This window comes from Mchenga conophoros, linkage group LG1 (genome assembly GCF_057382185.1).
Source record: "Mchenga conophoros isolate Kocher_MC1m ecotype Shallow Benthic linkage group LG1, M_conophoros_male_GT1.1, whole genome shotgun sequence".
NCBI classification, from domain to species: Eukaryota; Metazoa; Chordata; class Actinopteri; order Cichliformes; family Cichlidae; genus Mchenga; species Mchenga conophoros.
Window position 1 is genome coordinate 20,911,904 of NC_140526.1, and position 72,089 is coordinate 20,983,992.

The 72,089-nt window shown below is 39.3% G+C and overlaps 2 protein-coding genes across 7 annotated transcripts; both read left to right on the plus strand.

The window, feature by feature from the left end:
* Window positions 1-309: 309 nt before the first annotated feature.
* On the plus strand, window positions 310-51,273 carry tead1b (TEA domain family member 1b). 6 transcript variants are annotated; one of them, XM_085269785.1, is made up of 15 exons: window positions 313-528; window positions 1,009-1,141; window positions 14,881-15,133; window positions 35,021-35,085; window positions 36,935-36,997; window positions 37,088-37,150; window positions 39,825-39,836; window positions 40,695-40,826; window positions 41,117-41,163; window positions 41,269-41,330; window positions 41,782-41,906; window positions 43,118-43,291; window positions 45,753-45,893; window positions 45,997-46,149; window positions 48,787-51,273. In XM_085269785.1, exons 3-15 carry the CDS (start codon window positions 14,977-14,979, stop codon window positions 48,898-48,900), a joined length of 1,308 nt encoding a protein of 435 aa, XP_085125911.1. In that variant the 5' UTR covers window positions 313-528; window positions 1,009-1,141; window positions 14,881-14,976; the 3' UTR covers window positions 48,901-51,273. The 6 variants fall into 6 exon arrangements, with proteins under 6 accessions (XP_085125909.1, XP_085125910.1, XP_085125911.1 ...); XM_085269783.1 differs by having other exon boundaries at window positions 310-528; window positions 36,935-37,150; XM_085269786.1 differs by lacking the exon at window positions 39,825-39,836 and having other exon boundaries at window positions 314-528.
* Window positions 51,274-54,333: 3,060 nt separating this feature from the next.
* On the plus strand, window positions 54,334-55,769 carry rassf10b (Ras association domain family member 10b). Its single transcript, XM_085280603.1, has one exon. It carries the CDS (start codon window positions 54,334-54,336, stop codon window positions 55,663-55,665), a length of 1,332 nt encoding a protein of 443 aa, XP_085136729.1. The 3' UTR covers window positions 55,666-55,769.
* Window positions 55,770-72,089: the final 16,320 nt, after the last annotated feature.

The window sequence follows — 72,089 nt, forward strand, 5'->3', positions numbered from 1 at the left end:
AAAGTCTGGCTCCTTGGGAGAAATGAAGAAATGACAGGTGGCTCAAGACTTTTGCACAGCACTGTAAAGACTATACAGCCGCAAACCATTTTTGCCTTTTAAGATTACCTGTTGAAAATCATTTAGGCTTAAGCATGACATGCCTGAGGTCTGAAACTGTGACCAGTGGGTTGCGAAACTGTGAAATCGGATTTTCCTCGCGTCCCTGAAGGCGTCAGCTCCCCTCTGCTGGGATGTTCAGTGCCCTCCCTGTCCCCGCTGCTGCTGCCTGCTGCCCAGGCTGGCTGCTGGGCTCGGGATGACGCCACCTCTCGCTCCGCCCCGGCGCAAACTCGCTCCCTGCGTTCATTTCATTCCTCTTCTCATTCCGAGCATTCTTCGCATCTCTGTCAGTGCGCGAAGCGATTCACCTACACCTTCCTGGCTGGCCCAGAAACATCAGAATAACTTGACATAGTATTCAAAATACCCAGTAACATTACATTACCAAAAGAAAGGGGCAATTTTATATGAGATATCAATTACGAGGTAAGTTTCAATGGTAGTTACAGGCATTCAAAGTGGGTTGTAGACTTCAGTTCATTTGGGGAGGAGGGGGGTGGGTTAGTTTACGTATTTCTTTCTCTTTTTTTGGAAATGCTGCACAGTGTATTAAAAATGTTGGCTTTATTTAGTTGTTTAATATTTATCCCACAGCGTGAAGTAACGTTAGGTCGTTTGTTTCCTTCGCGGAGATAGATGGCCGCTGTTGCAACAGGGTGCTCACTTTGAACACTCACTGTTGTAGCCTATGGCTTTGACACAGCAGCGAAAATCTTTGACATTTTTCACATTTTTTGAAAAGAAGCCTGGTCATACGCCCCTATAAAAGCCTCGGAAGCCGTTTGCCCCCGTGTCAGATTGTCAGAAACTCGCAGTGGGATTCGGGATGAACTAAAAACACACTGCACGAATAACAGTTTTTGGACAAGATGACGGTTGAAAACGTTGCTGTTTTCCTCTCCGTAGTTGGCTCAGCCGGGAGTTGTTGGAGATTTCACCGGAGCATTTTCGGACCACCTCGAAGAAGAAAACACTGTGGCGAGACTTGTTGCTTCAACGCGTTTGACGGTGCTTTTTCGAATCGTCATCTAAGTTTTGTGTAAGTATTTTTTATTTTTATGTTATTTTTTTATTTTCAAAGGTTTGTTGGTGTGATTCTCTCCATGTTGTCACTTTATCCGAGGAAACCGATTGCTGAACCGGAGGGGAAAGATTAACCCAAACTCCTTTTATTGTTTCATTTTGAGGGCTTCATTAAAGCTCCTCTGGAGAGCCCCAGGGCCAACTTATGCCTCCAAAACTACCAAGCTGAAAAAAATCTGTAATAATATGTAGTTTTTTGGTCACTTGAGCGCTTTACTGTGGTTTAAAATAGCCTTAAAAGGTCGCTTTTAATAATGAAAATTGTCTTTAAAAAGGATCTTGAATTAGCAGCTGGAGTTTGTGTACATTTATGGGGTTTCCTTTATTGTTGTCCCTTCCCTTCCTTTAATTTGGGAAATGCCTGCTCAGCTAAAACTGCAGGCCAGCTGGAGGAGTTTTACTCCTTACAATGATTTCATCCACTTAACTTTTTCTGGACTTCCCTGGATGGGAACACGGCCCTTATACAGAGAAAGCGATGAGAATTAGATCAAAGCTTTCATTATCTTAGGTTCAAGTTGCACTAAAATACTTTGATTTGTTTCCACTTTGTTGTCTACTCAGCATTTGCTGCTTCAGATGGTGGTCTGAGGACAAACTGGTCCTCAGACCACAGTTGACACAACTCTGATAGTGTTGACACAAGTCAGTGAAGGTGCTTCTACTGTAATAATTTTGCAGAAATTTCTAATTTATTCTCTCGTGAGATCTCCAGCCCTTTTTGTGTCTCACTTCTCTTGACATCACTTGGCTTCAGTAGTATTTTATGATCAGCTTTAGGAAAATAACGAAGCAATTGCCTCCTGAAAAAGCTAATTTTGTCAAAGTAGCTGATTTGTATTATTGTAAGCTTTGCAGGAGAGGCGACAACTGAGAAAATGGGTGAAAAAAAACCTGCCAAAGCTTTAAAAATAGCTTGTTGAACAAAATCCTCTTTCCATCACTACTGCTACTACTGCTACTACAAGTTTCTGGCTGAAGCACTTACAGCCTCCCACCTCTTTCCACCTTTTCCACTATTTAATGTGAAAGCAGCTGGTTATAACAAGCGCACATGCACTCTGCTTTTCGCAATGTAAAACAAGCATTTTCTCACAGCAAACTCGGTGTAACTTTTTGCAAATAAAGGGCCGAAAACACACGGGAAAAAGAGACTGTTATTTATTAAATTAATCTAAAAGGGCTGCTATAATTTAATGGAAACAGTTTAAATGCAGTGAGGTGTAACACACACACACACACACACACACACACACACACGTCACAGTATAAATCTGCTTGCTTGGAAGAAAAAAAATCTGGGATTGAAAAAGATGCTTTGTTTTCAGCTTATGCAACCAGTGGACCTGTTGGACGGAAGCCTGCATAACATTTGTGCAAGAATAGGATGTTGTCTTTGTTTGACCCAATGAAGCTTTACATCTGAAACTGGCAGGTTTTAAACTCCCTTTTTGCTTTGAACCACCACAGTGCTGAGAAAGCAGTACCTGTTGATCGCTAGACTGCAGCACACAGCCAGGTTTTTCAGTGCATCAGCATCAGTCTATACTTTTTAAACATTTGGAATTAGCCCAGGAAGCATGTAAGGATTGTGTGGCTCATATTAAGGTGAAATTTAAGCAGATGCAGATAATTATCCTATTGAGAGTAGTGTTGTTTGGCTATATTGTCTTTGTTGCTCTCCGCTGCCTTATTGAGGTCAGAGGGTAGGACTGGAGAGAGTGTGGTCTATTTGCTGTGAAGTGAGGACAGAATAATGTGCTTTTGTCAAGCACAGTGGACAGGGTTACTTCTGGAGCAAAGTGAGACTCTTCTTTTCTTCTGTTGACCTTCAGAGAGCTGAATTTTGGCTGAGCACTTGTCACATCATCAGTCTACAAGAAACTATGACGTATATATGAATTCAAAAATTAAATTTTCCCTGTCGCTGATGAATGGTCTAGCTGAGCCTGGTGTCATGCATATACACAGTCTCCCATGAAGCCTTGATAGTGACGGAATATGACCGTAATTACTCATGACACTTGTACTTCAGCTATAACTGCAGTTACCTGTGGTGATCCAGCCTGCGAGGTTACGAGAGTGATGCAGAACAGAAAGGCCCTCTTCGCTAAAGAAGAAGCACCGGGTCTGCCTTTACTCACTGATACTACAATAATCAGTTCAGTTTGAGAATAATCTCAAATGCTTCCTGACTGTTTGGATTAATAGCACATTAAGCGATACAGTCACTGCTAATTGACTGCTGGAGAGAAGTTCCTGTGTACTCTGTGCCACAGAGCATCAATGTTTTTAGCTTCCTTGGATGCCATCTGATTTATAAATAGCTTTTATTAGAGTCCTAATGCAAACAGAGCCATAATCATACATTAGGTTACAAATGATCACGGATAGAGGTGGAAGATTGTATCGATGCAGTTTAGAAAAAGATTTACAAAAAGAGAGAGAGAGAGAGAGAGAGAGAGAGAGCTTGCATGCGAGTCATGTGGGGAAAAAGCGCCATGGCCGCAAGTTTGATGTCGGCATTTTGCAATGGCTTATTTTGATAAAGAAAAGGCTTTGGAATTGATAAGCTTGAAGGCTGGGGGATTCTGAAGGATGGACAGTGTGGAACCAGTTTACTGTTTCGGCACTCCCACATGTAGTCACGTAGTCCCAACCTGAATTCATGGTGATAGTTATTTGGTACCTCAGTGGCATTGACACAGTGTAATAATGATCAGCGTTTTTTTTTTTTTTTTGTGTTATTTTTTGCAAATAAATAGACTATGGCTTCCAGCAGTTGTTGTTTACTTGTGTGTGTGTGTGTGTGTGTGTGTGTGTGTGTGTGTGTGTTGAGATAAAGGGTCATGTTTTGCAAATCCAAAGGAAAAAAAAAAAGATTATCCATAGACGTAAATTTAGTCTTTTACATGCTCTCGTTCATGCTTGGGTGTTTTTTTTTTTTTTTTTTTTTTCTTTTTCGTTTTTTTTTGTATGTTTGTTTTTCCATTTGTATAAAGTACAGATGAAAAAGGGATACATGTAGAAACAACAGTGCAACGAGGCATGCTTTCTATTTGTGGCTGTGCAGATGCTCATGGGAATGCGATCACATTATGTGTCCCGTATTTTTAATTGAAATGCTAATACACACTATTATTATTATTATTATTTTTGTTATGAAAATTCTAGGCTTGAAAAAGATCTCTGATCTGTAATTGAATCTAGACACGGAGATATTAATTGTGTAATTAGATGTGATGTGTGGCAGGAGTTGAATCGCATCAAAACATCAGCGTTTTCCATGGTCAAAACACCCTTTAAAAAGAGGATACTCCTGCAGGCTTCCAGACTGTGTGTGCCCTGAGGTAAACCCTGGTCTAGAAAGGGAATTTTAGAGTATGCGCTGCTGCTCAGCAGTTTGAGCAGGGCCCACTGAGGCCAGCGGAGAGTGCCACCAAAAAGGAAAAGCTGGCTCAAAGCCACTGACGTCATCTAAGTAAATCTGCTTCAGTACTGCAGCCATAAAATGACTGCCAGCTACCGAACGCACTTTGGCCCTGTCAACCACCTTAGTGCAACACAGTCCCCCCCGTTCCTTACTTATGGAAGGCTGTGTTTAAGTTTACTTACATTTTGCCGGAGTAGTAGCAGATGTCTGTTCATTCAAAAAGAACAAGGCAAGTCTCAGGCTTTGTAGTTTTAAATAAAGCACCGAATGATTGAGCTTCTCTCACCCTTTGAAGTCGTACCACTTTAATATTGCAGTCTTATAATGCTTACCATATGGCAATCTCAATTATTAGTTCTGGAAAAAGGCATTTAGAATTCACGGTGTCATAACCGCTCGTTATTGATGTGTTTCTTAGACACTTGGACTTTGTCTGGAGTTCTTATATGAAAGCAGGGGGAAAAAAAGACAAATGAGCTCTGCTTCATGGTAAAACACAGACAAAAAGCAATATGTACTCTGAATCATTTCATGAGTCAGTTTCTGAAACCACTATAAACATTTTTTGCTCTTAACCGCAATGAAAGCAGGAAATCTCGGCTTCAACAACTTCCTTTCTCAGTGCCGACCATAGTAGTGGCAGTGGTGTTCGGCTTCTCCGCTAGTTGAAGGAAATCCATGGAACAAAGGCGCACTGTCACTTCATTTACTGAAACTGTGTATAATTTGTGGCATGTATTCAAATGTGGGTTATTTTGTTCATACTCCCCAGGTACCTCTTGTAATAAATTCTCACAAGACCTTTCCTCGATGGTCGCTGTAGTAGTGTCGTGACTGACACAGATCAGCCAGGCTTTTTCTGCCCTCGAGGTGCCCTGGATTCAGAGAAGGCACACGTAGATTGGAAGGCAAGCTCCCAACATTAATATGCGGGCTGTACCCGGTAAATTAGTTTGGAATCTGAGCCAGGATGCTGCAGTGGAGAGCAGTGCGGTCCAAACTTTTTGTGTGTGTGTGTGTGTCTGTTTAGTCTTTTGAATTGGCCCAAATAGTGGACATTTTCAACTAGGAGGTGTTTAATTGTAATTACATCATTAATACATGGAAGCGGGTTTATTAGCGAACAATACAGCTTTCAGTAAACCACGAGAAAGTATGTAGTGACAGTATTTTTAAACATAAATAAAGACAAGGTTAAACTCAAACTGTCTTAGTTCATGCCCTCACACCAAACCAAAGTAATACTCACATAAATGCAGCTGCATTAGAAACTCCCACCCCTGAGTAGTACAACCAATAGCTGGAATCAAATTACAGGGATATATATTCATATCTTACTGTAAAGTCCTCTGTTTTGACTCACTTTTCTCCAAGCTCTCGCCTTTTTTTTCCTACTACTGTTTGAAAGTGAAGCTAAACCAAACAGCTCCATTTGCCCTCGAACACCGTCAGTGAAATTGTCCTCCACTGCTGATTGTTGGCGGCGTCAGTTCAATCCCAGTTGTTGGAAATTTTTTCCTTGCTTTTAAATATTTGAAAACACAAAAACGCTGATTCGCCTGTATTCACATTGCATGGCAACAACTGCAAGATTTTTCTGACTTCGCACACTAGCCTGTTCTTGTTTTCTGGTGTACAAATATGGAAGACTGCATCTTACTGTAGTGTTTTCCTTGTAATAAGCAATGAAAGAAGTATAGATTTCTAAATGGTTTAGTCTAAGTGCATTAATCCTAGACATTTGTAAAGAACAAGAAAAATGTAACTTTTTAAAAAGAACATTTTAGGATGTAGCTAAATAAGAAAGTTAAGAAAACCTGACAAATTCCCACTGACGCAAAATCATAGCATCAAATAAAAAAAACGTTTACCTGTTGAATACAATCTCTGTATGGATGGGGTTAATCTATCCATCCATTCAGTATCGTCGAGGAGATCGCCCATCCCAGCCGTCACAGGACAAAAGACTGTTGTAAAATTGAAAGACAGAACATTTGAGTTACATTTTTCTTGGCTTGTCAACACTTTCTATACCTTTTTGGACACCTTCATTGACAGGGGGAGTCCAGTGTGGTATACAAGAGTTGTCAAGGAGAGGAAAAAATGACAACAGAGAAAAAGGAGAAACGTATATAAGGGGACAAATGAAGACTGGAGATGCAGAAGAAAAGAGATGAAAGTCGGTGTGAATTGGCAGCGCCAAATGCAAATGGTGGCCTTCATGCTCATCACTGTGATTTGTTTTTTCATGCCCGTCCGCACGCGTCCTGGATGAGCCAGCAGCCAGCCCTCTGCCTGCTCTGCTCTCATAACTGTCAGGAGATCCTTTATCTGACGAACCTTTATTTACAGCTTTAATTTCCTGAGCTTTATGTGTTCCTCTCGCACTCCACACCACTCTGACATGGGTGTATGCCGTCTGGTATGCACTGCAAATTTTTGATAGGCAAATGTCCCCTGAGCTTTCATTACGTTTCGTGTCTGAATGGTAAATTGTGTTTTCTTTTTCCTTTTTGTTTATATGTAATGTTTTTGATATTACTGGCAGAGCAGGGATGTGTCCTCAGAAGGAGAGATTTTTGTCTCTGAGATTTACAGTCAATTTTCCCTCTGCTGTGCAAGTGGAAGACCTTTAGCGTTGCCTCTTTTCTCGGCTGACGACGCATCTGATGTTGTCCAGATCATGTTGTTGTTTTTACCTGTTTCACAGTCTGAGGCAGGTAGAGAGGGCTGCTCTGACAGAACCTGTAAATCAATCTCAAACAAAGATTGATCCCACAGTGGCCTGATGGTTGCTGGGTAGTGGGATGAAGACCTCAGATTTGAGAGAGATGATAGCAGACAGATTCACAGCACTTAAGCTTGGAAGTTCAAAGAGGCAAGAAATAAACACTGGGTCTTTGCCAATAACAGAGGGAGCATAAGAAAGCTTTGGAAATTGATATTATTTATTCTTTTTAAAAATGTTTTTTGAGACTTATCAATTAAACTTGAATGAAAACCCCACTCGGATTCTTTAATTATTTCGTAAGGTTGCCTTTAAATATTTTGATTCCTCCCTTTTTTCCGCTTAGAGTTTGGACTTGGGTTGCAACCCTTTAGTTGATTTGAAAGAACTTTGAACAGTCAGTGCATGCATCCACTTCACTTCGAGCTGGTTAGTTTTTATTTTAGTGTGTTTTGTATCTCAAGGTCCTCAAAGGCCTGCTGTGAAAGACTTCATTCCACAAACATGCCTTCTTCAAGGTAATTAATTTGTTTTTAATGACTGAATGTGGAATTTCAATAACGTCTGTCTTTGTAAATGTTCATAGTTAGTTGCGTGTTGCCTGGAATATTTTTAACATTGCTGTAATAATTACGCAGGGGCCAGAATATGTCTTCACAGCATGCTAAAAATGTTTTGAAATCACATGGTAATTATAGTTTTACACACTGTGGCCTTAGCTACTGTGGGCCATTATGGGGTGCACAAAAGTCATTCAGAGAATTATTATTGCACCCTCTGAGATAACGGCACAAAAGAACTCCACATGGAAAATTACATTTGAGACCTCTCATCTGCTATTTCATTACCTTGCTCTGTCTGATGGGTGAAATGGGTTCTCTTAATTTAAGGAGCTGAATTCCAGCTTGGTGAGTGGTTTATGTAATCTTGCAGTAAGTGTAATTTCCCATAATTCCATGTCACACCTACTACTCTGCTTAGCTACCACATTCACTTATTGCATTGCAGGCCATCTTTACCCTGCATCTCACAAATAAGACCATTTCTATGGTGTACACCCTGCAAAGACAGAAGTATGCAATTATCTGTAAGCCAAAAGTGTTTCTACGGGTGACATTCATACCCTCTTTTGACAGGCGTAATTAGTCTTCAAATTCTAAGGCACTAAGAGACCGTCTTCATTGACAACTGCCAGATTATTCACATTTTTCACACAGCAAAACTATCTAGTCCTTTGCATGCAGTTTAGCCAGGTAATTTGAGCTGCAGCACATCGGTGTATTTGTTCAGAACTGACTGTTTTCAAACAATTTTGCTAACATGTCAGACTGCACATCAGCAGTTTATGGTACATTTAATCATTATAAAAGCATTCATTTACACTGAAAGAAAGATCTTGGCAGCACACTGGTGATAAGGGCATTAGGTTTATTTGTGTTTCGTCACATTCGAGTGTCATGTAGCTTCACATAACCTGTTTGAAACCTCATGGGTCCAAACATGTCGATTTGGCCTAAAGACCACGGACGACCTATCCTATAAGTGTATCTTTTCTTTATTTATGGACTACAGTTCTGCCTGCAGGTTTAGTTTGAATGTATGTGCTCATACGATTAATTATCTGTGTGGTAGCTTGAAAAAAAATGCGGTCATTTCATCTCAGGGCTAGAGAGCCAGCTCAAAAATCTCTTAATGCATCCTGTTTTCACTCTGATTTCATTTTTGATTTCATCTTCAGAGCTTTGATGTTTCTTTCATGCTGGTCACCATGCTGTCGTTCATTCAGTTTTGTTTTTAAGTTAAAAGACTTGTTGTGCTTTTCCTGACCACCTCTCTCCTTATGTCACAACCAATAACACTTTTGCTTAGTTGATTTTAAAAGCATCCTGTTTACCTCCACACTGTGATATAAAACAGTCAGATAACCCACCCTTCATATAAACTTCCATGTGACTGTTCGGGGCCATATATGACCTCAGCCATATATTTATGGGTCATTCTGATATTTTTAATTCTAAAAAGTGTTTCCTACCCTGAATTTTTCAGTCTGCTTCTATGATCTTTTATAGTTTTTACAAAAACTGACCCATCGATGTGGCAAGATAAATGGGGAAAATTGAGTGGGGTCATTTATCACCTTGGAAATACATGTATGCTTTTTAACATTACATCATTACATGGTCAAGTGTTTCTGTGGCCTGTGGCTAAGAGGCCGATGCTTTAACAGCCAAAGTGATCATGAAAACAATCAGGCTGATTCATTCATTGTTGGATAAAAATGATGGAAAATGTTGACTGCTTATTGTTTAGAAAGTTTTAGAAGAGCTGCTACATTAAAGGACATGCTGTTATGATGACGTTTTATGTGAAATGGATAGCATATAAAATATTATGGGGTCATGAATTACCCCACTCAATCAGTATAGTTACTATAGCTTGTTTGCTGGAGGGTTAACAAGTAATGTTTAACTTATCAAATTATATGTTAGTTTAGGTGAAATTCAATTTTATTGTCATTAAAAAGTACATTACTCAAACAATGAAATGACGAAATGCAAACAGCGTGCACATGCATATAGAATACATTTACAATATGTACAAGAATTCGCAGCATTTCTATGCAGTGTGTGAATGTGGTGTTCATGTAAGTGTGCATATGGATATTTTTAGCATTGGCGAACCTGAATGATCTCTTTATCTAGCCGCCATACATCTGTCATTTTCAGCCGCCAAGTTCAAGTTAAGGGAAGTTTCTAAGAAGAGTGATGGCATTAATAATGCTTTGCAGTTTACTAGGCATGTTTAAGAAAGCATTGGAATAAAAATTTGTACAGATTTGCAAGAAAAGCAAGAGCAAGAAATGACTCCGATTATTCTGTTCGAAACGGGTGAACAAAGATAAAACTGCTCGTGCCGCCGGAAAAAGTGACAAGAAGGTAAAAGCCAGTTTGGGGTTGTTGTTTTTTTTTCTCTTTCAGATCCTTTTAAAGTTGTTGTAAATCCGTCTAGATAGTGCTGTGTGCCAGCAGCCTGTGCCAGTAGTTTTGGATGGATGACCTGAAGGAAGATGCAGATCAACACTCAGCTACATAGTTTCTGGCTAAAAGTGATGGTTTTAGAGCCTCTGTGTGCCCTTTAGACACTCTTCCCTCTCTTTTGAGAGTGGGCTTGAAGTTTAAACTCATTTTATTCTTTGTTGCCAGGTTCGGCGTGTTGTTTGTGCTGCTTGACTTACTTTGTTTTCCCTCAGCTAATCATCAGCATCCAGAAGACACATTTGCTCTCATATTATGAAAAAGCCCTGTGGAAAAACATTGTTAGTGGAGTAATTTCTGCAGAAAAGAAGCATTAATGCTTGTCCGCAGAGTGAGACATGCTCAGCAATTTCAGCAGCTTCAAGATATAAAAAAAAAAAAAAAAATTAGTTTTCCTCTCTAAATGCATTTAAATATGTCTCAAAGTATGGGCGGGGCAAATGAATCCAGCTGTTATTTTGTTTCTCTGTTAATAAGAGCTAAGTCTGGAATTTTTAATAATCAAAAGGTTAATGGAGATATACATTTTACTTATGGTTTTATTCCAAGGGCACTCAGATCCTCTAATCAGGGGCTCCTAATGCAACCAATGTCTCGACTAAAGACGAAGGGGGATCGTGCCTTTGCTTTTGCTGCACCAAAACTCTGGAACAGCCTGCCGGTTGATGTCCGTGCGTCGGAAACTATTCAATCTTTCAAATCACGGTTAAAAACCCATTTGTTTAAGCTCGCCTTTCAAACTACTTAGCTTAATTTCTTCCCGGTTCGTGCTTGTTGCAATATTACCATCCTATAACTGTATTTCTTTGTTGTTAATTGTTTTCTTTTGCTGTAAACCTGCAAGTATGGCTCGTCTGTGAAGCACTTTGTTGTACCTGTGACTTTTAAATGTGCTATAGAAATAAAATTGAAATTGAAATTGAAATGTAGAATAGGCTCTTCTTCCACAGGTTTGAACTCTGACACATTGATGCTTTTAATAAGGCAGTTCATGTTCAGGTTTAAGGTGTTTGTTTTCTTCTCCCTCAGTTCGCTGATATTGTGAACATCACAGGAAAAGTGCTGATAAATGATTGTGAGCTGGCCTGATTTTCTACCCATTTGTTGTCAGATGTATTCAGATGGTGCTTTTATTTAAAAAAAAAAGAGTTATAGAAAAAGTAAAGAAAATAAAGCTACTTAGTAAAAAAAATTTATTTTAATTAAATTATTCATGCGTTAGTGTCTAAGATGAGTGTATTGATGTATTAGAAAGCACCAAGAAGTGAGATTATTAGTAAGAATAGAGAGTAGCAGTTACTTGAAATATCATAAACAAATTTTATAATATTGGAAATATTGTTCACTACAAAACTGTGGTAACAGAAGCCTTAATAGACACTTGCTTTGGTTGACTCAGAAGTTGGTTTGAGAATAAATCACCCATGTTGTCAGTACTCACTGTCCTAGCAGTTAAACACCACACTAACTTTAATTATTCCCATTCCAGATGTGTCCTCGGTTGTTAGTAATTTGGTGAATTTCAATAGATTCTCATCCAGATGCATATTTCTTTTTTTAATTCCCATGTTGACGATGACAGATGTTACAAGATATTACAAAGCCCTTATGTGCTCATTGTAAATGCATTATAGGCTTTCATGAAGCTCATATTTATACATTTTAAGCCCAACATTTTCCATCAGGCATCGCTGATATAATGTTATTATAGCTCTTCAAACGTTTTTGGTCTTTGCAATGTTTGGAGGAAGGCGCATGCACAGGATGGGAAGCATGATGGAGAAAACCACACTGTCTCTAAAGACTGATTAAAGTATCACTTTACCAACCATAGCATACCACAACAGAGAACCAGTGTTCCTACAAAACATAACAGAAGACACAAAACATCCATGTCAGCTTATTGATGAAAGAGGATTAGATTTTAAAGTTGAGGTATATTTATTTTTACTTGGATTCGATTTGTTGCAGTTGTGCTTTTACAAATCTGGAAAGAATGTTTCATTAGACTAGATATGAGGAGACTGGGCGCTTGCTGCTCGAGCTTCACGAGGACACGGGCGAGCGTTTTTCTTCAGAAAGATATTTTGCCATAAAAATGTAAGCTGGATTCGATTATGAGCACAGATAATCACTTGGTTGGGTTAAGAGGAGCACATCCAGAAAGAGGTTCAGCCCTTTAGTGGTTGAAATGGGAACGTTTCCCCTCCCTCATCAGTTTGTGAGTTGGTTCTGCAGCGTCAGCAGTCAGCACACAAAAACGGAATTCAGTAAAAGCTCTCTCTCCCTCTGCTCTCTGGGAGTTTTTTTCCCCAACAGCTTGCTCCCATCCCCCCTTTCCCCCTCATGAACTGACATGCTGGAAGAAACATATGCTACTATTCCCACTTCCTGACAGCTTGTGCTGCTTGAATAGGATCTTGCTCAGGGAGGAAGCAGTTGTCTGGAAAGTGTGGAGGGATTAGGGCCATGAGAAACCTCAGTCAGTTGTTAGCATATAATGTCAAATGTGAAATTACTTTTGATTGTGAATTAAGCATACACTGAGATTTTTCAAAGTGTTCTTTGAGGCATGAAGAAGAAAGAAAATTGCTCACTGCCGAATTTGCTTACTTTTACAACAGATGTGTAGGGATGACACACTTTTTACTCAATGAGTATAAACACTGGATTTATGATTCACAGTACTGTATTGCTTTATTGAGCCCATAGCCCAATATCCAGTTATCGAATTAGTATGTTTTAGTGAAGTCTAAAAGAAGCACTTTACACAGGCTGACTGAAGCAGAAGCACAGTGTAGACGACTGCATTGATCTGGATACAAAAGGCTGAAGTAAGTCTGGTTTATGCAGCCTATCAGGGTCATTCCTCGTCACCTATCCGTCATACGAGACCTATACAAACTCATCAGTGGTTTAACTATTTGTTATCTGAAAAGTATATCTTTCAAGGAATTTGCTATATAGCTTGCCTTTTAGGATGTCTTCTTCTTCCATGCATGCTGTCTAACCTGTTTGCCTGAGCTGTGTTTGACTTCCTAGCTGTGATGCTGTCAATGATTTAGCACATTTGGAAAATACTAAATTCTAAGAGGACATTAGCAGTCTTCTAATGTTTTAAGATGATAACCATACCCTAACTCTATGTTTTGGAGAAAGGCCAAATGGACTAGTTTTTTAAATGTGTTTCAGGATTATTATTTGTCTCCATTCTGATTGTTAAAACTTGGGAAAAACGTTTAATAAAAAAAAAAAGACTTTTAAATTGCCTAAGGTTAGCATTAAGGTTAAGGTCTGTCTTTGTTCCCTTTTAAAGTCTACATTTACAGTTTTGTGTTCTTGCTCTTTTGTTAAACATCATACTTTCTTATACATACCAAGTATAAATTCATCCTTTACATAATGAATGATCTGCGAGGAACCTGTAGACTGACTGCCCACGCTCAATACAGAACAAATGGGTATTTGAATTCTGATATTTCTTTAGGTTATTTAACCACCTCATCAAACGCCCCTTGGAGTCCTTGATCAGACGCTGGCTCTTGATGTCACTGAATGTTTTCAGAAGAAGGCAAAACGTTTCATACTGACCACAGTGCTGGATCTTATTACGCTTTAAAATACCAGTCAGAACATTCATAAATGTTGTAATGTGTATATAGTATATAGAATAGTTTGTGTTACAGGTTTCACGTTACTTGATATTGCTGTCTTGGCACAATGACAGGCGCCTCTTTATTAGCTGCATGTTCACCAGGAGCTTGTTGGTCTTGTCAGTAGCCACTGGTGAGATGAGACTTTCTCCAGCTGTGTGAGCAGCTTGGCTCCAGCTCCTATGTGTTGCTCAAATGTCTGATTCCCTTATGCCACCATAGTTGCTGCGGCTGACTGGAGATGTTAGCGCTACGGATTAGTAGTCACAATGTTTTGTTTTTTTTCTTTGTCTTTCATTTATTATTGTTTTCATATAAATGTTTCTCTTCACAGTCACTGGTATACACATTTACACCTTCAAGCTGCCAGCTACAACCACAGTCTTCCTGTTGTCCACTAAAGACTTTGAGACTGGGCGCTTTAGCTCAGCGCCGGTGGTAATGAGGCATGTCGATGCTTTTTCCCTAGAGGAATCAAACTAGCAACTTTGCTGACAGCATTGACTTTGTACTTGTTACAGCTCATAGGAATATATAGAGCTAAGAGCAGTTGCACAGGTGCTGAATAAAGGGGGAAAAAATACATTTCCCAGACCTTTACACTGTGCATTGCCATTTAATTAGCAAGAAGTCCATGAGAGAAAATCTTCAGCTGTTTAAACCCATAACATCCGTTGTAAATCAATTCAACAACTTTCTTGGTGATGTCCAAGCTTCTTTAGCTGCTTCCACTCCATATTGTGCTCTTTACTAACTGTAAGCATTCTGTTTTTGAAGATGGTTCTCTGCTTTTCTGTTGCAGTAGTCATGATCTGCGGGTTTTTTTTTTTTTTTTGGGAATTCCAGGTCTCTCCCTAGTCTGCTCCAAGCTTCAGCTTGGAGAGCTCAACCGCCACAATTGATCCCAGCAGCTGGAGCGGCAGCGAGAGCCCTGCCGAGGACATGGAGAGGATGAGCGACTCGGCAGACAAGCCTGTGGACAATGATGCAGAGGGGGTGTGGAGCCCTGACATTGAACAGAGCTTCCAGGAGGCCCTGGCCATCTATCCTCCTTGTGGGCGCAGGAAAATCATCCTCTCTGATGAGGGAAAGATGTATGGTGAGTAAAAGTTGTTGCATGTGTAAGTGTGAGTTTTCACATTCATTATCTCTGCTGCTTTTAGTTTTGAGGAATATATATATATATATATATATATATATATATATATATATATATATATATATATATATATATATATATATATATATATATATATATATAAATACAAAGCTAGTATCAGCAGCTAATCACCATAGGGAAACATTTACCTGGAATTAAATGTAATTAAGGTGACAAGTTGTGTTTTTACAGGCATTTTGTGGGAAGTGATTCAGACTTGCTCATAAACCTTATCAAGACCAGCCTGTTGAGTGTTTGTATGGATCAGTTGTCAGTAAGGGTATTTTCCAAAGTGCTGCTCCTTTAAAAAGGAAAGACATGCTTCAGTTATGGCTGTGCCGAGCAACGTAAGACTGATGGTGACTATGACCATGGAGCTGTCACTCTGGTTCACAGAAGTGCAAGTTTATAAGTAAAGCAGCATGAACTATTAGTCAGTAGCAGATGGTACTACGGCTGCCACCAGCTGTGCCCCCTCTCCTCCCACCACTCCCCCCCTGTTCCTGGCTGGCCTGGGTGATGTCATGGAAAGAGGGAATATTTTCTCTCTGCGGTGTTGGACCGTCTCACAGCCTGTCAGTGTCAAGTGAAAGCAGAAAGCTCCTCTGAGCATTGGGTTGCAGCTGTCATGTGACCCCTCCGGCCAAACAAAATGTAAATTCTAGGAGTTGCAGCGAATCCCCTCAGTTGCCACTACAAAGATGTGGGCTCAAACAACGGGATCCTCCCCACTGTCTCTCCCTCCAAATCCCTGGTCCCCACACAGAGCGAGGCTGCCAGAGAAGCTGCCCCTCTGCTGTGGATTAAAGCATGAAAAATTATTTTTCTAGAGTTATAAATGAGCAATGCTAAGTGTAAGCCTCTTTTCGATTCAGTTGACATTCTCAGTATTATAAAAATGTTTTTCTGAAATGTCTTCAGATTGTGGTATTTTTGATTTCTTCTTTTTGACAAGTTTTAATTTTTAATTTTCATTTCCTGTGTCAAATGCTTAATTACAAAATCTTATATGTAAGTTGTGCCAATTAATAAAATTATTTGCACTGGTATGGATTTACCACAAACCGTCGCAAAACGCCGCTGCCCATAGCATGTTTTCTTTTTACATTTCCCAACAAGGCTATTGTCTAAGATAGATTACGAAACCCCAGCAACAAATCCAAACAAATGTTTTGCTATTGTGGTGTTGAACCCACCTTAAAATCTGCTGAAGAAGCGACTGCAGGGTTGAATAGTGGTTGGGCCTGCCAGATGTGCTCCATATCTGGTTACAGATGGCTCGTCAGCAGCTGAGTGTTTGGGCTGTGCCCTGGTCTAACTGAAATGAGAACTGTTTGTCACAGAAGTAAAATGATTTTCATGTGTAGATGCTGAAAAGGTTTGGCAGGGACGGCTACTACTGCATGATAATGTTGCAGAATTGTAGCAAAAAAGGAGCTAAATGCTTCTGTTCAGTTTTGGGGGAAAATGTTTTCATTTTTTTAATAATTGAAGATGCAGTACCTGAAAAATATGATGTTGGTGATATCTTTCTGCCGATTTCACTGGGGAGCACACTGCTGCTGGTCTTTTGTACTGGTGCTTTCTCAAGTGGCAATGCTTGTTCTTCAGCCCTTCAATGTGTTGCTGCTTTTTAATGCCAATGTGACTTTCCTAAAACCACTGTGGGTTTCACTTAAAGACAAAAAAGAAAATAGTTTTAATTTGAATAGGTTGCAGGAGTTCATTACTTTCATAACAATCTTTAGTGTTTCCCACAGACTTCGATTTGCAGCGTGGGCGTGCGTGCACGAGCGAGTGCGGGTGAACCAGCTGGTGGTTAAAGCATGAAACATGAGGCTAGCAGGTTAGCGAGGTTTGAAGTTTTTAAAATGAGAGTAACAGATTGTCCACTATTATGTTGATCATGGATGGAGATCTTTTGAACATGAAATAATAAAAAAAAAAAAGTTAACAGTTATTCTTGTTTGTCTGTTAATATGGATTCCTTGCGGGCCACCCAAGAAAGAATCTATGTATAGGATATGTATAGGAAAGGCTATTGTTGACTTTTCCAAATCAGTCAAGGATCAGTAATGGTTATATAGTAATGCCTGTCACAATAATTGTCTTTATTTACCAGTCATTCATTTTCTTGCCCGCTTATCCAATTCACGGCTGTCCTAGCTGTCATGGGGTGTGACAGGTAGGGTACACCCTGATCAAGTCTACTGCAGGGGGAACGCAGACAACAGTTCATCCTCAAATGTACACAGTGCCATGAAAAAGCGTTTGCCATTCTGATTTTTTGCATATTAGCCATACATTTCTGATCATCAAACAAAATGTAATATTGGACAAAATGAAGTTTTCAATTATTATTTATTATTTTTTTAGACAAAAAAGAGAGAGAAAAAAGAGAGAAATCTACCTGGTCCTATGTGGGGGGAGGGAGTAATTGCCCCCCCCATGTTAAACCATAAATTATCTTTGATAAATGCCAGGCCAGATGAATCAAGAAATCACTTAAATAGAACCTTTCAGACAAAGTGAAGTAGGCTGAAAGATCAATTATGTAAAACCTAAGACAACAAATACTTTTAACAGCACTGTACTTACCCACTTGTGAAAGGAAGCTGGAGTACCTGTAAGAAATAAAAACACGATGACACAGGCAGAACATGTGGACTCTACACAAAAAAGCCCCGACTGGCCAGTAGTTTCGAACGGAGGATTGTTTTCTTCTTAAGCTAATCGCTAACCTCTGTACAGACTTATTACAGACCTATTTATTGTACCCTGTATGGACATGGCCGTAATGTTTTCCTTTGTGTTTGCAAGCATGTTTATTTAGATAAGAATGTCATGAGTAATTCAGGCAACAAATATTTTACCCACCGTAGCAGGGTTTGGGTGTAGTGAGCCTAAGCCAAATGAACTCTCTCATACATCCATAGAAGAGAAAGAACACACACAGTGACAGTAGTCCAGGTGAAGTGATTGGTAATATATTATTTGAGGTTAATGGGCATTTTTCACAATGACTGTATAATTACGGTCGGGAAGTTTTGAAGACTAGGCCTGAGTACACTTGGTCCCACTCCAGAGCTCTCTAAGAAGCATTCTGGGTGAAAGCTTAATGAAAAAGAAGAGCTCATTAAGGGTCTATGAGGTAATGTTTCTGTTTGCTGTGTGGCTTTTTTTTTTTTTTTAAGCACGATTGTGCAAAAACTGATTTTCATGGATCTTGTTGGCGAGGTGGAAAATGGGGAAAGGAAGAATCCAAAATTTGATATGGATCGAGGCATGGATTCGTGCAACACATGTCCAGTTTTATGAATGAACTGATGTTAGCAATGCTCAAAACCTTTTGGATGTATGTAACTAAACAGTCATTTCTACCATTAGCTGTACAGCTAACCAACAATGGATAGTGCAGCTCGTTGCCAAATCAACAGGTCAGGTGTTACCCATGCCTTGTTTGTTTTGCAATTCATTGTTTAATGATAGAACTGTGAAACTATTATTAACTCTGAAGGAACCCAACCATGGCAGCTGTGTGTGGACTGCTACCACTTCTGGTTTAAATTATGTCATTATTCCCCAGGACCTTATCAAGTCCTGCGATCCACACCTTTACCTGTGGCAGGATCAGTACACACTGTACACCGGTCCTGCTCACTGTGGTGTAGAGGTGTATGGCATGTGCTGTTGTTTTGGGGGAAAAAAATGTTTTTTTGTATCTAGAGAAGTCAACTGAGAGGAAGCAATCAAAATCCAAACTGCTGAGTTTGAATGTTATACCTTTGAATGTAATTTTTGTGCAAAATTCCTCAGATTTTCCATTTATAGTCTTTGCTAAGAGTACGCCCTTTTGGAATACCATCAAAGACAAGTGACCAATGAAGCGGTCCTCTGTGCTGCTGCTAGGGATTGATTCGTGTTAAACGTCCAGTGATTTGTCTTTTAAAAGGGGAGAGGCTAATATGATGCTGTCGAAGACCAAGAGAAACGCAGACAGGCTCTACACAAATGCTCTCATGGCATCTTGGATGAAAGCTGGCTACAAGGAGACAGGTATTTTGTAGTTGAGAATCCCTGGGGATGGCATAGTGTTCCATGCACAGAGCTCATCACAAGAGGAGCTGCCCCGAGTGCCCTTAAGCCCTTTGTTATCTTGGGGTAGAGTGTAGTTAATTAGCAACAGTCTCTATAGCAACTGTGTTGCGGTACAAAACAATTTCTAATTTCTGCTTCCTAGCTTATTGTGATGTTTACCTGAAGTGTTTCGGATGTGCTGAGACTAGTGTTGGCTGGCACTGTGCCTATTCTCAGTGGCTAATTGTGGCAGCAACAGGAGATGCTACATCTGCATAGGCTGCATCGCCGGCATTTGCCATGTCTTCAGACTTTGGCAAATATTTTTAACAACAAAGGGAAATGGAGGGCATTGGCCCTTACCCAAAGGCTTACGACTCTATACTTGTGTAATTCACCTGCTGTGCTAGGCTGCATTCATTTACCCCAGAAATAGAGTTGATAAATGAAACAACACGCTTCACTCAAATTGTATGTTTATTCATTGAGTTATGTATTTGCACTACCCAGCAAGCTAAATGACAATGGTGAATTTTTCTCAGTTACTGTTTGGGGAAAAAAAAAAATAAAGACCTGAATTTTATTCTACCTACTGACAAATAAATATGCAAATACATACTCTACTTGTAGGCTGTACAACACCTAAATATATATATTTATATTATTACTGGTCCTTCACAGTTGAATACATTGTTATAGCTTAAAGGCTTTTTGATGGAGACTTAATTACTTACCTTGGAGATTTGGACTACTCCCTATGCTTGTATTATTGCGTCTTGCTGGTTTTGATAAACAGTAGCAGCAATAATACCATTATTTATTTTTCTAAAAATAGCAAACACAGTCTGTAAATGACCAAAAACCATACGTTGTAATGTTCTCACTGTAGGTGGGCTGCAGGACACGGTGCCTGCATGTGTTACTTGATGTAAAGCTTTTCCTATTACCATTCTACTGTTTGCTCTGACATCTCGTCAGTGATCCAGCCCAGACCCCTCCTGTGGGAACTAAGTGGCACTTGGTTTGCAGGGATGCCAAGGATGAGTTAGATATAATGAGCAGACCTGGCTTGCCCTCGATGGCCCAGCGCTGTGCTCCTCTGGGGCTCGTCTCATCGGGCCGAGCATGCTCTGAGACAGAGCGAGCGGACCTGATCCTCCCTGCTGGGCGGATAATGAGGAATTCTGGGATCAGCTCAGGCTCCCTGAGTCACCTGCATTCACTCAGAATGGAGTGTGAGGAACTTCATTGCAGGAGAGGCATCACACACCTCCAGAATAATCCCTCATTTGTTCCCTTGCCATTGTCAGTGTAAGACTACTGTGTTTTCACACACGACAGTGAAAAAGTCCAATTTTTTATGTCTCTCTCAAAAGGAGGAACTATTGAAAGTGTAAATAGTATTGATGCAGGTATGATTATGGAAGGAAGAAGTCATTTTGAGTTTCAAGAAGATTTAAGGGTTTTTTTTAACGTCAGATTTTTATAAACTGGTTATTTATTCATCATGGTTCACTAAGTAGTCATATATTTTAGACTGACCCAGTAAAAGGAGGAAAACCTAACATGAAGCAGCTCGATTTGTCAAAGAAGGAAAACACTCTTCCACTCAGCAGTTTTTTCTGAGCTTACAGTCAGAAACAATCGTTTCTATTGATAATTCAGCTAATCTAAAAGAAGAAACGAGTGGCTAGGAGTCACTTGTCAGGAGTCACTAGGAGCAGGTGTATGTGAGAATCCAAATGTGTGACAAAGTCAGGTCAGGCATTAAATGGCCTTATCCTACCAGCTCCATAGCAAAAAGCGCAGATGATATCTGATTGTGCCGATTCGTGCCTAAACCAGACAGAGTATATATCTGGAACTGATGTGAACTGTCTCATGCTGAGTGCTTCATGTGATAGGGAACAACTTGTGATATTGCCCTGCGCTGATTCTCCTGCCTTTTTCTCAAGGTCATGTGTGACAACAGCTGAAGAATAAAGAAACAAAGAGAACATGTGAGAGAAACTCATGAGTAGTGTGAATCTCCAAAATGTTGCCATTTAGCTGTGGTGTGTAACAAGCCGTCATTAAGAGACTAGCCTGTGAAAGCAGTTTTATATGATTGATCTGTATGGGTTGTTGGCTTTACTGGTTCCAAAAGCATCATATTTGGGGTATGAAAGGTCTGCCTCTTTAGTTTGGGCACATGCATTATTTATTCCTTAATGACACACACAGCAGTTGTCTTTTGTAATTCAAGCCATTTTTCTGTTGTCTCTTTCAGTAAGCCTTTTGGTGATTGCACATGTTGTTTTGCACTCTGAACAGGATGGGTCTATTGTGAACAGCGGACTAGTCAAACAAGTGTATGGACGAGAGCCAGCAGGAACATCCAGATAACTGACGATTCTGATTATTTCACTGAAAATTTTAGATTTTCCTACACGTCTGCATCGCATGTATGCATGTTTCGGTGACTCCGAGAATGCAGTTAATGAGAATCGGGCTAAAATTGGACCCACATCTAGAGCTACTCTGTTGCTGAGCAGCAAAATTTATTTTGAAGTGGATTTTATTTTATTTTATTTTTTATTTTTTTGTAAGTTTTTTTTCGGAGGGTAGATATCAGCTCACAGTCGTGTCCGTGTTGCGGTGACCGAGCATAACGTGTTGTGACTTGCGTGAGATTACCGTCTCCTGCTCACAGCCTCCTATGGTTAGGGGGTTCGTGCCTCACAGGGGTGCTTAGCCCACGCTGAGGTGAATAAGAAAATGTAGGTATAAGCAGCGCTGATGCCAAGGAGACTGAGGAGATGTTACTGAGAGGGGTTTTGTGTAGAAGAGCGGGCTTTCAAAGCCAGAGAGTGCATTTTTTTTAAGTTAGTTTTTGGCCTATTTGATATATTCATGTATGCAATGAACAATTGCAAGGCATGCAAGCACGGAAAAAGAAACACTTTGAAAGGCATTTTTGTACACCTCACTCCAATGTTTTAATGATCAAAGTGTATTTTATCACCTTAAACAAAAACCCCAAACATTTCAGATTTGTGCACATTCATGTTTGCCCATATCTGCATCAGAAAGAGACTTAACCAACAGATTCATGAGGCTGTTTTTAATTTTCCCTATGTTTGGAAGTGTTTGCACTGAATGGTTAGATTAGGCTGTGGCTCAGTGCCTGCCTGAATCAGGAGTACATGGGGTGTGTCCCTGCTCTGAGGTCTGTGTGAGGCCCTCTGAGCCAGGCTTCTGGTTTCAGGTTGCATGTTCCCAATTGGCTGCCTTTGTTTGACTAAAACACAGTGAGACTCTGGGCTTCTTAAAGATGCAGTGTCACTTTTTTAGTGTGCTCCTAAAGAAAAAAATAATGTTTCGTGCTGACTACATCTTATCCCATTGATGAAACACTTTTATTCTGATGAGATCATCTCATACTGATAGGACCATTTTGTGTAATCAACATATGAATGGAATCTGAATGCCACTGTTATGCTCTCATCCAGCGCGCAGGGACTACACTCCAGTGCTAACACAGACTGTCATCTCTTTCTTTGCTGTTAGTGAAATGGAGAAAGGTCTCTCAACACTGAGCAGCATCCCTGGAAACAAAAGAAGACAGCAGCTATATCCATGAAATTATCACACTTAATGATGTTATGTTGCGACCTGACTCTAATATCATATATGGATAAACCTTGTAATGTGACATAAGAGCATACTTATCAGCCGGTGCCTCTCTGTGTTATTTTCAGTACCTATTTTGTATTTAAACCATTTCACTTTAAACCTCGGATAAATTATAACTTTGAGTCAAAATTATCTCAGCTTGTCTTCATGATTACAAAGAAGGTGAGATATAAGAGCCCATCATGACCACAAAGTTTGACTTTTCATTTATACATATTGGCCACAGCCAACATGTCTTCCTTTGTGCTCAGATGCTGAATTGATCCTGAGAGATTGAAAATATTGATTTGACTCAGCGTCTTACTTTGTTGTGGAGAAGGGGGGCAGTGTACCTTCCTGACTGTTAGCACCGTGTTCACACATTGGACTTGCCACACAGCCAGTTCCTCGGGAGACTCATAATTACAGCCGTCCTCTCAGATTAGTCCAGCAGCCTATCCAACTGTGGCTTTACTCCCTGGTCATTTATTTCATCCCTTTCCCTCTCCCGAGAGGCAGACCTCAACACAATGACCAGGCCAGCCTCTACAATAATGTATGTGATGATAAACACAGTGGATCCTAATTGATAGAGTGATTCAGACAAGGGCTAGCTGTGCAAATTGGTCCCCTGTGAGTATATTGCACAGAGTTGGGACTAGCAGGTTTCAGCTCTGGCCTTGTTTGAAAGGCGCAGAGCAAAGAGAGAGGAAATAGAATGGGCTGGACCTGCTGAGTGATAAAGAGGCTGTCTTTTCCTCTGAATGCAGGCACAGTTCAGCAGAGGTTGGCTGCTGTAATCCCCTCAGTGTCTCCAGGAAGGCTCAGGTTAGTGACCTGCTGCTTCGTGATGTCTTGTAAGATTTTGAGAGAACACCTCACCTTTAATCCCCCACTGCTCAGCTAACACATTAGCTCAACTGCTCCTGACCCAGCCCCTGCAATAAAGCCTTTTATCTAGCTCAATAAGGTCATTTGAAGTTAAGTATTGATTTCTTTTGGTGTCCAGAGAAAAATGGATTTTTAAAGAGCTGTTAATTACAGTTGAACACTGCATTATAGTGAGAACTTAATTTTCGTGACTGGATTTTTAAACCTCGGTCGGGTCAGTTTGAAATTCAGGAAATAACCTCAATCCAGTTTACTTGAAATTTCACATAAAGATTTTATGCTTGGCTAGTGTGAGAAAAGTACCGATGAGAATAAGGTGCAGTGGAAACGGACTCAAATAAATTTTGATGTACAGAAAGGTGACAGACCAAATGGGGGGAAAAAAGAAAACGGTGAGGTCACCCCCAGAGCATTGATTCTACAAGTCTCTGGTGATCTGCTGAAGCAACTTAGCGCCGTTCGTCAAATAGATATTCACTCAGTTGTTGGCTGAGACAGCTAACATGTTAGCCCCAAACCTCCCGTAGATCTTCAGTTGCTCTAAATTCTCATAACTAGAACACCGTAGCGTGGGGATACTGATTCATATCATTTTTATACCCTTCAAACCATTCACCAACACTCCTAACTTGTGTGTGTCGGGGGTGGCACTGGTGCTTCGACAGACATATACCCCTACAATATCAACAGAAGGACCTCAGCCATCCCAACAACAGACTGTTCTCTCTGTTGAGGTCAGGAAAGCGATTCCGCTCCCTGAAGACCAACACAGAGAGACTGAGGAGGAGCTTCTTCCCGCAGGCGATACGGTCTCTCAATCACACCACCACACAGTACTGACCCACACATATAGGTCTTATACACACTGGACATTCTGGACATTGTTTTCACTTCATCACTTTAAGCATATTTGCACTGCACAAGACACTTACAAATGTGGATTGCACAACACTGGACATTATTTCTTCATTTCCAGTTAATACTTGTACAGCTGCTGTTATTGTGTGTGTGTGTGTATATATATATATATATATATATATATATTTATATTTCTTCATACATTCTTATATAGTTCTATACTGTGTATTTTGTTGTACAGTTATTTTATTTTTTAACTTTAATTTATATATTTTATCTTATTCTTTCCCAGTTAAATTTACCCTTCACTCTAATTTGTGTTGTACAGTTATTTCATTTTTAACTTTAATTTTTATATTTTATTTTATTCCTTCCCAGTTAAATTCACCCTTTTTAATTTTCATATGTATTTCCTATCTTATTCATAGCCTTTTCTTTTTTTATTTAGGTCACGAGCAGTTGTCTAAGCATTTCACTGCATATCGTACTGTGTATGACTGTGTACGTGACAAATAAAATTTGAATTTGAATTTGAAGAAGAGGTAGTTAACAGGAAGCACATCTTTCAAACGCAATGGTGCCCTTTTCTACAGAGTTGAAGTCTCATCCATACCAGTCTCTAGAAATCTTATGTTCCCTCACTGATGCAGTGTAAATGTGTCAAAAGAGACAAAACTGCCACAGGTTTGTACTTTCAGTCATTCTAGTTTTCATGTGTTACACAGTAGGTTACAGAAATTGGGATGTGCGTGAGAAGCAGTAGTAACTCTTTTGCATGACAACAACAGTGAGCATAACCTAACATAACTAAGCCTTTGGTGGGGATCAAGGGCTCTGTTTTTTTCCCCTTTGTCATCACTGGTGCTCAGCCAGTCGATCATACCGATTCCCAATTGATTGCATGAAGCGTAGTCAAGATGCAATAAAAGAAAAAAGGTTTGTCAGCTGCACTTGAAATAAAACTTTAAGTTGCTTAAGAAACAACATACAGCTTTGACTTTGTGGGCAAAGGTGAGCTGCTGGCTGGTTATTACCCAGGACATCTTATTAACATAGAATAGAATAGAATAGAATAGAATAGCCTTTATTGTCATTGTACAGAGTACAACGAAATTGGAGTGCCACTCCCTTGGTGCAAGTTTCAATAATAAATATAAATGTAAAATATAAAAAGTACAAAAAAAACAATCGTAAGTACTCAAACAATAGTATGTACAATATATACAGGATAGCAGCATTAATATGATGACAGTATGAATAGCAGCATGATATAATGACAGTGACGGTATGGAATAGGTTCAGTTGTTTTTGTGCTTATTTACTACGGTGATCGCTCTGGGAAAGAAGCTATCCCTGAATCTGTTTGTCCTGGTTTTATGTGACCTGTACCGTCGGCCTGACGGTAATAGTTCAAACAGTTGGTTGCTGGGGTGAGAGTGGTCCTTGATGATATTGCCAGCTCTGCTGAGGTACCGAGAGTTTGCAGTGACCTCCAGGCTGGGCAGAGAGCAGCCAGTGATCTTCTGGGCTGTGTTGATGACCCTCTGCAGTACTTTCCTGTCTGCAGCTGAGCACCCTGCATACCATGTTGTTATGCCGTACGTTAGGATGCTAAGACTTGCTGTCAATAATCACCCCAGTGTCAAACTAAAAGCATGAACAGCTGCCTGTGATTGACTAGACTTGACTTAAGTGAGTAAACACAAATATGGCAGAAGTTGAATATGAACATTGTATTTTAGTTCAGGCTGGGAGGAGGATTTTTGTTGTTGTTTATTGGCAATTGAAATCACTCTATTCCATCTACAGTTTGAGTGTGGCTCTGCTGAAGAAGGGCAGTATGCAACTTTTAAAACCAAGATGCTGTTTTTCAAGCTAAGAAACTCTTTACAGACTTCTTTAGTTATCAATGTAAAATTCCACAGTCATGATGGATGGTGCAAAGATAAGATCATCTAATCCACTTCAGATCAGGAATCTGCAGGAAAGGTCTGTGTGATGGCAAAGCAGAGGGGAAATTTTACATTTATTGAATTTGTGGTTTTTCCAAAAGCCAAACAAACATACAGAGTACATAGAGCTACAGGACTTCCAGATACACCTCACTCACCAGCTCAGTAGGAAAAAAACACAAATGCAGTGAAGGTCCACTAATATAATAGTATGACCTGCTCGACTTTCCTCACACACGGGCAGAACTTGATCAGCTTCAGACCAATAGTTTAGTCTATACTCCTAATATTCTCACACAGCAACAATGGTGAAAAGAAATTACACATTAGCTCAATTTTATTTTTCCAACTTTATGAAAAATTTGCACTGCAAGATTTGGTGAAAGAATTTACAGTTATGTAAATATATATGTGTGTATCTGTCTGTCTGTCTGTAACCTTTGTATTTACTCACAAAGTACATTTACACTTTCTTAACCAGTCAAGACGTCATTCACCTTTTCTGTAAAATAGAATAGAATTCAACTTTACTGTCATTGCACAGGTACAGGGCAACGAAATGCAGTTTGCATCCATCCAGAAGTGCTTTAGTGATATAGATATATTACAATATATATTAGCAATAATATAGATATGTGAGTATATTACAGAAATGGGTCTATTATGGTATGTTATAATGTACACGGTATGAAGTATGTTGTGAATATTCTATAAGTATGCACAGGCTGTAGTGAGTACAAGCTATGTACAGGCTATGAACAGGATATAAATATGAAAAACTATACAGAATATGAAATAAATAACTTTACAGAAATCTGAGATATACAGCTATACAGAAATGGGAACTATGCAAGTTGTAAACAGTTGTAGGATTAAAAATTATCGAATGTACAGAATGATTATTTACACAGAGCTATACAGTAGTGCAGTTAAGATAAGTGAGATATAATTCCTACAGAGGCTATATAAAGTGCTAGTGGTTGTGAGTGGTGGTTCAGTCCATTTCAAATTAGCACACACATTTAAGAACTAAGACTCTCAGCAGTGCCTCAGTGTGTAACAAATGGTCATATCAAACTATATAAAGTCACATAAAATAGAAAACCCACTCAGTGTTTTGCCTCTCTGTCAGTTTAGAAATTGTCAGGCTTTGAAGTAAATGAATTGCTCTTAATTGTAGGCTTTCTTATTTTTACATCCCTGCTTTTCTTGTCTAAATGCAGACTGAATTGAGTTGTTTCCTGTGAATATGGGTGGAACACCCGTGTTCATGTGAGGCCAGCACTGAAAAAGCCTGTGAGAGTTTTATGAGAGAATTTAGAGACTGCTATGTGTAAATTATAGTATGTTAAGAGACTGCCATAATAATCGCCTTCCACTGGATCAAGAAAGTGTTAATTTCAAACAAGTTCAAATCCAGAGCATAACAAAAATACATTGCGTATACTACAACAATAAAACCTTTTATTTGTGTGCAGTGTACTTCCTGTTACATAATTAGTGAGTAAATAAAACGCATACATGGAGTGTCAGTTTATGAGAAGATGAAGCTTAAAGCTTTCCATTTTCGCCCACAGGCACTGGGATGGTTTGTGTTTGTGAGACAGTGCGAGTGTGTAGGAGGAGGAGAGATTTCTATTGTGTCACAGAGAATGGCAGTAGTGTTTGCGATCATTGTGGCGTCACGCATGCAGTGTCTGGCCTTGAAGTCTTTCTTATGGACTCGCACTGCCAGTCTGAGAGCCTAACAATGCAGGGAGGGAAAGCACTTGTACAAGCAGCTGGTGGACTGGAGTCAGATGTTATGATGAGCTGATATTATCTTCTGTCTTCTACAAGAGACTTCATAGCTGAAAAGGCTCGACTGCAGCAGAGCTGTGACCTGGATTGTTATCAAATGGACAGGAATAAACTTGTAAATGTTGGTGCAACACTTTCCTCAGGAAACACCTGCCAGGTCTGGCCAGCTGCAGGCATTTTATATTTAGTTGTAATTGTTTAAGCTTACATAACTGACGTATTGTGTTCTCGCCATAACAGTTGCGTGTGATTTTTGTTCCTTTGAGATTATTTATCGCAGAGGTTGTGTGCCTAGTCTTTGACCTCTCGCTAAGGGCTAACATAATGCTAAACTGATAGCATGCTGTTTCCCCTGCAAAAAGGGCACTGTCAATTATTCTTTGAAGTCTCAGGTTCTCCTTCAGTTGGCAAGCTGTGGTTTCCCATTGATATTTCAAGTAAAAGGCTTCCTGCCCCTGCCTACTATTCCCAAAACCTGGGACGAATGCCTTCATATTGTTGGTTTAGTCTATTATGATGCTAATGTCTGCCTGAGACCCTTGAGTCATCTATCACAGATGACAGGAAATCTGGGGCCTTTGTGTTGGCTCACGACACAGGCGCACACACGTGCACATAAGGAAACAAACACGACTGCGTAGAAGTCTAAATAACTAACTAATCCAAAAAGCTAATGGAAAGATTTATAGCTTGTCAGTAATAAGAGGTGCATTGAATGATGCAGTTAGTGCAGCTAATTATTTTCATTCATTAATCATTTGGTCAAATACGCCCAAGCCTTTTTCACAAAAGGTACAAGATTTTACCAGATGTCTTATTTCACCAACCGCTAATGTAAACAGTAATTATGAGACAATTAAAAGCTGTCAACAGATGCTATTGATTAGTAATTCTGTGTTCGGTTTATTGCTGATCAACTAGTTGTTCTTGCGCTAAGTCTACCTTTCAAAAGCTGTGAAGCATCTTAAATAATTGTCCAACAAGAAAAAGTGCGTACAGATCCACTGAGAGATGATTTCAGTGTTATTAATATGGCCTCTGCTAATTTACAGCCTTAATCTATGTTATTAATGTAGCTTCGTAATGTGCTGGTCAGTACTGTGTGTTGCCTTCTGTTCTGTGAGGCTGCCTGGTCAAGGCCTAGCTAAACACAGACAGTCGAGTGGTAGAAGTCACACACATGTGGGCAGTCTGCCGACTGCTTCTCTGCCAAGCCCGCCGCTGTTTCATGGCAAAGTGCTGGGCCAGATGTGACTGTGGTTGTGCCTGCATGAGAGAGGGGGGAAAGTGCTGTTACAGGAAATGAAAGCTTTTAAAAAGAGGAAGGGGAAAAAACTCACAAAGAGCTGTAAACTATTGTTCTTGCTCCTCGGGAGGTTGCAATCGAGCCAGGTAAAAATGTTTAATATGCCATTACTAAAATTAGCTTGGTATTTTTGTTACACAGGTTAATAAAGGTTATGGTAATATATTCAATGACAAACCTTCATGTTTATTTGCCAGTGAAGATTCAGCACTGCTGTACTTATGATTGCCACTGAACATTTATCACGTGGAATTCTACTATGTTTAGACATAAGGATTTTTTTTTTTTTGGTTTGGTTTGATAGGATGGGTTAAAGACAAATGTTAGTTGAAAAATGAATTTTAGCTGAGGAACTGTCTTACTCCTTAAATTAGGTCTGCATCTCATTCTGCATTGCATTTATATCAATAATCCTAATTCCTTTAACCTTACGATTTGAAGAAAAGCTTTTCAAATATTCTTCAAACAATTGGTCAGTTCACCACTCCAGTCACTTGACAGGAAATTAACTTGCCACTGTTTTGGTAAATTAATTATGCATTTATAGTCAGAAGGAAAGCTCAGCTTGAGCAGTTTGGAGGCAAAGTAAGAGATAAGGTTGAGATACTTTGGACATGTGCAGATGTCACTTAAGTGTTGGTGATCCACCAGTATCCAGCTCTCTGAAGCAGCAAGACCGGTTTTTATTGTCTGTTCCTTTAGAACTCAAGCTTTTCTATAGACTTTCATTTTTAAATATGATGTTTGGATTTCAAGTGCTGTGAATGACATTCTAGAAGTGTCTGTAAATACTGCTTTGTTCAGTGGGATAAAAGAATGCAAAGCCTGAAATGTGCATATACAAATTCATTCATGTTCTTCTATGAGGCACTTTGTATCAAAAGGCTGAAGGAGGGAATCGATTTTTATTATTTTTTCTATGAAATAATGTAACAAAAAGCCACATAGTGCCTCTTCCAGCTCTTACATTTGATCTGACTAATGCTCGAAATCTGTTATTCTCAATTTTACACACACACACACACACACACACACACACACACACACACACACACACACACACAGAAGCACAACTTTATTAGTACAGGACATAACTGCTTTTGGCTAGAGTTAATAGTGAAGATAACAAGACGTTATCGGCCAGAATCTTAGTGTTTGTGTCTTTGATGGTCGTGCTCGTTGTGGACCTTTCTTTAAATGTCAAGACACTGGTTTCATTAACCCCACAGATATCAACCTCAGATAATGGCATATCAATATGTTTGCCTGTGTCAAAGCTCACTCTTTCTAAAGCTAATCAGAGCTAATCTAGTGAGACACAGAGGACAGTGCTTTATGAAGTGTGTTCAGTTTCTTAAACTGCTATATTCGTCATGTGATTGGTTTTAACATTCGACCATACAACAGTTTAAATAATTATTTAAAATATTAAATATAAGGGAATTTGGTTATATGATTTCTTCTACTGAAAAATAGTAAATTTCATATCTTTTTGGCCAGAACTGTAACTGGTATGCAACTGAGTTAAACATTTTCACAAATAAAAAATTTTTTTTTTTGGTTTTCTGTAAAGTTAATACATTAAATGAAAGACAAACAACAATATATCAGGGCAGAATTTAAGTTTTAGTTTCACAAATAATTCTGGGCTCATTCATTTTAACCACAATTACTGTTATTACGGTTGTAAAGTTTAAGTCTTTAAATGTTGATTTAAAAAGTGGCAGTTTTATTGCTTTTTCTGAGGTTGGTTCGTAGTGGACTGTGATAATGCACCCCATTGTTATTCACAAAAGAGGGAGTCTATCCGAAGGTTCTTGGAGAAAGGTTGCTGAGCGCCAAATTGGATTTCTGACGGAACGAGGAATCAGCTACTTGGGGACGATCCAGAGAAAGTTGAGCCGCCATCTCTTTGTGGGGCTTCTGCTGGAGTGCCATTCATATGTGTCAGATCCTCCAGAGTCATTCAGATTCAGAGGGAAGGTTCACTCTGACCAGTTTTAGGGCTCCAGCTGCTGAACAGAACAAATCTGCTCAGGGGTAATGCTATAAATATTTAATCCTTTTGCCATTCTGCTTTTTTACTTTGATTGACAGAAACACCCCATAAAGAGTTAATTTCCTTAGCCCTCTCGCAGCTTTGCTACAAGGCCTTTACTTAAGCCTTAGAGGCTCACTCTCAAAACTCATAATGCTAAGAACAAAAAGACAGGAATCCATACAGACAAAAAGATCTCCACCTCTGGGTATTTCCAGAGTCCTATCAATAATATTTGTAAAATCATTAGGCTGATTTAAAAACTAAAAAAAAAGAAAATCCTACACAATAACTACAAGGTTCACATCTTAAATAAAATTTATTGTTTATCTTCAAATCTGGCATAAAAGAAATGTAAGCAGATGTTTTAAGTATTACATTTTCTAACCTGTGTATGTAAATTAACAGTGCCCATTGGAGATGGGTGCTTGAAAGCAGAAGAATCAAGAGGGAGTCTTTATTGCCTTTACTTCCCTTAATGCATGTGAACTCAGTGCAAATTAAATTAACATAACAGGACTTCAGTTAAACAGTTTATTAGCTTTGTAAAGTGGATTTACCAAATCAATGTTAGTGCTGTAAATTATTGGATCAGCATATCCTCAACCTAAAAACCCCACAAATTTTAATTTGCTTCAAACATTAGTCTTTTTTTTCTCCTGTGGAAAGCATTTTTTCTTTATTTTGTGGAAAATATTGCACCTGGTGAAATTCAGGCATGAAAGCAGAGCTGCATCCAAAATGTTTTTAGTCCTAAATGTGGACGGGTCACTTTTTTTTTTTTTTTTTTTTTTTTTTTTTAACAATTGTTTTGCAGCACAAACACAAGCAAGAAAAAAAAAAAGAACGCAGACTAGCCAGGGCCCACTGAGCTTTTTTTCCAGCCTGGTGAAAAGAATGAATAATTCAACAGTAAGCAAGCTTTCAGCTGGTCATTTGTGTGCTTTGATCTGGGAATCAGGAGTTTGCATGAATGCCTGTATTGTCATGTTGTGCTGCCACAGTGCGTGAATTATTGAAAATAGTGCAGGTCCCTGCTTTATCTGATAAAGTTTACACGGCAGGTACACTGGATAGACACGATGGATGTGTAAATCCCTAGATGTTGTTAATGTGTAGAGTGAGGTCACACAGCAAGGGTTATTTGGGCCTCTGCTGCAAAAGTGTTCAGTGTGAAAAGAACTTCAGGGTCAAGCAACAAACTACAGGTTGACATCACAAGCTTCTCTTTGCACCAAAATGTGAAGGTGTGGCACAGAGATGGGTATTTTAAAGTGTTAAAGAGCTCTGGTTGCTGAATAGTATGTTTTTCTTTCTATTTAAACTTACAAAGCTGGGTCTCTTACTGTATTATTCAAGAGGCTATACAATGCTATATGATAAGCCAGTTTTAGTCATTCATTTCAACTTCCGATTAATTCATATATAAACTTTTAGTTTAAAAAGGTATGATTGATAATAATTGATAACTAAATGGTGGAGCTAAAACATTAGTGATTAGTCTATTATTACATATTAAACTATAGCAAAAGCAGTTGTTAAATGATTTAATTCGTTTTCTTTTTAGCCAAAATGGTTTTTAAAAAAAAATCACAAAATATTTTATCTAAGAAGTTTTTAATCAATCAGAATCAGACTACTTAATTATTCTCAGAGAAAATCACATCGTCACAGTTGCTCCGTGACAGAAAGAATGATAGCAACAAGTTAAAGAACCATATTAAATATTAAGATATGGAAATGAAATGGCAATACAAGACAACAGAACAAAACTTTTAAATTAGTTGTGTGAAGTTGTGATTTAAAAAAAAAAAAAAAAAAGATCTTCTGTATCAAGCATAAATTAATTAATTTGTAAAACCAGTTAGTCATTCTTAGTCTTGTAATTCAAACTTTCCAAATGAATTAATTGTTATTATTGTTACTTAATTGTTGATGCCTTTCAAAATAAGACTTTCGCTTTGTCATTACAGATAGGTAGAAAAATATCTTTCACTAACCTTCACGATGTGGCTTTGTCTCAACTTTAAACCTCTAAGATTGACACTTGTGCGCCATCACATTTTGAAGCCTCCTGTGCGTTGCTCTTAACAAATTGGCTTCCCTCCCTAATTCGCTTAGATACGGCTGATTAGCACATCTGCAGAATGCTGCGGTCTATTGTGTCATAACAAAAGTAAGACCTTTAATTGATAATGGAAGAAAGGTAGAAAAATGTTTCATTATATTGAGGGTTCGTTGAATTTCATAGAGAACTACAGCAAATCCATGGCATTGGTTAGTTACAGCTGGACACATAATTAGAGTGCCTCCTTACCTATAATTTGTGTAATAGTTTTGGTTGGCGGCATGTTATTACCATATGAAAGGGCTAAGCAGGGGTCATGTGCATTGCGACAGCAATTAGAGCAGAGCTGAGGGCAGAAGAATGTTTGGGGCTGTTGTTAATTGGAAATCTCTACAAAGCTATGCTTCAATTATAATTTAGTCAGAGCAGCACTGTTTTAAGCCCAATGTATTCAGTTGCCATTATTTTCTGTAATAGTATGAACAGCCAGGCCTGTTTCCTTTCAAAGCATGAGGCTTTGAAGAGAATGAGATTGAATTAGATTAATTTTAAAGGCCTTGGTGCTGCCGCTGTGAGTTTTCTTTATTCATGCTAATGTCATACGATGTTGCCATAGAAAAACTGGATGGGGTTTGTTTAGGAGGTACACATACTCTTATATTTAGAGTTACAACCATAAGTTATTTTATTCTTATCTATGAATTTAGGTATACATCCATCAGATTGACATTTTCATAAATGTTTCTATTTTCAGAAGTACAATACCGTGGTTTTTAAGAGTATTAGCTGCATTTATTAAACAGTGGCACGTATTCTTCAGTAATTATGCAGATACAGAGGATAGATTTGAACAACTGTGTGAAGTACAGAAATCTCCAATCCACCCCACTATAAAAAAAATAAATTAAAGAAAGCCCGGGGAAGTGTGTGTTTCCTAAAGAGGTAGTTTTAATTATAAACTGCTACTTTTTTTTTTTTTTTTTTTGCTTGTGATTGATCTGAGTGTTTGGTTTTTGCCAAAACCTAAATTCAAATCTATTTTTTAATAAGCATGTTTGTGTTTGATTGTTGAAAAACTAAAATCAGAAGCAACCAAATTCTACAGATAAGTGTTCAGACTGCAGAAATTTATACTTCTTGTTGGTTTTTATCTACATTGCTCTTCATTTTCTGGTTTCTCCAGGTCGAAATGAGCTGATAGCGAGATACATCAAGCTCCGGACCGGCAAGACGAGGACGAGAAAGCAGGTTAGACGAGACGTCTCTGTTACATAAGTGTCAGAGGGCTGTCAAATCTGAATGTGTGCACACTGCTGCCTTTGTTTTAGAGGAACAAAGTAAGACAGAGAATAAGGCTATGCTAACTGTCAATAAGATTTCTAGGGCTGACAAAGATCCCCTGTCTCCCTGTCACTGCTGTGTTGCAAGAAGAGATTATTACGTTTTCACACTATGCATCTAAATGTAGGCAAATATATAAATAATATATAGGTTTTCTACACTGCTTATGGGTTGTGGAAGCAGGTATTATCTGAGCTGTCACAGGAGGAGAGGCAGGGGTACACCCTGGAGGAGTTGCCAGTTTATCATAGAGACAGACAACCACACACTTTCAGATCCATAAAGTCAATTCAAGATCACCAATTAACTCACCATGCATGGCTCTGGGCTGTGGGATCAAGCTGGAATAATCAGCAGAAACCAACCACATGCAAACTCAAAATCACAACAAAAAAAGGCCCAAACTGAACCGTTTTTATGCGATTGTCTGCTAACTATTTCACCACTGTGCTTCTTATTTTTTGGTTATTGGGTTAACACATTTGCTTGGCAATTGAAAATGTAGTAGTACTGTCAAATTCCATTTGAGGTTTCATCAGAGCGTCTGTTGTAAAAACTCTGCCCAGTCAAATAAGCAGACTTAACCACTGTGGTGAGCACTTGTGCTAAAAGTAACTTAGTAGTAGTACTAGTGGCCTTATTTCTACCAATCTCTACACGATATTGAATAGTTTTAATGGTGCTTTAGTGACTCTACGAAGCCCCTGATCTTCCCTCTAAACAGGAACTTCCCTGCATGACTACTGACTTGAATGACAGTGATAAACAAGTCAGTGTTTACAATGACATTCGATCACTGTGTGTGAATTGATCAGTCTGGACCAGAAAGGTGTGGTTTGTCTCCTGTGTCTCATCTTCTTGGCACAGAATTGGACAAAAAGAGGGTTGTTTGCGCCGAGCAATACCAATAAACACGCATGATGTTACTTTAAATATCATGTACAGCATGAAAGTAATTGATTTAGTTATTAACATGGCACCAACAGCAATATTGATCATTTTTCTCACCAGCTCCAGCTTGTTTTATTGCAACTAAATTGAATATATATGGACTAATTGATGTGAATGTAATTCTTCCATCGAAGGAACTAAAACCCCTGAAGGTTTAGCTCTTTTGCTTCAGAAATTATAAAAAATGAGGGATGACTGTGATCAACTGACTAACATTTACAGCTCCAGTTTAAGCACCAACTCATGTAAAAGATTGTGAATAATGTAAAGACTTCTCAGCTAACCAAACACTTTCCTGTTAAATCACTCCCTTGTTGGGGTACTCAGCTTGGGTTTCATTTGCATGAAAAGTGCCAGAGGAGAATGTAAATCTACCTCTCAAACCTGTCATCAGCTCACATTAGGTCTCTTTCAGACGGCTACTGATGAATGTTTCATTTGAGAGTATAAAATCATTTTGAACTGTATAGACATCGTAGATAAACTTGGCCGGTGAAATGCCTTTCGCAGCTCCCACAAGGATACTAGACTAGCCGATTTTCATTCAGCACACAGCAGATCACATCTGTGTGCTCTTAATGTGTGCTAAAGGGGCCTGCATCCTCCTTAATCAGTTCACTTAAGTGACGACAACACAGCATAACGCTTTATTGGCTGTTAGCTTGGTGTGTGGTTTGAAGATGCTTCTGTTATACACCTTATCTTCTTGAAGTGTTTTTAAACAAAGACATGTGTGATCCACTTTGTACTTTTTTGGGTTTTCCTGTTTTTTTATTTTCCTTTTTCTCTTTTTTTTTAAATGGAGGTGTCTAGTCACATACAGGTCTTAGCAAGAAAGAAAGTTCGAGAAATCCAAGCTGCCATTAAGGTACGTCTGGCTTTGCCCAGTTGCAGGGGGCTTTTCATTGCCATGGTTACAGGCTCTTCCTTTGTTTTCCTCCCCTCCCCTACTCCGCAGGTGTCTAGTCACATTCAGGTTCTTGCCAGAAGGAAATCTCGTGAGTTTCAGTCCAAGCTAAAGGTATGCGCTTTTCTGCTTTTGGGCTTGTTTGGTTGCTGTGCATCTTAACTTTCTGTTTCCTGTAGAGACAGAGTGAATGCTTGATCCTCTGATTCCCCCCATAACCCAAATCCTCTGCTTTTCTGTTCAGCCCTTCTAATCTCACTTACTCACTTTCTTGACCATCTCTCACTCGTTCTAACCCAAACATGCTGTCACTGTCCTGTCTGCTTGGTTTCAATGACATTAATTCTTTCATCACCAGCCTTTGCTTTGAGAGCAGCTGCACAAAATAACCGTGATCTTGTATAAATATATAAAGACATGCTTTTGCGATTTAAATTAACAAAAAATAGTCCGACATATGGATCCTACATGTTTAATCTTTTATTAGTCATGAGCCTGACCAGAACTGGATTTTTCTAGGTAATTTTGCTGAAATTGAAAAAGTTTTTAAAAATAAATAAATAAAATTAATTAAAACTACATTTCTTAGCCAGTACATACAAAGCATAAAATACACAAAGAAACACAGACTTGTCTCCAAACACTCGTAAGTACTTTACAGTTTCACTGGTGTGAAACACTAGAGTGGGACATCAACCGGATAACGAAGATTTGCCTTTAAAGTAAAGAGTTGCACCATTCTGCTGCAACCAATACATTTAAACAGGCACAACTTTTAAAATGAAGGCGAACTTTCTTCATGTCTAGTCTGCATCGCACTTGTTACAGTTTCACTACGACTTGGGGAGTAGGTGGCAAGCGTTTATAGAAAAGTTGACCATACAGCCTGCAGGTGACTGCAGCAATGCCTTCTAGCAATCAAAGCAATTACAAGGAGATTTTTGGTGCAACACTATATAGCTATTTGCAGCCAATTTGTACTAGCTGCCAGCAACTTCCATCAACCACTTGCTAGCAGTTGAGGAATATACATGTTTTCTTAGTGACTAGTGTCTAGGCCTGTGTGACTAGAGCCTAGCTTTGAGCTAAAAGCTAACAAACAAACAGTGGAAATGTTCACCGTCTGGAATTTCAAACTGGGAATTTCAAACTTGTCGCCGCATGTATAAGGTAGTCCGGGTAATCATTAACATATGTACCAAATTTGATTAAATTTGAGTGATTTTGGATGTAAATGAAAATGTGGTGAAATGAAAAGGATTCAAAATCTGCAGCGCAGTCTATAGAAAACTACATAAAATCTGTGGAAATCCATCCTGCATCAACGTTTGTAGATTGATTAATATTTTGTTCAAAGAGCCGATGTGTTACTGTGTCTTTATGTAATGACAAATTCTGTAGTAGTGCAACAACACATACTCCGTACTAGGTCATAATAACAATGGTCTGCCCTTTTTTTTTTTCTTTTTTTTTTGATGGGGGGCTGGTCAGGCTCAAATTTTCCTCTATTAAAGTCTAAATCAAAGTGTGTGCATGTTGGGAAGCATGCTGGCATTGGCTGTTTTGGTGAGTGGCTGGAAGCTGAAGGTGCGGGGAAATGGGTCTGCTTACATCTCTTACTAAGCAGACTTTATTTTTTAAAAAAAGGCAGCATGGCAAAGGGGGCGGGAGTCCGTGTTTTAAAAAATGAAGAAGAGATTACACCTCTGCTTCCTTTGACAATGTAACCCAACTTTTCCTCACCGTCAAAGACTCAGTGGTGCACATTCAGAGCAGAGAATGGCAGTGAAGCTGGCTGTTTCTGAAATCCCCCCCCCCCCCCCCCCCCGCTTTCTTGTTCTCCCTTCAATCTGTTGATAACTCGAGGCTCTCACAATGCCATGGCTGTCAGTCGCTTTCCTTCCTCCCAGTTCAGATGTCGTCATTTCAGAACGTTCTCGTCAGTTATTTCAGAAATAGTGAAATCTGTTAAAATCGCTGAAGAAAGCTTTTCAGAATGGCACATTAAAATGGGAGAAGAGCATTGTGAAAGAAGTAATCTTGAATAATACTGACCTGTAATTTAAGGTATTTTATGAAGTAATGCTTGTATATCAAAGGACACTCCACCCATGTGCCATTTTCTTCTTTTCTTGGGGAGCCGACTATACGTTTTGACTTTCACACTTTGCTCCACTCCCAGTATTCAACACGAATTAATGACCCCTCATTAATCTGTGTGTGTGTGTGTAAGTGTGTGTATGCGCGCGCGTTTACACTGAGAGACAGAGTCAGACAGGCAGCTAGCCACATGAATGCCTGTTCTTTCAGGGGCACAGGCGGCTGTCTGAAGAAAAACAGACAGCTTTTGTATGAATCCCTGTCTTTTCTCATTTAAAGCAAATTAGAGTTCATTGGTGAAGAGAAATACAAGTGTGCCCTTCATTCTGGGGGGCATCAAAACCTGCTGCTTCTCGTCCTGTCTATGGCATTTTAGTATAATTGCAATCATTACGTTAGTGTTCCCTTGTTTTGTCTTGAGTGATGACTACTGATCAGATTGTGAAAATTATAGAGCGTAAGACTTTCTCCACATGATTTGTAAATACAAATTTCATAATTCTTTGTGATTAAGTGTTAGTTACACATCTGTGCATGTATTGTGTAAAGAAGAACAGATATTTACTTTGTTGTGTTTTACCGATATTTAAAGGTGTATTGCTGATATATTTTTTCACACATAGCTCTTGAATTAACTGCAGTGTTTGAATTGCAATTTTCCAATAAAACCTTGTTTGTTTGCATTTAGGTTACAAATATGGTGAGTATTTTGTTTTCTGCTTGTGACACCGTGTCTGCTTCAGTTAGGACCTGCCTTGCCCTTCAGCTTCTAGTTTTGCATTTCCGCTCCTGCCACAGTAACACAACACCGGCTGGCAGTGTTCATTGGTGTCCGTGTGTCATCATGCTACGAGCATACTGCAGCTTGACTCTGCTCCGTCAGCATGTACTGCCAGCATGCTTACCTGTAGCTTCTGCCACCAGTGAGTCTGCATGGGTTTGCCAGTGTGTATGGGACGTTTAGCATTATTTGATGAAAACACTTCGGCCAAAGTAGCGGAAAGTATGTAGTATGTAATACAGGTTTTCCCTGTATTTCACAATAAAATCCCTATAATTTCAAAAACCTCTTTTACAAAGATTAAACAAAAGGAACTGACTAGAGTTGTGAAAAAAACAACAAACAACAACAAAAAAAAAAAACTATTAACCAAGTGGGATTTGTGTCCTTCAGTTTTAGTTGAAAAATTCTTTGTGTTTAGACGTGATGTGTTTTGACATGCACACAAATGCAGCCTTGATGGAAAGCACTTCTGAATGAGTTTTTAAAAAACTAGATTAGTCAACAGGCAAACTTTCATTTAAGTGCATACCACTGCTAGCTACGGTATATTGGAATTCAGTCAGCACATAACTTTAAAAAAATAATGAAATAAAGCCTGCATGTAGCATAGAAATGCCAGTGCTGCTTCTTTTAACCTGCTTGCTTTTCGCTGTTGTGAGAGAGGTCAGCCGTGCTTTCAGTGTGTTGTTTAGAGTCTCGTTTGTGCTACCTCTGCAACACACCCCTCCTCTCCCTTCTGTGCGAGTGCTAAGCCTTTTGTGACTGCTGTTAAAGGACCAAGCCGTGAAGGACAAAGCCCTCCAGAGCATGGCCTCCATGTCCTCAGCTCAGATCGTCTCTGCCACGGCTATTCACAACAAGCTCGGCCTGCCAGGCATCCCTCGCCCAGCCTTCCCTGGAGCAGGGGTAAGAGCCTTGCCGGCACCCCGCTATTGATCCATCCTGTCCAGCTTCACCCAGGGCACCGATAGGGCCAACCACACCAAAAACCCAGGCCAAATCACATTACACACCACAGCTTTGCACAACTGCCCCTATCAGATAAGCACATGATCAAAAGGAGTGGTAGTCAAGATAACTACATACACTGAACATGGAGCTCAGAGCCATTCTGATCTTGTCACTAACAGCTGCTCACAATTGGATGTTCTTTGTTGCTTGTTCTTTCTTGTCTATTTATACATCTAATTCTGTAGTTATGGCAGGGTATGATTTCGGCTGGTCAGCCAGGATCATCGCAAGAGTAAGTTTTAAACCTTGAACCAACTTTTTCAGGAAATAAATAAATGCTCTTTAAACAAAAAGGAAACCATTTTTTGCCTAATGACTGTTGGTTTTTTTGTTCCAGTATTAAGCCTTTCACCCAGCAACCCTATCCCATCCAGCCAGCAGTCACGACAGCAATTTCAAGTGAGACTTTACCTAATTATAAAACATGCAACATTCAAAGATGAACTTTGTAACTTGTTTTTCAAATGTCTTTTCAGATATCTCGACCCTAATTTCTTAATCCAATAAAAATGTAATATCTGTGGTACACTGTCATTATTTCTGTTTTGAAATATTTTGAAATATCTTTTAAATTCACCACAGAATTTTTTTTGTCTATAAAAAAAATTAAATTGGGAGATGTCTCCTTAGAGATGAATGAAATATTATAGAGCATGCATTTCCTTCCAAATCAAGCACGTCAGATTTCTGTGAATCTGCACTAAGATATTAAATTAATTTTCTTGTCATAAACAAACCTGATGAAATGAGGTTAATGTGAACTAGTGTTTCAGAAAGAACATGCACATGCTCTGCTGGGAAAACAACCATCAGAACAGATGAATATTTTGTTGTTCTGGTGTTTCTGCAGGTTTCGAGCCCACAGCAGCTCCAGCACCCACGGCGCCAGCATGGCAGGGCCGCTCCATCGGTACATCTAAACTCAGACTGGTGGAGTTCTCTGCCTTCCTAGAGCAGCAGAGAGACCCAGACTCTGTGAGTGAAAGCATTATACCAAAGCATGAAATTTCACTATCTCTTGGTGTTCATTCCCACCTCTTATCACCCAGTCCTTTCCTCTATGAATACACTGGGACATTTTCCCAGGCAGAGAGTCAGCTGAGAAGAGGCCAAAACAAGCTGAGAGGGGCAAAAGGCTGGCTTGATGCAAGGCACGGAGACCTGCAGAAATAATGAATGAATGCATATTAATCAGTTCCTTGTATGTTTTGATTTCTTTAACAATATGTTTGTTTTTCATTTTAGTGAATAGTCTTTTGCATTGATAACACAGGAACAGCCTTTAATCTTAAATGCAACTTGAGGCTTAAAAATATTGCATTTGCACTCTGGGCTGTGTGCCGGAGACGCCATTCTGTGAGCTTTTACACTGAAGTGCAGCAGAGTTTCAGACGGTCACAAAGAGGGCAACAAACCTTTGAAAACAAAATGTTTTTTCTGTGATTCGCTGCTCCTCTTTCATCTACTTTTGGCTCTCCATCACAGGTTTGAGGTTTAACTGGCCCTAATTTTTATTCGCATTGTCAAACCAAATTCAGATATTTTCATTTAAAAGTTTAAAAAATTGACCAAATCAAATAGGGAAGAAATGACCAAAGCACTTTTGTTTTGTATTATCATTTTAACTTGGCTGAGGTAGAAACATTTTTAGATTTTCATGTGAGGAAAGGTGGTAAGATTGTCTACGAAAAATGTTTTTGTTTAGAAAATACATCGTTTTGCACAGTTGCTCAATCATAATTTGTGGCTGAAGCAGCTTTGTTTAATACAAATGAGGGGATCAGTTTATTTTGAGGGTTAGTGAAACATAAATGTTATTACCTCATTTGTATGTCATAAAACAGGAAAGTTGCTCAAAACTATTTCGAGTGACTAATAAAAAAGCGATGTTGCAGAGAGTTGTTTCTCATCCCAGTGCATTATCAGTCTAATCCTGGCTACCAGTTGCTTATTGCGATGATTACTTCAGGACTGGCACATCAGATCTGGCTTATTTTGCTTCAGTAAACTCTTCTGTGCTGATGACTTTGTGAATATTGATACGCGCTCCTTTTGCATGGGTTTTTTCGCACGCTATTATTGAGTTCACGCTGCAAAACAAAAGAATCCGACTTTAAATAGTTTCATCTTTTTTATTTTTTAATACAAGTTTCCATCTGTATTCATTTTTCATTTTACTCTTGCAGTACAACAAACACCTGTTTGTGCACATCGGGCAGACGAATCATTCCTACAGTGACGCCCTGCTGGAGTCGGTGGACATTCGTCAGATCTACGATAAATTTCCAGAAAAGAAAGGCGGACTGAAGGAGCTGTATGCAAAAGGCCCCCAGAATTCCTTCTTCCTTATAAAATTCTGGGTGAGTGTAATTTATAAGCAATGCTGATGAGAAGATGAGTATCTGATAAAAAAAAAATGCTTTGTTGCAGCTTGATTAGGCTCTCCATACATAAGTATTAATTTCACTGTAACCTTTTGCGCATTGTGAAAAATTTGATCAAACAATCCTGTTTAGTAACAGTGTGTTCTGCTTCGTGCTTAGTGATTGGGTGTAATCAGTCTACACAGAGAAGATTGCTCTCAATGTTTGCAGAATGCACTCTGCTATATTTGGACTTGCATAGCAGGAGAGCTTTTGATCAAAGCACCCACTAATTCAGTGTAATATCTCCAAACAATGGAGTGACCTGGTTGTGCTCCTAATGGCTGTTTAAACATTGCATGCATTTCCTCCCTGATGCAAAATGCTAACTAGCGGCAGCAAACAAAGTAGGGCCGTATGCACTTGGACCAAGTCCCCTCAAATTCCTTTTGAAGTGACCGACAAATTTAAATTTCAAATGAAAGGCAGAATCTGCACAATAATGAATGTATAACTGCTTTGCTTAATGAAGGAGGAGAATGTTGTAGGAGGACGTCTCCCCTTTTTGTGTCCGTAATGAACAGGATGTTCAGGGCACAGAGAGGCTGCCCTCCAGGAGCAGACCCGCTCAACGTTGTAAATCAGTCTTTTAACGTAACTTCATTTAATCCTCTTTAGAATCTTTCTTCCAATATGGGCACATTAACATGCTTATTCAGATGTGGCCGGGATCTTCTCATTTTTTATGCGATATGCACGGCTGGGCTCAGCAGCCCTGATCAGACAGATGTTTGCCGTTTCAGAAAGCTACATGACCGACTGTGCACATCTTACAGTATAAAATGATGTCAAAATGTTTGAATTAATATCTGAACACCATCATAATATTTCTAGTAATGGTTAAAGAGATGTTTTTATTCAAGTGACAAATACAGAGTGGCGTGGTGGTGCCGTTGGGGAAGCACTGTTGCCTCACAACACGAAGGTCCTGAGTTTGAATCCATTGGCCAGCTGTGTAGAGTGTGCATGTTCTCTTTGGGTAATCCGGCTTCTCCCCACAGTCCAAAGACATGCGTGTTGCGTTAATTAGTTAATCTAAATTGGCTCCATGTGTGAATGGTTGCCCCAGCCCCCCCCCAAAAGACCCTGAATTGGAAAATCATAAGGAAATGGATGGATGTAAAGATAAACCTATGGATAAAAATCATCCGTATCTCGTATGAGATATTTATCAGCAGCTGGTAAACATATTCAATCGTCTTGTAACAAAAAAGCTAAATACTTCTTTCAGCAGTTGGTAGAGACCAAAAATGGAGCTAAAAGCACAAATGTTGGACCCCTCTTCTCATTTTCTCGTGTGTGCAGTCAGGGTAAGAGGGAAGAAGAAAAGACGAGGCACTTAACAAAATGAGACATTCTGGTTTCTGGGCAGTCGATTGAATGTGCATGTTGAGAATGCACAATGGAGGAAAAACACGAAGAGCTTTCTGCTTCTCTCTAACTCCTGGAAGTGGTGTATGTAAAAAAAAAAAGTAATTATTGAATTGTAATCCACTTTTTTACTGCTTAAGAAGAGCAGTTATAGTTTAAATCCAGATAACTTAACATATTTAAAATGTATTATTATATTTTTTTATTGTTGTTATTATTTTAATTTAATTTTCCCAGTGATGCAAGTAGTTTTTATTTCATTCACCTCTGAATAGTTCTTCCATTTCTTATGTCCATGTCGTCCTGGAGTACAGCGCTCTTTATTTTGTCACTGAAGCGCTCCAAACACGTACTTTATCATCTTTAGTTCTAAATGGTAACCTATTTAGAATTGGTATGTGTTTGGCATGCTCACATGAGTCCTTGAACCACATCTCTAATACAGTTAATAATTTCACAGAAATGCCAAAACTGGCTTTAAGATTACTTGGAAACATGGTCATCTTTAAAGTGGCATTTTTCAATTTCATATGCACCATCTTGGCTTTTAATCCTTTAAAATGAAAAAGGTATTGGTAAAAAAAAAAGTTTTTAAAATCTTATAGGTGTGTTTTATTTTAATTTTAATAGTATTTAGAGATCCAGTATTTTTAAACTACTAAACTTTCCATTTTGGTATTAAAATGTCATTAAATGGCACAATTCTTTAAGGGTTTGGATGCATTAAATATTTTAATGTTTGTTCCTTTTCCCTATTGATTTTGATCGGGGCACAAACACGGTTGCCTTCTTCTAAATGTTGCTTCTCAGCCTTATTTTTCTATGAGGATTTTTTTAATCTTATGCAAAAGCAGCAACCCTTTGGACTTTCTGTCAGTACAAGTATTCTTCCAAGCCTTTCATTTCAGTAGAAAACACATTTAAAACTGTTCATCTCTTTTCTTTTAAATGACTTGTACAAAAAGACATTGTAACAAAAAGAAAATGTTCTCTGAAGCTCAGTGTTTGTTGTTTTTCTTTGCCTCAGGCTGACTTAAACTGCAACATTCAAGATGATACCGGATCTTTCTATGGCGTCACCAGTCAGTATGAGAGTCCAGAGAACATGACCATCACATGTTCGACAAAAGTTTGCTCCTTTGGCAAGCAGGTTGTGGAGAAAGTCGAGGTATGAACTAAAATGAGAAGCAGGATTTTTTACTGTACCTCCTGGGGTTTGTTTGTGTGTTTTACATTTCTTATGTGCGCTGCTTGTTCTTCTTTCCCCTCAGACTGAATATGCACGCTTTGAAAATGGACGTTTTGTCTACCGGATAAGTCGATCCCCCATGTGTGAATACATGATCAACTTCATCCATAAGCTAAAACATCTGCCGGAGAAGTATATGATGAACAGTGTGCTGGAGAACTTCACTATCTTATTGGTAATCACCTCACTGACCTGAGTGGGCGACGTCCCTCTCTGGGAGTGTTTTTCTTGCTGCTGTCAGGATGTGCTGGTGGCTCCAGCTGGCTTTAAAAAAAATCTGAGTGGGGGCGGTGGGGGGACTTCACTGGGCCTTGAGATGTGTTCCTCTGCCTGGATTCACATTCCTCTCATTCCACAGGGGATGAAACACAGTGTGAGGACCCTCATTATCTGCAGGGGAAAGGGAGGATAAGAGAGGGCAGGAAACCCTGTTATTGGCATCACATGGGGTCTTAAAGTGTCATTCACCACTGCAGAGAAAGCACCCAGGCCAAGGGGTGTGCAAGCAGCCCCCCTCCCCCAAAAAACCCATCTTAGTGTGTTAATCATTAAATAAACTCATGATTCATGTCAGACTTAATACATGATTATTTTTAAAAGTGTGGCAGTTCTTTTAAGACATATAAGTAGCACAAGACTGGAAGAAGGATCCGAAAATATGTTTCACAGATTGATATAATTTTCTAAGCACATTTGTCTCTTCTGCTTCTTGCTGAATCCTAATGTTGTGTTTTCATTTCTCAGATTTTTCCATTGTGCCCAGTATGAATACAAAGTAACCCTAATAGAGGGAAAATGGTAGCTGCAGCAAATTTTGTGTATTTCTCCCTAAAACATAGGGTTAGTTGGTTTCTTGTTCCATTTTGGCCTGTGCAGAACAAGGGATGGCTCAACACTATGCTCAGGTTTTACTGAAACATGATGTTTCAATTTATGCTACTAGATATTATTAAATTCTGCTCTGCACATTTTCCCCCTTAAATAACATGTTTATATTCAAAGATTAGTTGATATCAGGAATCAAGGTCCAAGAGTTTAGTGTATAAAGTATGCCTGTGCACAAAAGACGTGCATAAATGAATTCCCTTTCATAAGCTGGTATTTAAAGAATGTAGCGTATGTGCTGAGGCATCCAAAGTTCCCTCCATTTCAACACCAGTTGTAGAAAGTTTTCTGTACAGTAAGATGGAAATGGAAAAACGTGAGAGAGACATCATGAAACATTACTTGTTAGTCAATTTCTGTCAGAATTTTTCAACTCTGCTTTAATGTTTTTTGGGTTTTTTTGGATGATAAAGACGAGGATGCTCTGAAATCACTCTCTCTATATTTGATTGGACCCACCTGTAGGTTTGGTGATTCGACACATTTACCTCCTTATGCAAAGCCTATGTAGTGTCATGCCATTTATTTCCATGCAGAATTGCATTAATTCTTCCAGGTCTTGTACTGATGACGGGAGAATTGGTTCTCTGTGAAAAGTCTCCTCCCAGTATGTGCACAAAGATTCTCAACGGGTTCGAGGTCTGGGCTCTGTGGCGGTCCGATCCATGTGTGAAAATCATGTCTAATGTTCCCTGAACCACTTTGTTCACAATTTGAGCCCGATGTTATTGTTATCTTGGAATGTGACCTTTCCAACTGGGAAGTGGTTTTAAACATACAGTAGCTGTGAAGTCTACTGTTGATTTATATATTTTTTTAATCATTTCATGTCACCAAACATGTAAATGATCTCTGATCATTCAAGATATTTTTTTTCCAGCCACATTTCCTCCTCAGAGATGATTGTTCCCCACTGTTGCCCTTCCAGGTTTTAATCGTGCTTATACTAAATTTAAGAAGTAACAGCAATCTCCTCAGTGGTTTTGCTTGATTCAGCTCAGTCATTCGACCCTTCTGAAAGGCAGTAACATCTTTTTGCTGATCACTTAATATCTTTTCCAGTATGATTGTTTAAGAAGTGAGAAGCTGTTCACTGCATCAGACTTAAATAATCTGCTCCCAGCTGAAACATATTAATCACTGCAGTAATTATCCAATGGATACTTTGAAGGCTTTTTTTTTTTTTTTGCATTCGCTGGCTTGACAAAACCTAAAACTATAATCGGAGATGAAGTTGGTTCCATGCATCATATGACTTTTCAACCCAAAATGATTCCTATGAGTTACAGTGAGACATTAACAGATGATGATCCTGATAAAATGGCGATAAAAATCTATAAATAACAGTAAAATCCAGCACAGCTGCCAATGAGACAAAAAAAAATGAACGCTGCTAAAATCATTCATCTTGGGATTTAGCATAGAGAGCGGTAGAATAAACGTTTTAATTCGAGTTGATTATTTTTGTTGCTGAGTGTGCGCTCTCAGTGATGCTGTTTATTTGTAAGGTGACAGCTTCACATTAGAGCTCTGAAACTTCAGACTGGATCAAATTAAAGACGAAAAGTTACTTTGGAAAAAACAAAACAAAAACACAACTCACTTTCCCACAGCCTAACAAACAGGAGTTAACAAGTTGTATATATAAAACATATTCCCTCGATAGAGAGTCTAAATTGCACTTAAAACCTCCTGTAAATAAAAGAGTAAAAAATGTGGCTCTCCTGGCCAAGTTTAAACTGGTACTGAACATTTAACCGTGCGCGCACACACAGCTTCAGAACTCTAACAATGCATGCGTCTGTCTTTTCGCTCAGTTTCCCGTCCACGTCTTCAAACTCGGTAACCATCCTTTGCTGCATCCATTTCTCTGTTTATTTCCCGCTGTGCAGCGCTTCTCCTCTAAAGTAAGTGCTCTCTCTTGCAGGTGGTGACAAACAGGGACACCCAGGAGACGTTGCTATGTATGGCGTGCGTGTTTGAAGTTTCGAACAGTGAGCACGGCGCGCAGCATCACATCTACAGACTGGTGAAGGAATGAATCTGCTTGGAGCTCCTCCTTTTCATAGACTTACCAACCTCAAAACAAAAGTGGCAGTGCCTCTACACGAAAGTCATACCTACAACGCTCTTTGGTCAAGGTATCAGGTGGAGTCGTTGTTATAAATCTGTTTTAATATAAGTGTTTGTTATTTGACTGCAGCTGTGAATTGCGGTACAGTTGTTTTAATGTTTGAATATGGGAATTTTAAATATGTTGGTCTCTGTCGGGTATAAATGTGGCCATCCTTAAAGAGTTTCCTGGATGTGTTTGGTAAATGAAAATGTGTGTGTCGGTTTTTTCTGCTTTGTTAACGTAGACTAAGGAAAAAAAAAAAAGACAAAAGGACACGGGCCTTTTTTTGTTTTTCTATCAGCGGCATGGTTGCGTTCTGTGTAATATGTTTGAGGCTGTTTTGTATGTCTGTACTTCATGATTTGTGAGCATACATACTGTAGATACGCAGACATGAAAACACACACAGCTGTTAAACTTTCCAAAGAAACAGAACAACACTATACGTGCAGTGGCCGAAAGCAGGTGGTTGCGAAATTACTACATAAGAACGCCAACAACTGAGCTTTCGGTAATATTTATCCCTGTTGAAGCACTCCCAAGTTTAAGACACCAGAATGAATGCACTGTGAAAACACTACAGTTTGCCTGCATCCGCTCCGTAAATGTAGGAAGTCTCACCGCCTGCTAAGCATTTCAGCGCTGCAAACAAATCTTTTCTCTTACAATGGCCATGAGAATTTTTTATTTTTATTTTTTTTAAATATGTGAGTCCTGCTAAAATGACTCTAATCGGACTCGTATCTGGTCAGAAAGCACTTTGTTTCCCTTCCTGTGCTTGCCTTAGTGATGCTTGCGTCTATTCTGTTAATTCTGCGCTTTAAAAAAAGAAAAACTAAAAAACTGTTTAACCTATCGAGACACTACAAAATCATAGACAGCAATGCGTCATTCAGCATGCTGTGGTTTTGCCCCCCACCCAACACTCTGGGATCGCCGTGTGATAACTCCAAGCCAGAGTGTTGCTGCCTTCATGGTCACACTATGTTCACATGTTTCTGTGACCTACGCTGATTGCCGAGCCTTAAACACGTACAAACTGTATGTGAACTCCAAAAGATGCCACTAAAACTGTGATCTCTACATTGTGTTTGTGTTGTGTAAAATAAATGAATGACAACAACAACAACAAAAAAAATCACAATTCAAATCTGCCAAAGCCTAAGTGTACAGTGCCTTAGAGTATACTCATTATCCTGCATTTACCCTGTTTTCTAAGTCTAAAATTAGTTTTGTGTGAGACGGGCAGAAATAACTTACAGATGTATTATTTGGTTCATCTTCACATCTCAGAAATCACGGTTCTCGAAATCGGTACACTCCTAGAAATACAGTTTTTGTTGTTGCTGGGGTTTTTTTGGGTTTTTTTTTTTTTAAAGAGGCAGTACACTTATATTCAATTATGTTTGCAAATTTAAGCTCAGAAACAGGTTATTTTTCCTGTAACGCTGTAATATGTTCCTAAAATATCAGCCTTTCTTTTTTTCCTTCCTTCTCTAAGAGTGTACTATAAAAAGACTGACTGCCTTTCCTGTCGCAGAAGACCAAAAATACAGAGATGCAGTCAATTATTGTTGTGTCCTGCATGGTAGCAAGGAAGTGCCTTTGGTTCAGATTTTCCAGCTTAAAAAAAAAAGATCAAACAGAAATTATAAATTTAATGTTGCCAGACCAAAAAAAGAAGAAGAAGAAGAAGAAAAAAAATAAGACATAAGTGAAACAAATCACCACATTGCCTTTCAAAGGACTGTAATGACAGCAGGGGAACATGGTTACTAAGGAGAAGAAATAAATGATATTCATTTTTATTACATTGTAAATTGATTTCTCAAACCCAACTATTTCTTCGCTTAAGGTTAAAGATTTTGTCTAATATTGAACGGCCACTGACTGCATGCAGGATGTCAACAGAAAAACACTGAAGCTGTCTGCTTCGTGCACACTTGCAGGCTCAAGTGTTTTTGTTTTTTTTTTGTTTGTTAGTTTTTTTTTTAAACGAGGCTTTTTTTGGAAGCATTATGGTTTCACAATGTCACAGCTGTGATGGCGAAAAGGCAGGGACCGACACGAGCTTTTATCCATTAGAACAAAAAAGAAAAAATAATGTTTATTTAATATTAATTCTACAGTACAGACTCTAAAAATGAAACTTAAGATTGTTTTACGTGTTTAAATCTGTATACTTTCATTGTAAGGATCATAATTACTCAAAACATTTACTATTTCTTACAGAAATTATAATCATCTTAAAGTAGTTTAATCAACAAAGCTCTAAATAATTGCAGACAATGTCTTGGGGTGGGGTGGGGGTGGGGGTGGGGGTGCAGATAAAGTTAAATGATTCAGTATTTTTGCTGCAGTTCTGTGAACACTGTGGACTTTATTTTTCTTTTATGCTTACCTTGTGTATCTGTTCACATTTATCGATTACAGTTAGATGTTCCTGTTTTCTTATTGTACTTGTATACAGTCGTACCCGGTTTTGTGATGACATTATCTGTAATATTGCGAGCCCAGTGAGATGGTAATGATGTTACTGCTGCACTGCTGGTACATTTTTACATTTTAACACTAAAACAGCAGGACTGACGCCTTTGATGGCACGGATGTCTGGTGGACTCTTTGCCCCGGAAAGTGGACGCGCCAAGTCAAGGAATCGCAGCTACAAGCATATCAGCTTTTGCTAAGAGTAGGTACTGGTACCTGGCTTTAAAGTGATTCTTGACATATAGCTCATGAAATGTAAACTGTCATTTACATATTTGGGTTTTGTGTGCAGATTTTTTTCAGCACCCCCTTTGTAAAAAGGTGCTTTCTATAAAATTATATCTTGGCTTTTCTTGGTACAGATGTGTGATCTCTTTTCATATCCATCACTGTAAAGTGTTGGAGCAAAGGAGAGAAAAGAAGCTCTGCTCTGTTTGTGTTCTGCATATGGTCTTGTCTTTGCTCCGTAACATTATGATGCCTTCTTGACAATAGTAGATATTTTGTAGCTTTCTAGATACTTTGTATGTACGCAATATTGAAGTTAAATAAATCTGAAAAAGATTGCTTCCTTTTATTTTTCTCACTTGAATCTTTGCTGTGTGGATGAGTCTGTTAACTCCTTGACTGCAAAGGCCTCACATCAACAGTAGATGGAGCATGTGAGAGAACATAATTGAATGTGCATCGCTGTAATGGCAGGACTCGCCACAAGAGGGAGACACCATTTAATCAAAGTGCTACAGATTTCTGTTTTCTTGCTCAACCTTTTTAAATCAGAGGTTCTCAAGCTATTTCCAGCACACCAGCTTCAGAAACCAATTACAGTTCAGCCCCACTCCCCACAAACTGTCAACACACAACAATGTAAATAAAAAGGATTCAGATTTCTGCATTAGTAAAGTGCGTTTTGTTTATTTTCCCTCCAAAAATCATATTTATTCGTCCATCCATATTTTCCCCTGGTTTCCTGGCTGGCCTTTAGTGGTTCTGTACCCAGCAGTGATAACCCCTCAGTCAGAAAAGCACTATTTCAGTAACCAGTCTTTATATTATTACTAACACAAACCAAAACGTTTTGAATGTTGCACCTGAGATGGAGGGGCTCAAATAAGGTGCTGCTATAAATCCTACATGTGGAAACCAACCAACTACTGCTGAACAGCTGAATAAAGATTAGTGCTCCTTAAGAGAGGCTCAATAAAACTAGTAGTTTAAGTGTGTAAAGTAATACACCTCTACATGGGAGCTTTACACTTTTGTACTACTTAAATGTCACCTGAGTGATGCACATGTTTTTGTTTCCATTTGATTGGTACAATAATAACATGATGAATCAGTTCTCATGGGTTTGACTCAAGTGAAATTTATCTTTATGTGAAGGTAATCTTTCCTGATATGTGGACTGGAACTAATTTGGGGGACTGCATGCTGGTAAGTATGTATATGACTTTGCATTGTAATGTGGAAAGTAAAATTTCCACCCACTAACACACAAACGTCCTAATCCATCAAGACCAGGCACATGCTGTCACATGAGCACTAGCAAACCAGCAAAGCTAGAGGTAAATACATCTGTCAGAGATCTCCTGACAGAATAGCTGAATACTCATTTATTCTCTTTCTTTGTAAAGTCCCTGAGTTCAAGACTGAGCAAGGCTAATACTTGAAAGCAGTGAATCAGAAGAATAAGCATAACGAAGGAAAAGCTAACAGGGTCAACATTATGAATTCAAGTAAAGCAACTGAAGTGTTCCATATCTATGCTCCCTCACTCATATCAACACAGGCAAACTGACTCTGAACATTCAGATCACTGAATGCAAAGCGTGATCCATCAGCAGCAGGTAACAGTCTGCTCATTGCTCTGAACTGCAGGAAGGAGCATTTGTGTTTCTGCCTTCCTACCTTTTTCCTCTTGTTTCACTTATGTGTTTGACATGTGAGTACAGTTCACAGAATTGTGATATGTGGCTCTATCAGATGAAAGATGACTATAATTAGAAGTAAGATATTGAAAGTACTGACACTTAAGAAGCAGGAAATAAACTGAATTTAATCCTTGAAGAAGAAAATACCCCTCAGAAAACCTGCAGGTAAAACTTATTCTTTCAGGTGTTACACAAAATACATAAATTATGCACAAGGTCATTGTAGAAAAGCGCTATATAAGAATCAGTCCATTACCATGATTAGATGCCTTAGAATCCTCAAAGCCTGTTGAAGCCAGTTAGTGAAATTTTCTTTCAGCTCCAATATTTATTTATTCATATTTTTTGTCTTTTAACGCTGTTTTAACTGGATCTACAGAAAAAGTTAACAACATAACCTTAATAATGAACCAGATCTGAAATACAAAGTCATTAAAAAAATAAGATAAAAACATAATCCATATAAAGTACTCATTCCTATATATGTAGGTACTCATGTCCTATTTGATGCATTATGGATACAGAAACCAGAAGAACACAGCGAGCCTCCAAGCTGCTCCATCAAAGAATTCATGGCTGGTCGTTGTTCTTAAAAGCATCGAGGCTCAGGTGGAGCTCATCCCACCAAAAAAAGGTGTGTGTGTGTGTGTGTGTGTGTGTGTGTGTGTGTGTGTGTGTGTGTGTGTGGTCATGTGATCACAGCAGTGGCAGTCAGGACTGGGAATACCGGCGCGCAAAGTGTTTTCCTTAACTTATGCGCTCCGTGGACACAGACAGAGACACCTCCAGTCCCGACTGCAACTTTGCAGATGCGTCTAGGACGCAGCGCGCATGCACTGGACTCGGGTATGGACACTGAGGAGCTTTTCTTTCGACGAGCGGATTTAAATTTTTAAATCTACTATTGTTTAGAAGAGATAGAGTTTAGCAGAAATGCGAGATGGAGTCTGAGGAGAATAAGATATCAGTGTGGGTCTGCCGAGAGGAAAAGCTCGTCCTCGGCTTGTCAAAGCGCACAACTTGCGCTGATGTTATCAAAGTGCTTCTTGAAGACCAAAACTCCCAACAAGGGCTTTGCGCAGCACAGTCCTACTGCATCGTGGAGAAATGGAGGGGATGCGAGAGGATTTTGCCAAACAAAACTAGGGTTTTGCGGCTTTGGGTCGCCTGGGGAGACGAGCAGAGAAACGTCAAGTTCGTGCTGGTGAAGAGCGAAGTGTCTTTGGACAGCCACGGAGCCCGAAGCGCAGAGGCTCGCGTGGTGCTCAGCAAAGAGAGCCCCTGTATTATGAGAGGGACTGCGCGGTGTACCGTGAGTTCCATCTCACCTGAGAAACAGCGTCGCATAGTCAGGAAAGCTTTTAGAAAGTTGGAGAAGATCAATAAAAAGAGATCGAAGGCGGCGCGCAGAGACGCGTCTTGCGCGGAGAAGATGGAAACTTTGGTTCATTCTGTGGTTTCTCAGGATCATACAATCCGACAGCAAATTCAGAGGATTACAGAGCTGGACGCAGAGATCGAAAGGTGCGAGGCGAAGGTGCACATGGACAGAATTAAAAGGCACGGGGCCAATTACGTTCAAAATACGTATTTGGTTGATGTCGCTGCGGCTTCCAGCCACGAAGTGGAAAACCTGCGTTCGTCTGACACTTTGGCCAAGCTTGAAAAGTATTTCCGACACCGTGAGGAGGTAGTTAGACTACAGGAGGAGTTGTGGGAGCATGAAACCCTTATAGACGTGATCACAGGGGAGATCCAGGATGAGCTGAACCACCGCTGGATGCAGCGGAGGAAGGAGGAGCTGCAACGTAAAAACTTGGAGTCTGGGGATGACTCGCTATTCCTTCCCTCCACCGAAGTGGAAACATCACCAGAAAATGAGCAGCTTTTGGAAGAAGAGAGGATCAAAACGCAGTTAAATGCCAGTTTATACATCGGCCTGCGCCTCAACGCGGATTTAGAAGCTATTAGGAGCGATTTAGAGCTGACCGAGCAGATTTGCGGGGAGAGGGAGAGGGAGATAAGGGATTTGCTGGAGAAAGTGAACACTTTGGGCATGGAGGAGGGGACAGACACTAAGAAGAGATATAGCCACGGGGCAGACGTTAAGACGGGGATGATGAGCACTTTGCAGAGAAAAAACGGGTGGGTGGAGCAAGCAAGGGGGTTGTCAAAAACTCACAATGTGAACGACGACGATTCAGACACTGGCTTAAGTTCTCTGCACAGTCAGGACTCCGACAGCCTCCCTGTGTGGGAATCATTAGTTTAATATTTTCCTTGGAAAACTGGCTTATCTATGTTTCTAATTCTCAGGGGTCATAAGTACTCTGACATAAACAAATGAATGTTTTTCCCCACTTTCAACATATACGTATTGCTTTTTTAAATGTATTTTCTTAATCTTTTTTTTCTGTTTACAAGAAAGCCGCAAAAATCAATAAAAAAAAAACTTTAATAAACAATACAAACATGGTTCTATTTGATTTTCTTCTTTATGTTTAAAAAAATAGTTTAAGGTTTTTTGGAGCCTTGAGTAGCAGTTAGGATAGCAGCAGATTTCTCCAACCCCTGCCATAATGTTCGCCTCAGAGTCAGCAGGGCACCAGACCGAAAAAACAAAGTCAAAGGCTTTTGGATGATTCTGAAGATGTTTAAAAACAGCAGTATCAGCAGTAGCTTTCTCAGACTCTAAGAGAAAGAAAAAAAAAGCCTTTTTGGTAAATCAGTCAGACGTAAAAATATCTGAAGTCAAAACTGAGGCGCAGAGCTCAAACGGGAGGTCTGATCTACATCCTGACAGCTCACTGAGCACAGCTGACCTTTTCCTCTCAGATCGACGATGGCATTTTGCACACAGACATGAACGACACAAGTCTTACATCGACACTGGCTGCTTTTCGGCAGCACACAACCCCCTCCCACAGTTTATATCTCCCAGCTGCTAAAAAAAAAAAAAAAAGAGGCTTTGGGTTTTATTTCCCTAAAATAAAATAGCATCTTTTTTAATCTTTTATGAATCCCTGACAAGCATGTTTGTTTTTTTGTGTGTGAAAATGAAACCCTTAAGGAGGAACCCTGATTTAAAGATTTAGAGGTTATGTGGCAATTTTATCAGCTCACTTGACAACCTTTTTACTGTGAGAATAATCAAAATGATACGATATACAGACTGTAATTTCATGAGGTCAAGAGCAGCTCTTGTCACATTTTCAATAACTGCTTACTTTTTCTTTTTTCCCTGACATCCGGGGAGCCGTCAAACTAGATTTGCTTTTAATCTGATAGTCTGACAATCTTCCTCAGTCCATTGCATCCCAGCATGTAATAAGCTGTTAATCTCCTTTCTCAATGATTAATTATTTATTTAACAGCCTCAAGTTAGCTGGATAAGTTTTTTAAAATGTATTTAGGAAATTAGATTTTTAAGATTCCTTTACCAAGAGAGACTCCACGGTCTATATCTTTGTGTATCATTGTGTGTGATCTTCTGCATACCTTGGTCACAATGAGTGGTTATTTGAGCTTCTGTTGTCTTCCTATCAGCATAAAAGCAATCTGGAAATTTTCCTCTAACATTTGGTGCGAACAAGTCACTCTCAACTAGAGAACTGCTGCTCACAGGGTGATGCTTGGTTTGAACTTCAGTGGCTCATCTTGACCATGTCTGCATGCCTTAATGCACTGAACTGTCGCCATGTGATTGACAAATTATATATTTGCATTAACAAGCAGTTGAACAGGTGTCCAACAATTACAATTGAGATGATCTTTGAGCTGAAGTTAAACTTTTTGCTAAATTTGAAGGAAGTCCCTCTAAGAGTTCGAGTGATAGTCATGAAGACGGGACAGATAAATAATCTGAAAATATAACGATTCTCTGCCATGACTCTTACAAGTGCTGAAGCATGATCATTTTAAAAGAAGACCTGGATTAATGACAACAAGATGATATCATCAGCAAAACTGGACATTTCAGTGCTGAGCTATTAAACCAAACACAATATACTCATGCAAAAATGTATTTTAAATGTGTTTTAGTTTACTGAGAATTCACTAATATGCCTTAGTTACGATAAGATCGAGGCACTCAAAGTTATTAAAAGAACAGCATCAATTTTACAGTCTGATATATTTATTCTGTCACAGTGGGTCTAAGAAAAATAAAGCCTATTGTGAAACAAATTATAATGTAAGCCTGCTTCAGCTCAGTCACGAAGCAGGACAGATTGTAATGGACGACCAGGTCTTGAGAGAGGATCGTCGGTGCCATTCTTCCCTCCATGCAGGACCTGTAGGAAACGGGCAGACAACATCTCTGCAGACCCCTCACACCCCAGACATAATCTGTTCAAACTGCTGCCCTCAGGCTGGCGTGACAGAGCACTACCTACTAAAAACAACCGCCTTTAAGGCAGTTTCAGGTGATATGCACATTGCACTACCTTTACCTTAGAATATAAAGCCCCTTGAGGCAAATGTTGTTGTGATTTGATGCTATACATATAAAATTAAGTAATTTTAAGTAAGTAATTTTAATTAATTCATGTATTTGTCAATAAATGTATTTACAGTGTTACTTCAGGTCAAATACGTTGGAAATTCAACTTAGACCTTTAGTCTCGAGCTGTATTATAAAGTGGGTCCTATTTTTCACTGGTAATAAACAAATATTTAACAAACCCGACACATTATCATATCAGTTAATATCCTGAAAAACACACACACACACACACACACACACACACACACACACACACACACACACACACACACACACACACACCTTTGTTCTTTGAATTTAGGCCAACATTATTGTTAAACAAGGGGAAGTACTGTATTACATGCTATCTGAGTGGCAGCCTTCCTGCCTCTTAACACGCAGCAGCCCCCCCCCCCCATCCTCAACACTCTCCCATGGTTCTGTTTTCTGCTTCCACTTTGTTACACTAAACTAAACATATATTGGTCTGACCTATCAAGGGAAAGGAAAAAAACAAAAACACCTTATTTTCACAGGCGAGGGTGTAACAGTGCATGTGGCATTGTCAGAGGAAAACAGAAGCTCATTCCTAGGCTTTTGTGTCAGGGGCAAAGTCTGTGTGCACTGTTTCCCACACGACTCAATGGAGCTGCATAAATGTCAAGTTTTGATTATGCTGAGTGTCTCCTAATCCCTGGAGTCTTTTGAAAAGAAATGCAGGAATCTTAAGAGTTCTCGTCTTCTCTTTTTGCAGAGGTAGTCTAATTAAACAGCCAGAAGGTTTGTGAGAAATGCTGTGGACACTATTTTTCTCTCTTGTATGTAGACAGTGCCTGTCTTTTTGTCTTGTATGTCCAAGATGTGGCGTTTTCAGTGTGTTTCTTGACATGTACATAAACACGTGCAACTTACAAACCTGTGACTTCTAACAAAACCTGCCAAGCTTTATGAAAAGAAAAATGTTGTAGTCTTTGTTCTGGGTCATCACAGGGATCACAGGTCGCATGATCAGAGGTTAAAGTCCCTGAAGCATGGTGGCAGTCTGGCTCTTTCTGCTTAAACACCAGGAATCAGAGGCTCTTTATGCCTAAAGAGAAATGTTTCCTGGGGTAGGCAGCAGGGGACAGAGGTCTCTGCAAAGCCACTAAATCATTATGTCACTTTAATTAAGTCTACAAAAAAGTACGGGACACTCTTCATGCATCAGAGAACATGACATCCTGAAGAATTTCCTCTTCAGATGTCAGCAGGTGGTGTATTGACCTAAGTGCTGATATGTCAAGACTTAGCCTGGGCAGCTCTGATTATTAGAAATGTCTTTTTACTACCTGAGATAAGTTATATTAGAAGACTGTAGAAAAGACAGAGGTTACTGGTCAACTTTCATTGATCTTAAACTATAGAAATCTGACCACATCAGATCACTGGTATGGGCTACAATGGACCCTTAAACCTTACAAACATTAGAAGCTTATAATCAGTTTTCTGTGTTACTCCACAAATGTTGCAAATGTAACACAGGAGAAAATAAATTTCCCTTGAAACCTAATTGAGGTTAGGGTCTGAGAACATAATTTTTTATGCCTATAGTATTTTTGACAGGTCAACAATATATTAAACTACATCAAACTGTGAAAGATAAAGCACCTTGTTACATTAATTATATAGAAATATAGTAATTCCTACTTCCTAAACTAAATTCCTTGCATTCAAGGAAAAAGTGAACTCCTTTTAATGACACAAACCTGCCAATGTCCCATAATCCCTGGAATGTGCCCCTTTGTGTTCCTGGCAGCCTTTGTACAGTCTCACAGAGTGAACTGCTATGAAGTCACTAATGAAGGTATTGACTTGACAGCCAGGACTTCAATATGAGCGTTGAGGTGTGAGCCATTCAGGGCACTGGGCCTGCTGCTTACAGACTGGGGCTGTCAGTGTGCGCTCATTAGACCTCATTGTGCTGCTGGCAGGTGTGTTAGTCCTGCAAAGCTGGTCGGTGACCCCGGGACCTTGTCTGTGGGATACTGTACAGTCCCTTTCCAAGGCCTGTCACCTCCTGTAGAAGAAGACGTAGCCCAGATCTGTCACCAACAGGTTCATTACCCTCCACTTACCTAAATCAGGGCCAATGCAGGGGCAAATATTGTAGGGAAATCTCCTGATATTATTTGCTTACCAACCTAAAATACATTAACTGGTATCATGAAGATCTCATGGCCATCTGAAGAATGCCCATTCTTTGAAAAAGAATCAGCCTTTTTTGGTATAATTCTAATTTTGTGATTAATCCATAAGCGATTCATCACAGAGGCACACAGATATTCTCTCATCTCTTAGCAAACTATTGCTTTGCCTGGACAGAAGATTTATTTTAACACTTTAAATAAAGATTGACTCAAATATTTGTTTAGTTCTAGCTGGGACCCTGTCCTGGAAAACTTTTCCAGCAGAAGATGTATTATTTGCATCATCATTCTCGACAGTATCAGCGTTTTTGTGGTACAAATTTAAAGGCTGGTCTACATTTATAATAATTAATTTTAATACTGTTCAATTCAATTCACTTCAATTAAATTGATATAGCGCCAAATCACACAACATGCTGTGGTAGAGAGCCAGAAATTATGAATTAACTCCTAATTAAATGCAGGTTGGTGTATAAACATATGGTGAGTAAAAAGAGGTGAGAGAAGGAGAAACACTCCGTGCATCATGGGAAGCCACCAGCAGCCTAAGTCTATTAAAGCATAGCTATAGTGGATTCAGGGTCACCTGATCCAACCCTAGTTTTGTCAAAAATGAAAGTTTTAAGCCTAATCTTAAAAGTAGCGAGGGTCTGTCTCTCAAATCCAAGCTGGTTCCACAGAAGAGGGGTCTGAAAGCTGAAGGCTCTGGCTCTCATACTACATTTAAATACCCTAGGGACCACAAGTAAGCCAGCTACCTGAAAGTGAAGTGCTCTAGTGGGGTGATATGGTACTATGAGGTCTTTAAGATAAGATGGGGCCTGATTATTCAAGACCATGTATGTGAGAAGAACATATTTGTTTAAAATGCACATTGAAGTACACAAGTTTTCCAAGAGCCGATGTGTACTGGAAACCTACGCATACGGATCAGCATTTAAGGTTGACTCTCATCATCCACTGGAGCATAAACTGGGTGTCATTAGGACGCTACAACACAGAGCCAGCACCATCCCCACAGACACAGCGGCCAGGGAAGCAGAAGAACATCACACATCTACACCATACGATGCATTCGCAAAGCCACCAGCATTGTGGCTGATCGGACACACCCCTCTCACACACTCTTCACACTCCTGTCATCTGGAAAAAGGTACCGAAGCATTCGGGCACACACATCCAGACTGTGCAACAGCTTTTTTCCATAAGCCATCCGTCTCCTCAGCAAAAAGGGACTGACTGATAAACACGCACACGCACACGCGCACGCACGCACGCACACACACACACACACACACACACACACACACACACACACACACACACTATCACTCAGCTTAACTCAACTACCTCAAAACATTGAGACTGGACTGACTAATCAACACAAGCGCAAACACACTGACCTACACCACTAAACCATCGTACACACCAACCTGTAAATGCTCTTTTGCACAATATTATTACTGGACTTTTTGCACTAACTTCTGCACTTCCTAATTTTTGCTGCTACACTAAGGAATGTTTACTGTTCCTCCACTACCTCACCTCATCATCACAAAACCTTATTATTATGTTACGTTGTGTTTTTCTATCATTCTGTCACTTTGCTGCTCTTGTTTGCACATTTGCACGTGCACTTTGTTGTCTGCTGTCTGATAACAAAAAAAAAATGTTGTAATTTATGTTAGGTCAGTCTGTCTTGTCTCTGCTAGCCAGCTAACTAGGCCTCTTAGTTAGCTAGTTTAGTGTTTTCTGTTAATTTATGTTGTAAATTTATGTTGCATGTAGCACCTTGGTTCCTGGAGGAACGTTGTTTCGCCTCACTGTGTACTGTTAAACTGTATATGGTTGAAGTGACAATAAAGCCAACTTGACTTGACTTGACTAGAGAAGGCCCTGAGTAAATGTGGTTATCCCAGCTGGACTTTTGTCAAAGCTGGGAAGGCGCCAAAAGAAAGCTCCAGCCGATCCAGGAGAGAAGGACAACCGCTGCATAAGCAAAAACCTGTAGTGATCCCGTACGTGTCAGGAGTATCGGAACAGTTGAGATGCATTTTTTCTAAACACCGGGTCTCTGTGGCTTTTAAACCCCTAAACACGCTGCGCCAAAAATTGGTTCACCCCAAGGATCGGGTCCCCGACACAAACAGAGTAACATAGTGTACGCTGTTAAGTGCCAGGAGGATACATCAGGGAAATCAAACAACCTCTGGCGAAGCGGATGGCACAACACAGAAGAGCCACCTCGTCAGGCCGGGACTCTGCAGTCTATTTACACCTACTGGCCAGTGGACACTCTTTCAGTGATGAGGATGTACACATCCTGGAGGAACGCTGGTTTGAGCGCGGAGTCAAGGAGGCCATTTACGTGAAAAGGGAAAGACCATCTCTGAATCGAGGAGGGGGCCTAAGGGTACATCTTTCACCATCTTACAATGCTGTGATTGCAGCCATTCCCCAACTCTCTGTGAATGGTACCCATGGCCATTGATCATTGCTCTTTGATCAGTGGTTGTTGATCAGTGGTCATGAGAATTTGCATAATTATGATGAAGGAACTGACCTCCCAGCCCATTGTTCCTTCAGTGGGCTGGTTTCAGTCATTATGCAAATGTACTGTTTATAAGATTTGGGGAAACCTGCAGTCAGCTGAGACTGAAGAAGTCACTCTGATGAGTGACAAAATGTTTCTCCCACTGAAAACACTACATCCAGATGAACAGAATCAACTTTTGGAGAGAGTTTTTAATTAAATGGGCTGCACAGACAATCTACACAAAACACCATTGCATTGTAACAGGAAGTGAATTATTGTACCAAGACCAAGTAAGTGAGTGTATGATTTCGCATAAATTTAACTCAAACCTCAAACCAGATTGTTCCAGAAGTCCATTGTCTCAGATCAATTTGCAAAAAGTGTACATAATAATGTAAAAAGAGTCAGCTATTTATTTATATAATTTTGGTGGCACTTTCTATTACAGCTCGGTAATAAAAGGGTAATAGCAGGGTAACAAAGGGGAAACAGAATAATAATGTGGTAAAGTTATTACTATGCAATTACCAAAGGAGTAACCATGTAATATCCAAGTAATATCATGGTAGCAACAGTGTTTACAGCTGAGTAATATTACCCTGAAACTTATGTAATCGGAAAATAAGGGATCTTACCAGGCTAAAAGACAGTTTTGCAAATTTTAAAAATGTGCTCCACGTTTTTTTCTACCTGAAATATAATATATATAATACATTTATTTCTTATGTGTTGTCATCCATGTATAAACTATGCTGTGAGGTAGGGCTGCCACAAACGATTATTTTGATAGTCGACTAGTCACCGATTATTTATGCGATTAGTCGACTAATCAGATCATCATCCACTGGACATAAAACTACAGCTTATTGCACGAGCAGCATATGCTCTTATATAACTATCATTAGCTTACAGCTTTAAGCTTTTAAGGTGCTAACTAAAAATAAAGACAAGATGATAGTTTATTCAATTTTAATGAAATTTGCAGATTGTTTCGGTAAAGTTTAATAAACTCCTTGCTATCTAAAATATAACAGGACACCGGAGTATATTCTCCAGCATCTCACACTTCTGATAATCAGCTGTCTGCTTGACGTTTATTCAGCTGTGTAAAAACTATAACTTTAATCTCAGCCAAACCGATTTACTCAGGAACAAATAAAATACAAAAAAAAAAAAAAAAAGCCAAACAATAACATTTTTAATTTATCTAAGTGACTCATATATATTTAACCTGAGTTGCGAAAGACGGCGGTGGGTTTGAAAACAATTTGCCGGGAGTCCGGTGTTCTCACGGCGCTAGTGACCTAGCCCCCAGCTAGCTATCGAGCTAGTGGGTAACAGACGTCTCCGAAAACGTCGGAGCGCTTTTGAAAATATGTGGTGTCCTGATAAACTGAGCCGATATTTGAGGTTTACACAGCTACATTCTCGCCTGAAAATATGTTAAACGTTTATTTTGTGACCCAGAAAGAATAATAAGAGTAATATTAAAACTAACTAGCTACCGCCATTGTTGGAAACTAAGCTGGGCCGCGCTATGAATTCTGGGACACAGCTGCTTCTTCTTCTTCGGGGTTTAACGGCAGCTGGCATCCTTGTACATGCTGTGCTGCCATCTTCTGTTTCAGTCCGTTATTACACTCTTAAATCCTGCTATTATTCCTGTGTCTTTTGCGATCTTACAAAGCTTCAAACGACACGTCGACTATTAAATCAGTCGTCGACGATTTTGATAGTCGACGTAATCGTGACTAGTCGACAAATCGTGGCAGCCCTACTGTGAGGGAGTGTCCTCTACACTCCAATGCATTCTAATGCATTCATTTGTGTTACTTGTTTAAACTTTATTATTAGCATTTTGCATAAGTGTTTCCAGTTCATTATAGATTTCCTGATGCTTGTTTTATTCAGCTATCATGACCATGGTATTAAAATTGCTGCTTATTACACAGAAATTACCACAGGTGTTTCCTGGCAGTCATTACTATTCTTTAAGTTTGTTTTAAACGGTTATTACCTGGTTATTATTATGCTATTAAATAGAAACAAGCAGTTTTGGATTTGCATCTTTCCTGCTTATTACACAGACATGATAAGCGATATTTCAAGGTAATAACCACACTTCTTTAATTTAGCTTTAACAGGTTATTTATATGTTGTTAAAGAGAAATAGGCATTTTTGCATTTTGCAGCTCTGTTTCCAGCTTATTACGCAGAAACTACAACAGGTAAGTGAGTGGTAATAACTTAGAAATTACCACATTATTACGTTTTTGTTTCCTCCTTGTTACCCTACTTTTACCCCTTTATTACTGAGCTGTATTAGAAAGTGCTACCATAATCTTTAACTATGAAACTCATTACGAACAATAATTCTCATTAGTAATCATTAAGTACTAAATAGCAACACAATAGCAACAATAGCCTTGTTTACCTGAAATCATTCAGGTAAGTGGAAATAATAAGAAACTCAATACTATGCACTGCAACCTTATCATTGTTACTACATTCTGGCCTACCAAGCTAACTGGCTATTACATCCAAGATTTTTACAACATGCCATTCGGGCTATTGGAAGGATGATTGTTATCCAGGATGAACAGTTTTAAAAAATGACAAATAAATATCTCTGCAATTGTGAACTGTGATTTTGGAGCTGCTTTTCTACTGGTTTGACATGTCTTGATGTCATCTGTTGTGATCTTTCTCCCTATCAGTTTAGCTAACAGATTAAGTGTAATCACGTAATGCAATGTAATGATCATTACTGTTGTGCTTTTGTCTGTAAAAACTGTCTTTACTTCTGTTAAATCTGATTTCTTGTTTTGTTTTGTTTTTCTAAATGCTGCAGGGCTCTAAGCTTCGGTCTTTGTCCTAAGTTGCCCACCCATAATTTTTAGCTGGCTGCTCAAACACAGCAAGCAAGATCTGTCCCCTATTAAATCTCTGCTGCACATGCTAACTCCTGGCATCTCTGTCTGACTTACCTTGGTGGGGACTGTTCAGTTTTAATCAAAGTAAACACAATGGCAAATCTTACAGCTGCTCAAGAGCTTCAAGTTGTTGGCAGCAAACAGTGCCACACCTATAGAGAAGAAAAGAGCTTGTTTTATGTACTTCTCTTCTGAAGGCATAGTTACCTCCTCTTTTATCAAGCTTAACACAGCTTTTCATGGGTGTGATTGGTGTATCGGTTACAGGAAAACTTGAAGACATCTAGATGAGTCCTTGTCCTCTCCATATAAGAGAATGGATTCTGCTCTAGGCAAATATTATAAGATCTTCTCAGCAGAACAATTGTGAAGTATCCCTCCACCTTATCACCTAATGGGAAAGTTTGGTTTCACAAACAAAAAGATGGGATTGTGTTGCAGTATAACACACATATCATGCACTATACAGTGAGAGACTGAAATAGGATCAAAACAGCAAGAAGAAGAAACGGCAAGTTCCTCATTGTTTTGAACCCTTTAACACAAAAAACCCCACTGAAATAAAATGTTGTCTGTAAAAAAGAAATTGAAGGTTTTGAAATATATAAAGGTAAAATCCTATACCTTTATATATCGTGGCTCCAGAGTTGGCAGTTCGTCTTGTAATCGGAAGGTTGCCGGTTCGAGCCCCGGCTCGGACAGTCTCGGTAGTTGTGTCCTTGGGCAAGACACTTCACCTACCGCCTACTGGCCCGATGGCGCGATATGGCAGCCTCGCTTCTGTCAGTCTGCCCCAGGGCAGCTGTGGCTACAACTGTAGCTTGCCTCCACCAGTGTGTGAATGTGAGAGTGAACGAATAGTGGAATTGTAAAGCGCTTTGAGGGTCTCAAAAAGCGCTATATAAATGCAATCCATTATTATTATTATTATTATTATTATTATTATTATTATTATTATTATTATTATTATTATTATATGTGCATTAATAATTACATTACACAAGATTAAGTGCAGGGAATGCAGTGAACAATGTCCACTTTCATGAAATATAAGACAATGACAAGTGTTCCAATTCATTGAAGGACTTGTGAGGGACCAAACAGTTGAACGTTATAAAGTTTCGGGTGCAACTTTTAGAATGTGGATTTTATTAATAATAATAATGGATTGCATTTATATAGCGCTTTTCGGGGCCCTCAAAGTGCTTTACAATTCCACTATTCATTCACTCTCACATTCACACACTGGTGAAGGAAAGCTACAGTTGTAGCCACAGCTGCCCTGGGGCAGACTGACAGAAGCGATACTAAACCCCCAAAAAGAAAAAAAAATTATATTGAAAATATGTAACCAGTCGACTAGATGATGATATGAACACTTGTGCTTATGGGTCACCATATAAGAGGTGGAAGGTGCTGACTCTCACTGGTTGAAATAGTTTACAAAGAGTGAGCTGTACCAAACAATGTGACTTTGCTTTTAAGGTAAAAATTTTGCTTCAGTGCTGCAGCCAAAAATGTTTCTTGAAGGTTTTTTTTAATTTTTATTTTATGCACACTACCTTAGTAAAATGTAAAATAGCAGGCAGAAGAGAAAGCATTCATGCTGTGATTATTTGTGCTCAGATGGCCACAGATGGTTTTACCCATGGTTTGATTAGCATTTAGAAGCAACTTTCAACAGAGCCCACTCTTTCATTAGAAGGGAGGGTTAACCCAACCTCTCAGACATGTTGCATATCTTAGAGGGTGGGAGCCTCTTGTCTATTATTGCTGGGTATAACAACACATGCTAAGCCTTTCCTCACAATCGTGGAACCCAGCTGTGCTTAGATGAACTAGTGGAAACTATGCAGCTAGAAGTAGTTCATTAATAGGACAACGAGGTGTAGATTAAAACTAATTCAATGTGCTGGCAGTGTAACCAATTTGGTCTCTTCTAGTTTTGGTGTAAGTAGTTTAAACATACATGCATGTCCTAATATAAACATTTATACACACCTCTGACCAACCTCTCTCCAACTAGTTTTTTCCAGAGGTGTGGACTCGAGTCACATGACTTGGACTCGAGTCAGACTCGAGTCATTAATTTTATGACTTTAGACTTGACTTGAAAAAATGTTCTAAGACTTGTGACTTGACTTGGACTTTTACACCAATGACTTGGGACTTGAATTGGACTTGAACCGGTTTACTTGAAAAGACTTGATATTTTACCCCAAATATAAAATTTAACATGCATATTATATAGAGATTGAAAATGTGACGTCATTCACGGGTAGAACCGCAAAGGATTCTGGGAACTCGTGGCAAGCGGTACTAGCGCACGCAGGCTTTCAATTGAAATCAGTCACACAGCGATAAAAAGAAACACAAAAATGTCAAGAAGCTGTTGTATTATTAACTGCAATAGCCGGTCGCATGACAGCCACGGGAAGCCGACGGGTAAAGAGATCGGTTGTTATCGGATTACGTCGTTGAAGAGAAATTGTTCGAGCCATGTTTCCGAAGTAACAAAGACAAGACGGATGGTCTGGATTGCAGCCATTCAAAGATCAAATATAACGTCCCAGAACACTCCAGCTCACAGGTTAGTCTGCTCCAAGCATTTACACGAAGGTCAGTGTTTTTTAGTACTTAATACGTCATTTTCATAACATAATTAGTGATATAGGTTACAAGCAAGTCTGGCGCTGAACAGAAATTGTCGCGCTATGCTCCTTTGTTTATTGTGCATAAATAGTGAATTGTCCTGACACAATATTGCGTTTCGCTTCTGTTATTATGGTACACTGACAAAAACACATACTTTTATTCACAGGATAAAACAGGTTTTTTGTATCACTAATTGCCCAGTACGATTACAGCATACAATATTATTGTCACTGCTACATTTCTGTGATGGGTACCAGAAATTATTTCCACTACTAATTAATTACCGTTGAGCTCAAAGGTCCTATTAATAAACGGTTAATGAATGTGTATTTATGACGACGATTTGTGAGACTGGTAAACTTATGATACGTACGATGGTCTTTCGTTCTACACGGTGCGTTTCAAGGTCCTGCACCCATCCGTCGGTAAACTGTACCTGGGCTTGTTGCAGTGACCGGAAGTTACTAAACTTCATGAGTGTGTGCACTCACTCCAAGAACCGTATGATTATAAATATAAATATAAATATGCTAAGATGAGATAGCTGACTTCATCTAACTAGCAAATGTTGTCCAGGCTACGTTGGTGATTCAGTTTTTTTTAATATGTATGATATTTTTGTCATGCGATTTTAAAGCCGGTCCTACAACCGCATCCAAGAATAACATGCAGCTTATCTCAGAACTGTCGGTGAAAATTATTCTTGGAGCTAGGTTTAATTGAGCTGCATTTTAAAGAGGTGCAATTTCACAATTTGTGTATATTTTCTAAGTTCACTATTTTGTCATGTGTTGAGAAAAACACAGATTTAAAAATTACATGGTCTAATATTTACATTTAGCATAACTGCAACATTATTTTTTCGTTTTTTTTTTTTAAAGACTCGAAAGGACTTGAAATTCAAAGTTTCAGACTTGTGACTTGACTCGGACTTTTACACCAGTGACTTGAGACTCGACTCTGACTTGCCTGACATTACTTGAGACTTGACTTGAGACTTGAGGATAAAGACTTGAGACTTACTTGAGACTTGCAAAACAATGACTTGGTCCCACCTCTGGTTTTTTCCCCCTTGTTCAGGGGTACCTCAGGGTAGCCGTTCAGTGGATTCGAACAACCAACCTTCTGATCATGGGGCAACCACTATACCTACCCCGAACTCACTGGGGGAATAACTCAGACCAGACACCGCTTGGTGATATCAGCCTCAGATCATTTTTACTCAAGCACACTGACTGTTCTAAATCTCTGAAGGTTCAAGTCCAAATATGTTTGATGTTGTTTTCCTTAGTCATCATTACTGTCTGTTCAAGTCACAATGGAGAAAAGGATTGACTTGCCTTTAAAATTTACAAATTTTCTTAAAAGAAAAACAACTTGTATTTGGGCTGTCTGGAAAGACGTTTTCATAGTGTCTACTAATCATGATACCATGTGAAGGGAACCTCCATTAACTCTCCTTCTCATGTACACACAGGTAATGCCATCACTCTTTCATGTAACTTCCCAACATACCTTTATTTTCTTTGTTTTTGGTCTCACATTTTCTCCCTTTTCCTCTTTAGCTGGCCTCAACGTCAAGCTCCTAGGTCCATAATGGCAAATGGTTTTAGCACCTGTATTTAAAATCTCTTTGTTCTTATCACTCAAAGAAGCTAAGTTGGTTTAATCATGCAAATTTTAATTAAGAGAAAAATCTTTTTTAGGCATGCCCAAAATTGGGCAACACCTCCAGGGAGCAATTTAGGCACCTATGCAGCACCTTCTATTTAATGAATAGTGCAAGAGCCATAACTTTGATGTCAATGGTCACTGTAGCATAAAATGTATAAAATGTATGTACATGTATACAATCACTTGTTAAATCTGACAACAACTGCTTATAAAGTTTGTTTGTGACTTTGTTTAAAAAGCATTTTTACTACCCACAGGTTATATTCCTACTTGGCATGCACAAAGCCACATGACATTATAACTTCTCAGTCCTGAGCACCGTTGTTTCAGACCAGGGCTGGACTGGTCAGACACAATGGCACTTTCAAGCTCCAAGTTTTCACGACTTCATCCACAGTTAACTTTTTCTGCAAGTTGCCTGAGGGCACAGTGAATGTAGGGGCTGATCACAGAAAGAGATTTGACTGGGCACTCCAATGTCAGTAATGAGAATGAACAAATAAGCTGCCGCCCGTTCTTGTACAGCTGGTGCACAGCTCCATCGGCCGAAAAGTGCGGCAACCTACTGGGAAAATGCACAATATGCCAGATTACTAGTCCAGCCCTGTCTCTGTCTCGTCAGATCAGAGGGCAGAACAAATGAGTGAATCTGGATATCCCATCCAATCAGACAACTGATATTTTGAGAAATGTCGAATTAAAAAAAAACAGAAAAAACCCCCACACACATTGTACATATTTCAAGATTGAGCCTCTATAGAGAAAAAAAGTCACATGATGACTTAAAGTATAAATAAAAAAAAAGAAGAAAGGGAGCTTCAGTGTGAATAAAATTTCAAAGTGTCTTCTTCATCTCTGTTCCTAACACAACTCTTTCCCAGGTGAGTTTTATGTTGGACACTTTCCAAATATAGAGAAGTCAGACTTGCAGACCTAATTACAGCCTAGGAGCAACAGAGCTACATTTTGGCTTTCCCCATTTTTGGTCACTCAGCAAAAAAACTGCAGAGATGGTGCTGATCAAAGACGCATCATCAACAATCTCATGTCCAGACTCTGAAGTAAGGATTCTGCTAGCACTCTGCTCTCACTCAGCAGTTTAAACACAGATGTGGAAAGAGCAATTTTCTTAATTTTTTTTTCAATGGATTTTGTATTTTATTTTTTGTTTGACTATAGAAATAAAAGGAATTAGAAATGTACTCATCAGAGGAAGAAAATAATATGACTTAGAAATAAAGTTTCATCCATGAAAGCCAAAGAAATGCATAGAGACCACTAGCCATTCAGAAAAAATAAAACATCCACTCAAATGAGGAATTTGTGCTGGATCAATATGTGAAGGCAGGAGAGCCCTCTTAACACTCAAGTGCAAACCTCCATAATACGATAAAAGGTGGGGCCTATTTTGAGGTGAAAAAGGGGTGTTGCCATGGAAATCAGTCATCCAGGACCAGTCATGGGAAAGCCAGTCTATAAGTTCAAATTTTATTTGCCACATGCAGGTTGCCCTGCAGTGAAATAAACCCGCCCCCCGACCTTACACACACAACACAGACATCACATGGGGATACAAGTCAGAGAACGGTTGCATTACAGAAAAACCACTGAAATGTACACTACAATGGGAAAAGTACAAGAGGAAAAAAAGAGACCTCTACTCATGCTGAGCTACAGGAGGACAGCATGAGAACAGGAAACAAAAAAACTCCTCTGCACAGAAAGCACATAAATGTCCACAGTACAACATTATAGAGCACGTGACCAGCAACAAGGTTGGGTAGGGGATAAGGAGTAATCCCAGGCAACACAGCAGCCATCCTGCCACTGCGCCGACTCTCCAGCGCGGGCCCAGACCCGCCTCGTGTTCCCAAAGGAAAGGCAAAAACGAAACTTCAGTAACAAAAACTTTTACATTCACTTTGCCTTCATGGTTTCTTTATGATAGTGGGGTTTTTGTCTCACACCAGAATGTTACATTTGTATGAGATTCCAAAGGATTTCAGCTTTCATCAAGAGTATTTTGGAAGTAAAACCATATGGAGGGTGACTAATGTCTGTGGGTTCACTGACATTTTACTCACATTACTGACACATTTACTGACATTATACTGTTACTAAAAATCTAGTGGTATTCATATTAGTGCTGGAAGGAAGTGCATCAACTTTGGTGGGGACAATAAAGGCTGTAATATCACAGCAGAGCAACGCAAAAAGCGAAATGCTAAC

Excerpts from the sequence above, each read along its gene's own strand:
- rassf10b (XM_085280603.1), top strand. The coding sequence starts at position 54,334 with ATGGAGTCTGAGGAGAATAAGATATCAGTGTGGGTCTGCCGAGAGGAA.
- tead1b (XM_085269783.1), top strand. The coding sequence starts at position 14,977 with ATGGAGAGGATGAGCGACTCGGCAGACAAGCCTGTGGACAATGATGCA. Across the intron at positions 15,134-35,020 it reads TGATGAGGGAAAGATGTATG|GTCGAAATGAGCTGATAGCG; the intron begins GTGAGTAAAAGT and ends TGGTTTCTCCAG. Across the intron at positions 45,894-45,996 it reads AGGTTGTGGAGAAAGTCGAG|ACTGAATATGCACGCTTTGA; the intron begins GTATGAACTAAA and ends CTTTCCCCTCAG.